Source organism: Triticum aestivum, chromosome 2A, assembly GCF_018294505.1.
Source record: "Triticum aestivum cultivar Chinese Spring chromosome 2A, IWGSC CS RefSeq v2.1, whole genome shotgun sequence".
NCBI lineage: Eukaryota > Viridiplantae > Streptophyta > Magnoliopsida > Poales > Poaceae > Triticum > Triticum aestivum.
Window position 1 is genome coordinate 18,483,398 of NC_057797.1, and position 72,089 is coordinate 18,555,486.

Genomic DNA, 72,089 nt, shown 5'->3' on the forward strand with positions numbered 1-72,089 from the left:
ATAGAACTTGTTGGAGACTTCATATCTCTCAACTCGGGTATTTGCTTGAAATATTAACTTCAACTCCTGGAACATCTCATATGGTCCATGACGTTCAAAACGTCTTTGAAGTCCCGATTCTAAGCCGTTAAGCATGGTGCACTAAACTATCATGTAGTCATCATATTGAGCTAGCCAAACGTTCATAACGTCTGCGTCCGCTCCTGCAATAGGTCCGTCACCTAGCGGTGCATCAAGGACATAATTCTTCTGTGCAGCAATGAGGATAAACCTCAGATCACGGATCCAATCCGCATCATTGCTACTAACATCTTTCAACACAATTTTCTCTAGGATCATATCAAAATAAACACATGAAAGCAACAACGCGAGCTATTGATCTACAACATAGATATGCTAATACTACCAGGACTAAGTTCATGATAAATTAAAGTTCAATTAATCATATTACTTAAGAACTCCCACTTAGATAGACATCCCTCTAATCCTCTAAGTGATCACGTGATCCAAATCAAACTAAGCCATAACCGATCATCACGTGAAATGGATTAGTTCTCAATGGTGAACATCATCATGTTGATCATATCTACTATATGATTCACGCTCGACCTTTCGGTCTCCGTATTCCGAGGCCATATCTGCATATGCTAGGCTCGTCAAGTATAACCCGAGTATTCTGCGTGTGCAAAACTGGCTTGCACCCGTTGTAGATGGACGTAGAGCTTATCACACCCGATCATCACGTGGTGTCTGGGCACGACGAACTTTGGCAACGGTGCGTACTCGGGGAGAACACTTCTTGATAATTTAGTGAGAGATCATCTTATAATGCTACCGTCAATCAAAGCAAGATAAGATGCATAAAAAGATAAACATCACATGCAAATCAATATAAGTGATATGATATGGTCATCATCATCTTGTGCTTCATGATCTCCATCTCTGCAGCACCATCATGATCACCATCGTCACCGGCGCGACACCTTGATCTCCATCGTAGCATCGTTGTCGTCTCGCCAATCCTATGCTTCTACGACTATCGCTACCGCCTAGTGATAAAGTAAAGCATTACAGGGCGATTGCATTGCATACAATAAAGCGACAACCATATGGCTCCTGCCAGTTGCCGATAACTCGGTTACAAAACATGATCATCTCATACAATAAAATTTAGCATCATGTCTTGACCATATCACATCACAACATGCCCTGCAAAAACAAGTTAGACGTCCTCTACTTTATTTTGTTGCAAGTTTTACATGGCTGCTACGGGCTTAAGCAAGAACTAATCTTACCTACGCATCAAAACCACAACGATAGTTCGTCAAATAGACTCCGTTTTAACCTTCTCAAGGACCGGGCGTAGCCACACTTGGTTCAACTAAAGTTGGTGAGATGTCTCCCGCAAGCCATCTATGTGCAAAGCACGTCGAGGGAACCGGTCTCGCGTAAGCGTACGCGTAAGGTTGGTCCGGGTCATCTCATCCAACAATACCGCTGAACCAAAGTATGACATGCTGGTAGGCAGTATGACTTGTATCGTCCACAACTCACTTGTGTTCTACTCGTGCATATAACATCAAACCATAAAAACCTAGGCTCGGATGCCACTGTTGGGGAACGTAGTAATTTCAAAAAAATTCCTACGCACACGCAAGATCATGGTGATGCATAGCAACGAGGGGGAGAGTGTTGTCTACATACCCTTGTAGACCTGAAGCGGAAGCGATCACAACGTAGAGGAAGTAGTCGTACGTTCTCCTCGCGATCCAACCGATCCCGGCGCCGTTACTCCGGCGCCCCCGAGTTCTTAGCACACGTACAGCTCGGTGACGCTCCTCGGGCTCCGATCCAGCAAAGCTCCGGGGAGAGAGTTCCGTCAGCACGACGGCGTGGTGACGATCTTGATGTTCTACTATCGCAGGGCTTCGCCTAAGCACCGCAATGATATGACCGAGGTGGAATATGGTGGAAGGGGGCACCGCACACGGCTAAGGAACGATCTCAAGGATCAACTTGTGTGTCATGGGGTGCCCCCTTGCCCTCGTATATAAAGGAGCAAGGGGGAGGGGGCGGCCGGCCTTGTTTGGGCGCGCCAAGGGGAGTCCTACTCCCACCGGGAGTAGGATTCCACCTTTCCTAGTCCAACTAGGTCAAGGGGGGAAAGAGGGGAAGAGGGGAAGGAAGGGAGAGGGGGCCGCGCCCCCAAACCCCTTGTCCAATTTGGACTGGGCTTGGGAGGGGCGCGCGCCACCTCCTGGCTCCTTCCCACTAAGGCCCAATAAGGCCCAATACTTTTCCCCGTATTCCCGTAACTCCCCGGTACCTCCGAAAATACCCGAACCACTCAGAACCTTTCCGATGTCCGAATATAGTCGTCCAATATACCGATCTTTACGTCTCGACCATTTCGAGACTCCTCGTCATGTCCCCGATCTCATCCGGGACTCCGAACTCCTTCGGTACATCAAAATACACAAACTCATAATATAACCGTCATCGAAACCTTAAGCGTGCGGACCCTACGGTTCGAGAACAATGTAGACATGACCGAGACACGTCTCCGGTCAATAACCAATAGCGGGACCTGGATGCCCATATTGGCTCCTACATATTCTACGAAGATATTTATCGGTCAGACCGCATAACAACATACGTTTGTTCCCTTTGTCATCGGTATGTTACTTACCCGAGATTCGATCGTCGGTATCCAATACCTCGTTCAATCTCGTTACCGGTAAGTCTCTTTACTCGTTCCGTAATACATCATCTCACAACTAACACATTAGTTGCAGTGCTTGCAAGGCTTATGTGATGTGCATTACCGAGAGGGCCCAGAGATACCTCTCCGACAATCGGAGTGACAAATCCTAATCTCGAAATACGCCAACCCAACATCTACCCTTGGAGACACCTGTAGTACTCCTTTATAATCACCCAGTTACGTTGTGACGTTTGGTAGCACCCAAAGTGTTCCTCCGGCAAACGGGAGTTGCATAATCTCATAGTCAAAGGAACATGTATAAGTCATGAAGAAAGCAATAGCAACATACTAAACGATCGTGTGCTAAGCTAATGGAATGGGTCATGTCAATCAGATCATTCAACCAATGATGTGGCCTCGTTAATCAAATGACAAATCCTTTGTCCATGGTTAGGAAACGTAACCATCTTTGATTAACGAGCTAGTCAAGTAGATGCATAATAGTGACACTCTGTTTGTCTATGTATTCACACATGTATTATGTTTCTGGTTAATACAATTCTAGCATGAATAATAAACATTTATCATGAAATAAGGAAATAAATAATAACTTTATTATTGCCTCTAGGGCATATTTCCTTCAGAGGTATCAAGCTAAACGTCGAAGTCCAAGCGGTACTTCTAGCGAGACTGAAGTCTCTCTGCAAAACATAGAATAGGCAAACGTGAGTACAAATGTACCCAGCAAGACTTACATCAGAACTATCTAGATATGCATTAGTATCAAAAGGGGGTGGTGGAGTTTAACTGCAGCAAGCCAGCTTTGACTCGGTGGCTATCCTGAACTACGACTGCAAGCGACTCTTTTGAGGTGGCGCACATGAGTCCACATATTCACCATCCAATACACCACTATGGATCCACTTCCTTCTCCCTACGAGAAGGCCATCCATAGTACTCACACTTATCTTGCGAGTTTTAGAGTATCCACTTTCACTTGTCTATGAACTGTTATAGGCAACCCAGAAGTCCATTACCGCGGACACGGCTATTCAAATAGATGATGTTAACCCTGCAGGGGTGTACTTCTTCACACACGCTTTCACCATTTACCGCCGTTTACACGACATGTACTCGGCAACCTTCAAGCGGAAGCCCAGCGAGGGTGTCGGCCACAGCCTACCTAAACACTTGAGTCTCTAGTCCAGGTTTATCGCCTATTCGGGTTCCATCCGCAGGGAGTCCAGCCGAGGTTTCCACTAACGGCCCCGAACGATGTGAACATGGTTCCCGAGACACCAAACGGGCGCCCGGTACACCGTGCCACGTGCCTACCGCAACACAGCCTACCCCGACGGTCAGCGCTGCGTGCGGCCCCCAGCATACTACAAACACCAGAAACTACTTTGCAACTCCTGGACAGAGGACAAGGGTGATCAAGAAGCCGAGAGAGTCAATTAAGGATCCCAATGTGTGGTAGTAACTGTTTCATGGATCACAAACACAGAACTCAGTTCCTGAGGACGGCTGCAATGAGACAACCCACCATGTACTCCTACATGGCCTCTCACCGCTACCTTTACCAAATCGTGTTCACACACTTAGCTCACACACAGTAGGACATGTTCATCACTATTCCAATTCATTCCGATGAAGCAGACCCGACTCAACTCTAAGCAGTAGCAGGCATGACAAACAAGCATGAATGAGTAGGAACAACAGGGCTCAAACAACTCCTACTCATACTAGTGGGTTTCATCTATTTACTGTGGAATGACAGGTCATGCAGAGGATAAAGGGGTTCAGCTACCGCAGCATGTAACAGTTGAATCGTTGTTGTCCTAATGCAGTAAAAGAGAGCAGGAGCGAGAGAGTAGGATTGTATCGGAATGAACAAGGTGGTTTTGCTTGCCTGGCACTTCTGAAGATAACATTGAGTCTTCATCAATGTCAACGATCACATCGTCGAAACGCGTCTATCGAAAGGGGGCAATTACCGGCAACACAGAGAGAACACAAATAACACATGGCGATATGCAGCAATATGATGCATGCTATGACATGGCAATATGCTATGTGTTTTAAGCTAATGCACTAGCAACAAAGTTAAATGAAGTTGGTTTGAACCCTAAGTTCAAATTCAAACTTCATATGTGAAATTCAAATGCCATTTATGCAAATTGCCCTGTACAGCAACCCTAGGTTGTTCAAACATGCATGCAAATGCCATAAACAGATTCCTTGCATTTTTCTTATAATTTTTCATATATAAATTATTTCCATTGGAGTTACAGATTATTTTCTATGAATTTTAGAAGTTTACACTATTTTCTGGAATTTCCTGAATTATTTTAAATATAGAAATTATTTATTGCGTCAGCATTGCATCATGCTGACGTCATCTGGTCAACAGGGCGTGGTCCAAGTCAACACTGACCAGTGGGGTCCAGGTCAACGTTGACGTGACCGGTCAAACTGACACGTGGGGCCGGCTGTATTAACCTAAAACTAAGCAGAGAATAACATCCGGGGTTAATTAGGGCACGGGCCCACTATCAGTGTAACAGGAGGGGTTAGTTAGTGGGTCATTAGTCACTAATGATGCCCACGTCGGCGGCTAACCGCCGGTGGCACGCAGACGCGGCGGCGTCGCTCGTCCCGGTGATTCCGGCGACGAGAAGAGGCAGGGTTGGGCTCGTTGGAACGCCCGCGAGGTGGCGCGTCCAACGGTGGGGGTGGGAGGTGCTGGGGTGGCCGGGAATGGCGCCGGCGTCGAGCCAGGCGGCGGCCGGAGTTCGGGCGTCGGCGGAAACGACGCTACAGCGCACGGCAGGAGCAACGGATGAGTGTTCTAGGCTCCTGACGTCGTTCTGAGCGTGTTGCCGTGCTCAGTTGTGGTCATAACTAGCTCTCGCCGCGGCGGTAATGAAGCATGACGGCGGCGAGCTTTCGGGTCCGGCGGGGCAGCTAGCTAGGGGACGAAAACAAGCTCAGGGAGCAGGGGGAAAACGGCGGAGCTCACCGTAGGGTCGAGGCGAAGCTCAGCTAGGTCGAGGAGGCGGCAGAGACGGCGAATTGACGGCGGCGGTCGTCGGATGCCGAGGACGAGGAGGACGGCGTAGTTTGTGGTACAGGGCATCCGAGCTTGCGCTTGTTGAGGGGGAAGCTTCAAAGCGTCGAGGCGGACGGCGGGGACGACGCGGAGAGGCGCGGGGGAGGCGGTGGCTGCGGTGGTGGCGAGCGGCGTCGGCGGCAGCGCTCGGGTTGCCGTGAGAGAGAGAGAGAGCAGGGGAGGGGAAAGCACGGGAGAGAGGGGGGGCGGTCCAGGGGGGTGCGTGGCATTGCGGAGGAAGTCCAGGGCGATGGGGGGCAGCCAGGCAGGCAGCTGCCGGCGTGGCACGCCGCGTCGCCGTGGCTGTCTTCTCCTCTGCCTTCTGGCAGGAGGAAGAAGACGCCCGTGCCCTCGGTGGGCTGGCCAGCTAGCTGGGCCGCCAGCTGGGCTGACCAGGTGGGCCGCGCAGGTAAACCAATAAGTCTCTCTCTCTCTCTTTCTAATTGTTTTATTTTTCTATTTCTTCTGCAACTTTAGGGCTTTTATTAAAATACTAGAACTAACTCAAAAATCATGAAACTTCTCAAGGCTACTGTTTGGAATATTTCCAACAGTAAAGATTTTAGTTCATGATTATTTGAGCATTTAAAATATTTTATAGCATTTAAATGCCCAAATTCAAATAGCATATGATTTAATTCAAAAATCCAGAATGGCCTAGAAATATGTGCATGACTTTTGGCAGAGGTTTTCACCTTTAACAAAAATCATGAACTTTTCAAAAGGGCATTTGGGATTATTGAAAATATTTTTATTTGAACCTATTTGAATTCATTTAGTGCTAGGGTTTCAACATCCCCAATTCAAATTGATTTGAATTTAACATGATGCATGGATGCTCACAGATGCAACTAACTACTAACAATTCTAGGGCTGTGACAACTCACCCCCACTAAACAAGAATCTCGTCCCGAGATTCAAGACGTGAGGTAAGAAGACAGAGGGAACACCAATCTAACACGATCTTCATGATCCAAGTTGCACCTCATAAGGTTGTTGATTTGTTGCATACATTGATCTTGACATCCTCGCTTTTGAGATCTTCATCCACATGATGATGACAGAAAGAAACTATACTAGGATTGATCTTCTCGAAGATCGAGCTATACAGGATCAACTCGCGGAATGAGATATTGAACATCTCGAGTTGAGACACGAAACACATCGAGAGGGATGGAGGACAAACGACGGGGTTGATTTGGTGGGCAACAATTCCACGTTTAGAAAGATGGTGGATGTTGTCAAGGCGGCGAGGAAATAATTGCCATGATCCCGTAACGGGGCACCTCAGGGAAGGTGACTCGAAGAACTATTCCCTTAAGTGGCAAAAAGAATTACTTTTGATCCATAGATCATTGGAACTCTTTATACCAGCCTAAGGAAAATCACAACAATCGTTTGAACGAATTCGAAAGAATGGCATACTCAGTTTGGAAAGGAAACTACGGTTATGGAACAACTCGGCAAATGGAAGGCACATTCCAGTTGACGCGAAGGATATAACCTAGTGACTGAGCGTGCTCTCAAGAACTTGAGCATTTCCATATTCATCAGGGTTCTACCAACATCCGTGCCGAGAATCCTGGCACCAAAACTTACTACCATGATGAATAGTGATGGACAATGCGGATACGAAGGAAGATAACACCTTCTCAGACTTCCCCTTAGCGAGTCTACAAAATCTGGATGATCGACCGAGAGACATTTAGCACTCCGCTTCTAATGTTCTCCTTGATGTACTAGGTACCACGGTCAATGCTTGAAAGCATCAATATGGCCATCAAGTAAGGTCGGACTTCGGGAGTACAAAAATACATAAGGATCAATTTGTGGAATAAGTCATACGACATCCTCATGGAAAGTGACCAAACGGCTTAATCAAGATACTACAATAATAGTGCTTCCAGCTAGGTGCGTCCACTTCACTGGAACCTATAGCATAGTTCTTGGAGAAGTTTCAACCATCATATTTGCCTGAGATTCAAATCTGGTTGGTAACAGGATATTCCAGACAACATGTCTGAAAAGGAAAGGTTGCAACACAAATCGACGAGATAACGTTGCGAGACTCTCGGGAGATGAACTACAATAGCAAGCTCCAAAACATGAGCTGGTTCTGCTACAAACCTGTGAACACACTGTCCTAGACAAGCATGACCACATGGTAGTCTTACAATAAACACTATCGAGTTCAGGTGGGGAACCATCATCAAGGATTACGAAGTCCTTGCATAAGGCATGCTCTTAAGAAGGAACTTCTCCTCCCTGAACAAATCAATCAGTGGCTTGGTGTGCTAGGAACACATATGGAGTGGAGGTAATTAATCTGTCAAACCATAGAATACTTCGCACGTATGCATGACTGATTTGGGATGATTCCAAGGAAAACAAAACAAACCTTTCTCAAATTCATGGCGGCAACTTACATCAAACGCACGTGAATTAGAGGAAGTCACTCCTTGCATCCAAACATATACCTCATGAGCGGAACATGAAGGCAATGCTTACAAGGTTTCCAATACTAGTATGATGTTCAACATGAATCATGGGGGAGACAAAATGCTGCTGATGGGCTCAACCACAACTCATCAGGATTTCCATATCACTGGACTTCCACCATCATGTGAACACGGTGATAGCATTGGTCAGACCAAATGATATAATGGTGTATGCTCGAGGGGTCAACCACGAGTAAGACAACATTACGAACATCGTTGGTACTGATTTGACTTGATGATAGCCCATACTTAAATCAAAGATTGGGTAAGACAATAGGTTCAACAACTGACCACGAGGATCAATCGAGGAAGATATCATCTTTCTTCAACACACACACACAAGGATATCCATTAGAGATGAACTAGGTGGATTAAGCTTTTATCTTCCAACTCTCCAAGTTGTTGTTTAGCTCAACCAACTAGCTCAAAGGTATCCAACACAGATCCTTGGAGAAAGGGTGGTTTGCAAGAAACCATCTTGATCACGAGCTCAACATAACGGTCAGGGGACAACCTGGTGATACCTCCAAGAAGATATTCAGAACATCATGAACCACCGATATGTTACTAAGCTCGAGAACAACCTTGCTTTTCAGGGCAAGATGATGTGATCAAGGAGTGAGGGGTTGACACAATCCTAACTCATTGATCGAAGAGTGCACCAGAAATAAGGACTAGGTAGCACGGTCAATCTTAGGATGATGATTTGATAACCAACACGCTAAGAATGAGAATATTGTCCATTAATTACCAAGCAACGAGGTTGCTAGGAGTATTGATTTCACACATCACAATTCACTTGTCGGCATTCCAGTTACAACAACACGAGGGCCGAGGAATGAATGATGATGGTGAGAGTATCACTGCATCAAGAATTCATAAGAGGAGGTGCAATTCTTATGACATTCTTGATAAGAAAGAAGGTGACACTCCACGGTAGAGCAGAGCAGAAGCTGGATTGGCATTTTGATCTGCGGGATACAACTACTTTGACCCAATCCTAGAAATGGATAGGGTACTGGAGTTTGTTTCTCCTAGTCATTCTGGAATAGAATGGCTTGACGGACCACAAGAATAATAGGCATCGATGAACACGAATGCTCAACCATTCCTGACTATCAATTGATAGACTAGGGTCGGAATACAGCTGAGGAGGGTCAACTCAAGGAACATATAACTTTCTGAGTTGTGGATGCATAGATTAGTATGTCGAATCAAGTTCAACATATTTCTTCCGGATAACCCATGCTGAAAAGGAGAACTGGCAGAATCACAATCATGAATGGAGAACTCCTCAAGAGTACTTTGATTGTGATCTTTTGGTTCAAATCATTTCTGCCCTAATGGGTCATGGTATTTGGAAGAAGGAAATACCACGGACCTCGAGGACTAATGTAAAGGTTACTAATATCCTAAGGAACTAGCAAATACTAACAACATGAGGTAAGTAAGGTGAATCTCGGGTTCAAAACCCAGGAGTAGAATACCTACTACTAATGGCATCACGGGATGCTTTCGAGAATGGTGGCCAGATTCATCACACTGGGAACACAACACATGGACAGATTACTAGATGGTTCCATAAGACACCTAGGGTCATACTAGTAACTCCGAAATATATGTCGAGGCAACAGAGTACCTCAACTCACCGATTAGTGTGGTTGAACTGGCCCAAAGGAACATCGGGAACATGAAGGAAGAATTTGCAAATGCATCAGACTATTTAGAAACCTGGGAGGACTCGGACAGCATAACGGCTGTAAATGCTCAAAATGATTTGAGACATCCTGCAAAATGGTGGCATAACCACTCAACATCACAATATCAATGTTCTGAGATCAACTAAGAACACATGGAAGTAGTAGGAACCGAATTGAGGCTTGAACTCAACAATCCTAGGCAACTACGGTTTAGTAACACGTCATCCTGAGGGATAGAAGAGAAGCCTAGTTCTTAACCCCCGTAGAAGAGAAGAGGTTGACTCATATCAGAAGGTCAGAGGTATAAGGAGTAAAAAGAGCCTTACGTTCCCTTCCACAATCAATTCCCTTACATAACTAAAGCATTTCTAGACACAACTTCGACAAGTTTGGCTTGGTAATCCTACAGGCAGTCAGGCTCTGGTACCAACGCTGTCAGGACCCCGATCCTAAGTCACATCGATCCAGCATGTAACACATCATATCACTTTGCGGCCTCACGCACGGTACTCCCACGGGTGCCACCTTACCTGGCCCGGGACCGTTTGCGCCTTTTGGCTCACGTATATGATAGTGTCGCTAGCATCCATATGACAGAGAACCCGGGCCGACATGGCTAGTCGTGAACCCAAAGCGGCGCTAACCCATGAGGACAGGCATACATGAATCACATCGAGCATGTCGGTCATCAACGTATTTATCCGGGCTGTAGCGCTGGGCTAACAGGACTCCGGTAACCCGGGCTGTAGCAGGCTAGGCAGGACTCCGGATAACAGCGCGTGACATTTCCCCCAAGGGACAGACACAGGAACGACGTGAAACACATGCCGGCTAGTCAAGTGTTCTGAGCAGTAGTGCTGGGCTAGCAGGACTCCGGTGAACCGGGCTGTAGCGGACTACTATCGCTCAAAAGCACTAGACTTACATTTCCCCATATGAAAGGCTGCCAAGGATAAACAACTAGATAGTCGGATCCCACACATACCAAGCATTTCAATCATACACACAATATGCTCGATATGTGTAAATACAACATGGCATCACAACAAGACTCTACGACTCAAGTATTTATTCATTAGGCTCGAAGAGCCAGATATTACAAGCATGGTCTCATGACCCAACATTCAGAGCATACAAGTCAAAGCACATGCGGAAGCTTAACATGTCTGAGTACAGACATCTACAAATGAAAAAGGCTGAGAAGCCTGACTATCTACCAGATCCTGCCATGGGCACAAGATCGTAGCTGAGGTTGTTGGGGAACGTAGTAATTTCAAAAAATTTCCTACGCACACGCAAGATCATGGTGATGCATAGCAACGAGGGGGAGAGTGTTGTCTACATACCCTTGTAGACCTGAAGCGGAAGCGATCACAACGTAGAGGAAGTAGTCGTACGTTCTCCTCGCGATCCAACCGATCCCGGCGCCGTTACTCCGGCGCCCCCGAGTTCTTGGCACACGTACAGCTCGGTGACGCTCCTCGGGCTCCGATCCAGCAAAGCTCCGGGGAGAGAGTTCCGTCAGCACGACGGCGTGGTGACGATCTTGATGTTCTACTATCGCAGGGCTTCGCCTAAGCACTGCAACGATACGACCGAGGTGGAATATGGTGGAGGGGGCACCGCACACGGCTAAGGAACGATCTCAAGGATCAACTTGTGTGTCATGGGGTGCCCCCTGCCCCCGTATATAAAGGAGCAAGGGGGAGGGGGCGGCCGGCCTTGTTTGGGCGCGCCAAGGGGAGTCCTACTCCCACCGGGAGTAGGATTCCACCTTTCCTAGTCCAACTAGGTCAAGGGGGGAAAGAGGGGAAGAGGGAAGGAAGGGAGAGAGGGGCCGCGCCCCAAATCCCTTGTCCAATTCGGACTGGACTTGGGAGGGGCGCGCGCCACCTCCTGGTCCTTCCCACTAAGGCCCATCTAGGCCCATTACTTCTTCCTCGTATTCCCGTAACTCCCCGGTACCTCCGAAAATACCCGAATCACTCAGAACCTTTCCGATGTCCGAATATAGTCGTCCAATATACCGATCTTTATGTCTCGACCATTTCGAGACTCCTCGTCATGTCCCCGATCTCATCCGGGACTCCGAACTCCTTCGGTACATCAAAATACACAAACTCATAATATAACCGTCATCGAAACCTTAAGCGTGCGGACCCTACGGTTCGAGAACAATGTAGAAATGACCGAGATACGTCTCCGGTCAATAACCAATAGCGGGACCTGGATGCCCATATTGGCTCCTACATATTCTACGAAGATCTTTATCGGTCAGACCGCATAACAACATACGTTTGTTCCCTTTGTCATCGGTATGTTACTTACCCGAGATTCGATCGTCGGTATCCAATACCTAGTTCAATCTCGTTACCGGTAAGTCTCTTTACTCGTTCCGTAATACATCATCTCACAACTAACATATTAGTTGCAGTGCTTGCAAGGCTTATGTGATGTGCATTACCGAGAGGGCCCAGAGATACCTCTCCGACAATCGGAGTGACAAATCCTAATCTCGAAATACGCCAACCCAACATCTACCTTTGGAGACACCTGTAGTACTCCTTTATAATCACCCAGTTACGTTGTGACGTTTGGTAGCACCCAAAGTGTTCCTCCGGCAAACGGGAGTTGCATAATCTCATAGTCAAAGGAACATGTATAAGTCATGAAGAAAGCAATAGCAACATACTAAACGATCGGTGCTAAGCTAATGGAATGGGTCATGTCAATCAGATCATTCAACCAATGATGTGACCTCGTTAATCAAATAACAACTCTTTGTCCATGGTTAGGAAACATAACCATCTTTGATTAACGAGCTAGTCAAGTAGAGGCATACTAGTGACACTCTGTTTGTCTATGTATTCACACATGTATTATGTTTCCGGTTAATACAATTCTAGCATGAATAATAAACATTTATCATGAAATAAGGAAATAAATAATAACTTTATTATTGCCTCTAGGGCATATTTCCTTCAGTCTCCCACTTGCACTAGAGTCAATAATCTAGATCACATCACATGTGATTAACATCGATAGTTCACATCATCATGTGATTAACACCCATAGTTCACATCGACATGTGACCAACACCCAAAGGGTTAACTAGATTCAGTAATCTAGTTCACATCGCTATGTGATTAACACCCAAAGAGTACTAAGGTGTGATCATGTTTTGCTTGTCAGAGAAGCTTAGTCAACGGGTCTGTCACATATAGATCCGTAAGTATTTTGCGAATTCTATGTCTACAATGCTCCGCACAGAGCTACTCTAGCTAATTGCTCCCACTTTCAATATGTATCTAGATCGAGACTTAGAGTCATCCAGATCAGTGTCAAAACTTGCATCGACGTAACCCTTTACGGCGAACCTTTCTGTCACGTCCATAATCGAGAAACATATCCTTATTCCACTAAGGATAATTTTTGACCGCTGTCCAGTGATCTACTCCTAGATCACTATTGTACTCCCTTGCTAAACTCAGTGTAGGGTATACAATAGATCTGGTACACAGCATGGCATACTTTATAGAACCTATGGCCAAGGCATAGGGAATGACTTTCATTCTCTTTCTATCTTATGTCGTGGTCGGGTTTGAGTCTTACTCAATTTCACACCTTGTAACACAGGCAAGAACTCTTTCTTTGACTGTTCCATTTTGAACTACTTCAAATCTTGTCAAGGTATGTACTCATTGAAAAAACTTATCAAGCGTCTTGATCTATCTCTATAGATCTTGATGCTCAATATGTAAGCAGCTTCACCGAGGTCTTCTTTGAAAAACTCCTTTCAAACACTCCTTTATGCTTTACAGAATAATTCTACATTATTTCCGATCAACAATATGTCATTCACATATACTTATCAGAAATGTTGTAGTGCTCCCACTCACTTTCTTGTAAATACAGGCTTCACCGCAAGTCTGTATAAAACTATATGCTTTGATCAACTTATCAAAGCGTGTATTCCAACTCCGAGATGCTTGCACCAGTCCATAGATGGATCGCTGGAGCTTGCATATTTTGTTAGCACCTTTAGGATTGACAAAACTTTATGGTTGCATCATATACAACTCTTCTTTAAAAATCCATTAAGGAATGCAGTTTTGTTATCCATTTGCCAGATTTCATAAAATGCGGCAATTGCTAACATGATTCGGACAGACTTAAGCATAGATACGAGTGAGAAACTCTCATCGTAGTCAACACTTTGAACTTGTCGAAAACCTTTTGCGACAATTCTAGATTTGTAGATAGTAACACTACTATCAGCGTCCGTCTTCCTCTTGAAGATCCATTTAATCTCAATGGCTTGCCGATCATCGGGCAAGTCAATCAAAGTCCACACTTTGTTCTCATACATGGATCCCATCTCAGATTTCATGGCTTCCAAGCCATTTTGCGGAATCTGGGCTCACCATCGCTTCCTCATAGTTCACAAGTTCGTCATGGTCTAGTAACATGACTTCCAGAACAGGATTACCGTACCACTCTGGTGCGGATCTTACTCTGGTATACCTACGAGATTCAGTAGTAACTTGATCTGAAGTTACATGATCATCCTTATTAGCTTCCTCACTAATTGGTGTAGTAGTCACAAGAACAGATTTCTGTGATGAACTACTTTCCAATAAGGGAGATGGTACAATTACCTTATCAAGTTTTCTACTTTCCTCCCACTCACTTCTTTCGAGAGAAACTCCTTCTCTAGAAAGGATCCATCTTTAGCAACGATTTTGCCTTCGGATCTGTGATAGAAGGTGTACCCAACAATCTCCTTTGGGTGTCCTATGAAGACGCATTTCTCCGATTTGGTTCGAGCTTATCATGATGAAACCTTTTCACATAAGCATCGCAACTCCAAACTTTAAGAAACGACAACTTTGGTTTCTTGCCAAACCATAGTTCATATTGTGTCGTCTCAACGGACTTAGATGGTGCCCCTTTTAACGTGAATGCAGTTGTCTCTAATACATGATCCCAAAACGATATTGGTAAATCGGTAAGAAACATCATAGATTGTACTATATCCAATAAAGTACGGTTATGACGTTCGGACACACCATTATGCTGTGGTGTTCCAGGTGGCATGAGTTTGTGAAACTATTCCACATTGTTTTAATTGAAGACCAAACTCGTAACTCAAATATTTGTCTCCGCGATCAGATCGTAGAAACCTTATCTTCTTGTCACGATGATTTTCCACTTCACTCTGAAATTCTTTGAACTTTTCAAATGTTTCAGACTTATGTTTCATCAAGCAGATATACCCATATCTGCTCAAATCATCTGTGAAGGTCAGAAAATAATGATACTTGTCGCGAGCCTTAATATTCATCGGACCACATACATCAGTATGTATGATTTCCAACAAATCTGTTGCTCGCTCCATTGTTCCGGAGAACGGACGTTTTAGTCATCTTGCCCATGAGGCATGGTTCGCAAGCATCAAGTGATTCATAATCAAGTGATTCCAAAATTCCATCTGCATGGAGTTTCTTCATGCGCTTTACACCAATATGACTTAAACAGTAGTGCCACAAACAAGTTGCACTATCATTATTAACTTTGCATCCTTTTGGCTTCAATATTATGAATATGTGTATCACTACGATCGAGATTCAACGAACCATTTCGTTGGTGTGTATAACCATAGAAGGTTTTATTCATGTAAACAGAACAACAATTGTTCTCTAACTTAAATGAATAACTGTATTGCAATAAACATGATCAAATCATATTCATGCTCAACGCAAACACCAAATAACACTTATTTAGTTTAACACTAATCCCGAAAGTATAGGGAGAGTGTGATGATGATCATATCAATCTTGGAACCACTTCCAACACACATCGTCACTTCACCCTTAACTAGTCTCTGTTTATTCTGCAACTCCCGTTTCGAGTTACTACTCTTAGCAACTGAACCAGTATCAAATACTGAGGGGTTGCTATAAACACTAGTAAAGTACACATCAATAATCATGTATATCAAATATACTTATGTTCACTTTGCCATCCTTCTTATCCGCCAATCACTTGGGGTAGTTCCGCTTCCAGTGACCAGTCCCTTTGCAGTAGAAGCACTTAGTCTCAGGCTTAGGACCAGACTTGAGCTTCTTCACTTGAGCAGCAACTCGCTTGCCGTTCTTCTTGAAGTTCCCCTTCTTCCCTTTGCCCTTTTCTTGAAACTAGTGGTCTCGTTAACCATCAACACTTGATGTTTTTCTTGATTTCTACCTTCGTCGATTTCATCATCACGAAGAGCTTGGGAATTGTTTTCGTCATCCCTTGCATACTATAGTTCATCACGAAGTTCTACTAACTTGGTGATGGTGACTAGAGAATTCTGTCAATCACTATCTTATCTGGAAGATTAACTCCCACTTGATTCAAGCGATTGTAGTACCCAGACAATCTGAGCACATGCTCACTAGTTGAGCGATTCTCCTCCATCTTTTAGCTATAGAACTTGTTGGAGACTTCATATCTCTCAACTCGGGTATTTGCTTGAAATATTAACTTCAACTCCTGGAACATCTCATATGGTCCATGACGTTCAAAACGTCTTTGAAGTCCCGATTCTAAGCCGTTAAGCATGGTGCACTAAACTATCAAGTAGTCATCATATTGAGCTAGCCAAACGTTCATAACGTCTGCATCTGCTCCTGCAATAGGTCTGTCACCTAGCGGTGCATCAAGGACATAATTCTTCTGTGCAGCAATGAGGATAAACCTCAGATCACGGATCCAATCCGCATCATTGCTACTAACATCTTTCAACACAATTTTCTCTAGGAACATATCAAAATAAACACAGGGAAGCAACAACGCGAGCTATTGATCTACAACATAGATATGCTAATACTACCAGGACTAAGTTCATGATAAATTAAAGTTCAATTAATCATATTACTTAAGAACTCCCACTTAGAAAGACATCCCTCTAATCCTCTAAGTGATCACGTGATCCAAATCAAACTAAACCATAACCGATCATCACGTGAAATGGATTAGTTCTCAATGGTGAACATCATCATGTTGATCATATCTACTATATGATTCACGCTCGACCTTTCGGTCTCCGTGTTCCGAGGCCATATCTGCATATGCTAGGCTCGTCAAGTATAACCCGAGTATTCTGCGTGTGCAAAACTGGCTTGCACCCGTTGTAGATGGACGTAGAGCTTATCACACCCGATCATCACGTGGTGTCTGGGCACGACGAACTTTGGCAACGGTGCATACTCGGGGAGAACACTTCTTGATAATTTAGTGAGAGATCATCTTATAATGCTACCGTCAATCAAAGCAAGATAAGATGCATAAAAGATAAACATCACATGCAAATCAATATAAGTGATATGATATGGTCATCATCATCTTGTGCTTCATGATCTCCATCTCTGCAGCACCATCATGATCACCATCGTCACCGGCGCGACACCTTGATCTCCATCGTAGCATCGTTGTCGTCTCGCCAATCTTATGCTTCTACGACTATCGCTACCGCTTAGTGATAAAGTAAAGCATTACAGGGCGATTGCATTGCATACAATAAAGCGACAACCATATGGCTCCTGCCAGTTGCCGATAACTCGGTTACAAAACATGATCATCTCATACAATAAAATTTAGCATCATGTCTTGACCATATCACATCACAACATGCCCTGCAAAAACAAGTTAGACGTCCTCTACTTTGTTTGTTGCAAGTTTTACGTGGCTGCTACGGGCTTAAGCAAGAACTCATCTTACCTACGCATCAAAACCACAACGATAGTTCGTCAAATAGACTCCGTTTTAACCTTCTCAAGGACCGGGCGTAGCCACACTTGGTTCAACTAAAGTTGGTGAGATGTCTCCCGCAAGCCATCTGTGTGCAAAGCACGTCGAGGGAACCGGTCTCGCGTAAGCGTACGCGTAAGGTTGGTCCGGGTCATCTCATCCAACAATACCGCTGAACCAAAGTATGACATGCTGGTAGGCAGTATGACTTGTATCGTCCACAACTCACTTGTGTTCTACTCGTGCATATAACATCAAACCATAAAAACCTAGGCTCGGATGCCACTGTTGGGGAACGTAGTAATTTCAAAAAATTTCCTACGCACACGCAAGATCATGGTGATGCATAGCAACGAGAGGGGAGAGTGTTGTCTACATACCCTTGTAGACCTGAAGCGGAAGCGATCACAACGTAGAGGAAGTAGTCGTACGTTCTCCTCGCGATCCAACCGATCCCGGCGCCGTTACTCCGGCGCCCCCGAGTTCTTGGCACACGTACAGCTCGGTGACGCTCCTCGGGCTCCGATCCAGCAAAGCTCCGGGGAGAGAGTTCCGTCAGCACGACGGCGTGGTGACGATCTTGATGTTCTACTATCGCAGGGCTTCGCCTAAGCACTGCAATGATACGACCGAGGTGGAATATGGTGGAGGGGGCACCGCACACGGCTAAGGAACGATCTCAAGGATCAACTTGTGTGTCATGGGGTGCCCCCTGCCCCCGTATATAAAGGAGCAAGGGGGAGGGGGCGGCCGGCCTTGTTTGGGCGCGCCAAGGGGAGTCCTACTCCCACCGGGAGTAGGATTCCACCTTTCCTAGTCCAACTAGGTCAAGGGGGGAAAGAGGGGAAGAGGGGAAGGAAGGGAGAGAGGGGCCGCGCCCCAAATCCCTTGTCCAATTCGGACTGGACTTGGGAGGGGCGCGCGCCACCTCCTGGTCCTTCCCACTAAGGCCCATCAAGGCCCATTACTTCTTCCTCGTATTCCCGTAACTCCCCGGTACCTCCGAAAATACCCGAATCACTCAGAACCTTTCCGATGTCCGAATATAGTCGTCCAATATACCGATCTTTACGTCTCGACCATTTCGAGACTCCTCGTCATGTCCCCGATCTCATCCGGGACTCCGAACTCCTTCGGTACATCAAAATACACAAACTCATAATATAACCGTCATCGAAACCTTAAGCGTGCGGACCCTACGGTTCGAGAACAATGTAGACATGACCGAGACACGTCTCCGGTCAATAACCAATAGCGGGACCTGGATGCCCATATTGGCTCCTACATATTCTACGAAGATCTTTATCGGTCAGACCGCATAACAACATACGTTGTTCCCTTTGTCATCGGTATGTTACTTACCCGAGATTCGATCGTCGGTATCCAATACCTAGTTCAATCTCGTTACCGGTAAGTCTCTTTACTCGTTCCGTAATACATCATCTCACAACTAACATCATTAGTTGCAGTGCTTGCAAGGCTTATGTGATGTGCATTACCGAGAGGGCCCAGAGATACCTCTCCGACAATCGGAGTGACAAATCCTAATCTCGAAATACGCCAACCCAACATCTACCTTTGGAGACACCTGTAGTACTCCTTTATAATCACCCAGTTACGTTGTGACGTTTGGTAGCACCCAAAGTGTTCCTCCGGCAAACGGGAGTTGCATAATCTCATAGTCATAGGAACATGTATAAGTCATGGATGAAAGCAATAGCAACACACTAAACGATCAGGTGCTAAGCTAATGGAATGGGTCATGTCAATCAGATCATTCAACCAATGATGTGACCTCGTTAATCAAATAACAACTCTTTGTCCATGGTTAGGAAACATAACCATCTTTGATTAACGAGCTAGTCAAGTAGAGGCATACTAGTGACACTCTGTTTGTCTATGTATTCACACATGTATTATGTTTCTGGTTAATACAATTCTAGCATGAATAATAAACATTTATCATGAAATAAGGAAATAAATAATAACTTTATTATTGCCTCTAGGGCATATTTCCTTCAGAGGTATCAAGCTAAACGTCGAAGTCCAAGCGGTACTACTAGCGAGACTGAAGTCTCTCTGCAAAACATAGAGTAGGCAAACGTGAGTACAAATGTACCCAGCAAGACTTACATCAGAACTATCTAGATATGCATTAGTATCAAAAGGGGGTGGTGGAGTTTAACTGCAGCAAGCCAGCTTTGACTCGGTGGCTATCCTGAACTACGACTGCAAGCGACTCTTTTGAGGTGGCGCACACGAGTCCACATATTCACCATCCAATACACCACTATGGATCCACTTCCTTCTCCCTACGAGAAGGCCATCCATAGTACTCACACTTATCTTGCGAGTTTTAGAGTATCCACTTTCACTTGTCTATGAACTGTTATAGGCAACCCAGAAGTCCATTACCGCGGACACGGCTATTCAAATAGATGATGTTAACCCTGCAGGGGTGTACTTCTTCACACACGCTTTCACCATTTACCGCCGTTTACACGACATGTACTCGGCAACCTTCAAGCGGAAGCCCAGCGAGGGTGTCGGCCACAGCCTACCTAAACACTTGAGTCTCTAGTCCAGGTTTATCGCCTATTCGGGTTCCATCCGCAGGGAGTCCAGCCGAGGTTTCCACTAACGGCCCCGAACGATGTGAACATGGTTCCCGAGACACCAAACGGGCGCCCGGTACACCGTGCCACGTGCCTACCGCAACACAGCCCACCCCGACGGTCAGCGCTGCGTGCGGCCCCCAGCATACTACAAACACCAGAAACTACTTTGCAACTCCTGGACAGAGGACAAGGGTGATCAAGAAGCCGAGAGAGTCAATTAAGGATCCCAATGTGTGGTAGTAACTGTTTCATGGATCACAAACACAGAACTCAGTTCCTGAGGACGGCTGCAATGAGACAACCCACCATGTACTCCTACATGGCCTCTCACCGCTACCTTTACCAAATCGTGTTCACACACTTAGCTCACACACAGTAGGACATGTTCATCACTATTCCAATTCATTTCCGATGAAGCAGACCCGACTCAACTCTAAGCAGTAGCAGGCATGACAAACAAGCATGAATGAGTAGGAACAACAGGGCTCAAACAACTCCTACTCATACTAGTGGGTTTCATCTATTTACTGTGGAATGACAGGTCATGCAGAGGATAAAGGGGTTCAGCTACCGCAGCATGTAACAGTTGAATCGTTGTTGTCCTAATGCAGTAAAAGAGAGCAGGAGCGAGAGAGTAGGATTGTATCGGAATGAACAAGGTGGTTTTGCTTGCCTGGCACTTCTGAAGATAACATTGAGTCTTCATCAATGTCAACGATCACATCGTCGAAACGCGTCTATCGAAAGGGGGCAATTACCGGCAACACAGAGAGAACACAAATAACACATGGCGATATGCAGCAATATGATGCATGCTATGACATGGCAATATGCTATGTGTTTTAAGCTAATGCACTAGCAACAAAGTTAAATGAAGTTGGTTTGAACCCTAAGTTCAAATTCAAACTTCATATGTGAAATTCAAATGCCATTTATGCAAATTGCCCTGTACAGCAACCCTAGGTTGTTCAAACATGCATGCAAATGCCATAAACAGATTCCTTGCATTTTTCTGATAATTTTTCATATATAAATTATTTCCATTGGAGTTACAGATTATTTTCTATGAATTTTAGAAGTTTACACTATTTTCTGGAATTTCCTGAATTATTTTAAATATAGAAATTATTTACTGCGTCAGCATTGCATCATGCTGACGTCATCTGGTCAACAGGGCGTGGTCCAAGTCAACACTGACCAGTGGGGTCCAGGTCAACGTTGACGTGACCGGTCAAACTAACACGTGGGGCCGGCTGTATTAACCTAAAACTAAGCAGAGAATAACATCCGGGGTTAATTAGGGCACGGGCCCACTATCAGTGTAACAGGAGGGGTTAGTTAGTGGGTCATTAGTCACTAATGATGCCCACGTCGGCGGCTAACCGCCGGTGGCACGCAGACGCGGCGGCGTCGCTCGTCCCGGTGATTCCGGCGACGAGAAGAGGCAGGGTTGGGCTCGTTGGAACGCCCGCGAGGTGGCGCGTCCAACGGTGGGGGTGGGAGGTGCTGGGGTGGCCGGGAATGGCGCCGGCGTCGAGCCAGGCGGCGGCCGGAGTTCGGGCGTCGGCGGAAACGACGCTACAGCGCACGGCAGGAGCAACGGATGAGTGTTCTAGGCTCCTGACGTCGTTCTGAGCGTGTTGCCGTGCTCAGTTGTGGTCATAACTAGCTCTCGCCGCGGCGGTAATGAAGCATGACGGCGGCGAGCTTTCGGGTCCGGCGGGGCAGCTAGCTAGGGGACGAAAACAAGCTCAGGGAGCAGGGGGAAAACGGCGGAGCTCACCGTAGGGTCGAGGCGAAGCTCAGCTAGGTCGAGGAGGCGGCAGAGACGGCGAATTGACGGCGGCGGTCGTCGGATGCCGAGGACGAGGAGGACGGCGTAGTTGGTGGTACAGGGCATCCGAGCTTGCGCTTGTTGAGGGGGAAGCTTCAAAGCGTCGAGGCGGACGGCGGGGACGACGCGGAGAGGCGCGGGGGAGGCGGTGGCTGCGGTGGTGGCGAGCGGCGTCGGCGGCAGCGCTCGGGTTGCCGTGAGAGAGAGAGAGAGCAGGGGAGGGGAAAGCACGGGAGAGAGGGGGGGCGGTCCAGGGGGGTGCGTGGCATTGCGGAGGAAGTCCAGGGCGATGGGGGGCAGCCAGGCAGGCAGCTGCCGGCGTGGCACGCCGCGTCGCCGTGGCTGTCTTCTCCTCTGCCTTCTGGCAGGAGGAAGAAGACGCTCGTGCCCTCGGTGGGCTGGCCAGCTAGCTGGGCCGCCAGCTGGGCTGACCAGGTGGGTCGCGCAGGTAAACCAATAAGTCTCTCTCTCTCTTTCTAATTGTTTTATTTTTCTATTTCTTCTGCAACTTTAGGGCTTTTATTAAAATACTAGAACTAACTCAAAAATCATGAAACTTCTCAAGGCTACTGTTTGGAATATTTCCAACAGTAAAGATTTTAGTTCATGATTATTTGAGCATTTAAAATATTTTATAGCATTTAAATGCCCAAATTCAAATAGCATATGATTTAATTCAAAAATCCAGAATGGCCTAGAAATATGTGCATGACTTTTGGCAGAGGTTTTCACCTTTAACAAAAATCATGAACTTTTCAAAAGGGCATTTGGGATTATTGAAAATATTTTTATTTGAACCTATTTGAATTCATTTAGTGCTAGGGTTTCAACATCCCCAATTCAAATTGATTTGAATTTAACATGATGCATGGATGCTCACAGATGCAACTAACTACTAACAATTCTAGGGCTGTGACAACTCACCCCCACTAAACAAGAATCTCGTCCCGAGATTCAAGACGTGAGGTAAGAAGACAGAGGGAACACCAATCTAACACGATCTTCATGATCCAAGTTGCACCTCATAAGGTTGTTGATTTGTTGCATACATTGATCTTGACATCCTCGCTTTTGAGATCTTCATCCACATGATGATGACAGAAAGAAACTATACTAGGATTGATCTTCTCGAAGATCGAGCTATACAGGATCAACTCGCGGAATGAGATATTGAACATCTCGAGTTGAGACACGAAACACATCGAGAGGGATGGAGGACAAACGACGGGGTTGATTTGGTGGGCAACAATTCCACGTTTAGAAAGATGGTGGATGTTGTCAAGGCGGCGAGGAAATAATTGCCATGATCCCGTAACGGGGCACCTCAGGGAAGGTGACTCAAAGAACTATTCCCTTAAGTGGCAAAAAGAATTACTTTTGATCCATAGATCATTGGAACTCTTTATACCAGCCTAAGGAAAATCACAACAATCGTTTGAACGAATTCGAAAGAATGGCATACTCAGTTTGGAAAGGAAACTACGGTTATGGAACAACTCGGCAAATGGAAGGCACATTCCAGTTGACGCGAAGGATATAACCTAGTGACTGAGCGTGCTCTCAAGAACTTGAGCATTTCCATATTCATCAGGGTTCTACCAACATCCGTGCCGAGAATCCTGGCACCAAAACTTACTACCATGATGAATAGTGATGGACAATGCGGATACGAAGGAAGATAACACCTTCTCAGACTTCCCCTTAGCGAGGCTACAAAATCTGGATGATCGACCGAGAGACATTTAGCACTCCGCTTCTAATGTTCTCCTTGATGTACTAGGTACCACGGTCAATGCTTGAAAGCATCAATATGGCCATCAAGTAAGGTCGGACTTCGGGAGTACAAAAATACATAAGGATCAATTTGTGGAATAAGTCATACGACATCCTCATGGAAAGTGACCAAACGGCTTAATCAAGATACTACAATAATAGTGCTTCCAGCTAGGTGCGTCCACTTCACTGGAACCTATAGCATAGTTCTTGGAGAAGTTTCAACCATCATATTTGCCTGAGATTCAAATCTGGTTGGTAACAGGATATTCCAGACAACATGTCTGAAAAGGAAAGGTTGCAACACAAATCGACGAGATAACGTTGCGAGACTCTCGGGAGATGAACTACAATAGCAAGCTCCAAAACATGAGCTGGTTCTGCTACAAACCTGTGAACACACTGTCCTAGACAAGCATGACCACATGGTAGTCTTACAATAAACACTATCGAGTTCAGGTGGGGAACCATCATCAAGGATTACGAAGTCCTTGCATAAGGCATGCTCCTAAGAAGGAACTTCTCCTCCCTGAACAAATCAATCAGTGGCTTGGTGTGCTAGGAACACATATGGAGTGGAGGTAATTAATCTGTCAAACCATAGAATACTTCGCACGTATGCATGACTGATTTGGGATGATTCCAAGGAAAACAAAACAAACCTTTCTCAAATTCATGGCGGCAACTTACATCAAACGCACGTGAATTAGAGGAAGTCACTCCTTGCATCCAAACATATACCTCATGAGCGGAACATGAAGGCAATGCTTACAAGGTTTCCAATACTAGTATGATGTTCAACATGAATCATGGGGGAGACAAAATGCTGCTGATGGGCTCAACCACAACTCATCGGGATTTCCATATCACTGGACTTCCACCATCATGTGAACACGGTGATAGCATTGGTCAGACCAAATGATATAATGGTGTATGCTCGAGGGGTCAACCACGAGTAAGACAACATTACGAACATCGTTGGTACTGATTTGACTTGATGATAGCCCATACTTAAATCAAAGATTGGGTAAGACAATAGGTTCAACAACTGACCACGAGGATCAATCGAGGAAGATATCATCTTTCTTCAACACACACACACAAGGATATCCATTAGAGATGAACTAGGTGGATTAAGCTTTTATCTTCCAACTCTCCAAGTTGTTGTTTAGCTCAACCAACTAGCTCAAAGGTATCCAACACAGATCCTTGGAGAAAGGGTGGTTTGCAAGAAACCATCTTGATCACGAGCTCAACATAACGGTCAGGGGACAACCTGGTGATACCTCCAAGAAGATATTCAGAACATCATGAACCACCGATATGTTACTAAGCTCGAGAACAACCTTGCTTTTCAGGGCAAGATGATGTGATCAAGGAGTGAGGGGTTGACACAATCCTAACTCATTGATCGAAGAGTGCACCAGAAATAAGGACTAGGTAGCACGGTCAATCTTAGGATGATGATTTGATAACCAACACGCTAAGAATGAGAATATTGTCCATTAATTACCAAGCAACGAGGTTGCTAGGAGTATTGATTTCACACATCACAATTCACTTGTCGGCATTCCAGTTACAACAACACGAGGGCCGAGGAATGAATGACGATGGTGAGAGTATCACTGCATCAAGAATTCATAAGAGGAGGTGCAATTCTTATGACATTCTTGATAAGAAAGAAGGTGACACTCCACGGTAGAGCAGAGCAGAAGCTGGATTGGCATTTTGATCTGCGGGATACAACTACTTTGACCCAATCCTAGAAATGGATAGGGTACTGGAGTTTGTTTCTCCTAGTCATTCTGGAATAGAATGGCTTGACGGACCACAAGAATAATAGGCATCGATGAACACGAATGCTCAACCATTCCTGACTATCAATTGATAGACTAGGGTCGGAATACAGCTGAGGAGGGTCAACTCAAGGAACATATAACTTTCTGAGTTGTGGATGCATAGATTAGTATGTCGAATCAAGTTCAACATATTTCTTCCGGATAACCCATGCTGAAAAGGAGAACTGGCAGAATCACAATCATGAATGGAGAACTCCTCAAGAGTACTTTGATTGTGATCTTTTGGTTCAAATCATTTCTGCCCTAATGGGTCATGGTATTTGGAAGAAGGAAATACCACGGACCTCGAGGACTAATGTAAAGGTTACTAATATCCTAAGGAACTAGCAAATACTAACAACATGAGGTAAGTAAGGTGAATCTCGGGTTCAAAACCCAGGAGTAGAATACCTACTACTAATGGCATCACGGGATGCTTTCGAGAATGGTGGCCAGATTCATCACACTGGGAACACAACACATGGACAGATTACTAGATGGTTCCATAAGACACCTAGGGTCATACTAGTAACTCCGAAATATATGTCGAGGCAACAGAGTACCTCAACTCACCGATTAGTGTGGTTGAACTGGCCCAAAGGAACATCGGGAACATGAAGGAAGAATTTGCAAATGCATCAGACTATTTAGAAACCTGGGAGGACTCGGACAGCATAACGGCTGTAAATGCTCAAAATGATTTGAGACATCCTGCAAAATGGTGGCATAACCACTCAACATCACAATATCAATGTTCTGAGATCAACTAAGAACACATGGAAGTAGTAGGAACCGAATTGAGGCTTGAACTCAACAATCCTAGGCAACTACGGTTTAGTAACACGTCATCCTGAGGGATAGAAGAGAAGCCTAGTTCTTAACCCCCGTAGAAGAGAAGAGGTTGACTCAGATCAGAAGGTCAGAGGTATAAGGAGTAAAAAGAGCCTTACGTTCCCTTCCACAATCAATTCCCTTACATAACTAAAGCATTTCTAGACACAACTTCGACAAGTTTGGCTTGGTAATCCTACAGGCAGTCAGGCTCTGATACCAACGCTGTCAGGACCCCGATCCTAAGTCACATCGATCCAGCATGTAACACATCATATCACTTTGCGGCCTCACGCACGGTACTCCCACGGGTGCCACCTTACCTGGCCCGGGACCGTTTGCGCCTTTTGGCTCACGTATATGATAGTGTCGCTAGCATCCATATGACAGAGAACCCGGGCCGACATGGCTAGTCGTGAACCCAAAGCGGCGCTAACCCATTAGGACAGGCATACATGAATCACATCGAGCATGTCAGTCATCAACGTATTTATCCGGGCTGTAGCGCTGGGCTAACAGGACTCCGGTAACCCGGGCTGTAGCAGGCTAGGCAGGACTCCGGATAACAGCGCGTGACATTTCCCCGAAGGGACAGACACAGGAACGACGTGAAACACATGCCGGCCAGTCAAGTGTTCCGAGCAGTAGTGCTGGGCTAGCAGGACTCCGGTGAACCGGGCTGTAGCGGACTACTATCGCTCAAAAGCACTAGACTTACATTTCCCCATATGAAAGGCTGCCAAGGATAAACAACTAGATAGTCGGATCCCACACATACCAAGCATTTCAATCATACACACAATATGCTCGATATGTGTAAATACAACATGGCATCACAACAAGACTCTACGACTCAAGTATTTATTCATTAGGCTCGGAAGAGCCAGATATTACAAGCATGGTCTCATGACCCAACATTCAGAGCATACAAGTCAAAGCACATGCGGAAGCTTAACATGTCTAAGTACAGACATCTACAAATGAAAAAGGCTGAGAAGCCTGACTATCTACCAGATCCTGCCGTGGGCACAAGATCGTAGCTGAGGTATCAAGCTAAACGTCGAAGTCCAAGCGGTACTACTAGCGAGACTGAAGTCTCTCTGCAAAACATAGAATAGGCAAACGTGAGTATAAATGTACCCAGCAAGACTTACATCAGAACTATCTACATATGCATCAGTATCAAAAGGGGGTGGTGGAGTTTAACTGCAGCAAGCCAGCTTTGACTCGGTGGCTATCCTGAACTACGACTGCAAGCGACTCTTTTGAGGTGGCGCACACGAGTCCACATATTCACCATCCAATACACCACTATGGATCCACTTCCGTCTCCCTACGAGAAGGCCATCCATAGTACTCACACTTATCTTGCGAGTTTTAGAGTATCCACTTTCACTTGTCTATGAACTGTTATAGGCAACCCAGAAGTCCATTACCGCGGACACGGCTATTCGAATAGATGATGTTAACCCTGCAGGGGTGTACTTCTTCACACACGCTTTCACCATTTACCGCCGTTTACACGACATGTACTCGGCAACCTTCAAGCGGAAGCCCAGCGAGGGTGTCGGCCACAGCCTACCTAAACACTCGAGTCTCTAGTCCAGGTTTATCGCCTATTCGGGTTCCATCCGCAGGGAGTCCGGCCGAGGTTTCCACTAACGGCCCCGAACGATGTGAACAAGGTCCCGGGCTAGGTAAGGTGGCACCCGTGGGAGTACCGTGCGTGAGGCCGCAAAGTGATATGATGTGTTACATGCTGGATCGATGTGACCTAGAATCGGGGTCCTGACACCCAGCTACATCCCGCAACCTTGCTAGTACGAACCATCGACTGGCGCTACCATAGTCATATTGGAAGAAGAAATCCTCCCAGATCAAACACCCGGCCAAGACATTCGCCAATTTGATCGGATATGACCACCAGCGAGAAAGGGAGCGACCAGCCCCGATCCTCACAACCCGCCCGCCTGCGCCCCATCCAGGCCAGATATGCTCTCTCTCTCTCTCTCTCACACACACACACACACACATTGCAATTCTTCCTCAACTCTTATTCGAATCGAAAGGGTTTTGATAATTCAATAAAATCAAAAATTTAAAGAAAATAAAAGACTATTTTGATTCCTATATAACTCTTATGCAGTAGAATATTACTCCCTCTTGTCTTTTTACTCCACATAGAAGATTTGTTCGAAGTCAAATGTATATGCAGAGTAAATCCACTTCTCTTGGAGGATGGAGCACTTTGGGCAGTGTGCTAGAGATAAAAAGTGTGACGGCCGGCCTATATGCAGAAAGTGCAGGCGCACAAGTTTAGGAGAGAACTGAATTAATAGGTTAGCCCATGCCATGCTGTCTTGAGTACATGCATGGTACGAGCTCCAGCCAAGATTGGATGTGGAAATAACAATAGTAGCAAATGTGGAAATGGAACAACAAACCGATCGAAACTTGCAGACACAATTCACTGACTCACTGACTGACTGACTGGATACATGCGAGCCGGAGACGTGACGCACTGAAAAGTGCAAGCCGACGGCACACCTACACACCTCCATCGGCGAGGCCATCAGGAGGGAGGCACAAGTCCGCCGCCACCATCTCTAGACCGACGGGTCCATCAGCTCTTCGTCGGCGACGAGCCTGGCGAGCACGTCAGGGCCGAGGCTCACCTGCAGCTCCATGCCCTTGGGCCCTCTCCCGCCGCCGTCATCTCTGCCCTCCTAGTCCTAGAGACCTAGACCGACGGCTTCATCAGCTCTTGGTCGGCGACGAGCCTGGCGAGCACATCGGGGGCGAGGCACACCTCCAGCTCCATGCCCCCGGCCCCTCCGCCGTCCTCGAAAACCGTGATCAGCCCGTCCTCCTTGTCCCCCGGCCCGGTCCGGACGCCCACCGGCCTGCCCCAGCCAAAGTCGTTGCCATACACGTCGAACCGCGGCGAGCCGCTCATCATCACCGCCGCAGGATCCCCGTCGCGGTCACCCACGCCCACGCGGCTGAAGCTGGGGTTCTGAGGCCAAGCCGCGAGCTCGGCCCTCACGCTCGCCTCGTCGACCGAGGCCACGGCACGGTTCACAAGCCACGCCGTCCGGACCAGCCGGCCGTCGCCCAGGATCTCGCCGACGGGGCGCCTGGCAACTCCACTTGTCAAGGCGTTGCCCATGTAGGCCTGCGGAATACCCTTCACCCGCGTCCGGCATCCGACGGGGAGCGTGAGCTTCGCCTCCGCGTCCGGCGCCAGCCCCCGGGCGCGGCACACCGCTCGCCATAGGTGCGCGAGCAGGGCCTGCAGCGAGGAGATGGGGGCCGTGGCCGTGCCGGCCATCTCGGCGTTCGCCTTCGCCTTCAGCTTCTTTATGCTCTCCGGGGAGAAATGGATGGAGCATTCCTGCACCGGCGGGCACTCCAACGGCCTGGCCATGTCCTGCACCTTGGCGAACGGCAGAGGGATCGGCACGGGGCAGCCATCCTGGAACCACCTCTCAACTGGCGCCGCTGTGGATATCTCACTCTTGTTTCGGTTGATCTCCGACCATGTGTTGAAGAGGTCCCAGAACGTCGTCCAGTCGGCGGCCGCGTGGCTGAGCGACATGCCAACGAACACGCCGTCGGCGAGCTCGGTGACCTGCGCCGCCAGGAGCGGCCGGCTGGGGTCAGCGGCCGCGTCCGTGCTGAGCGTCCCGTTGAGAGGGAAGAAGGACCAGACGACGCGCTCCGCCACGGCGACCCCGGGCGCCACGGCATGGACGAACTCGGCGCCTTCGTCGCCGCAGTGGCCAGTGGAGCGAGATCGTCAGGCCCGCGCTGCCTGCCGCCGCGACGGTGAAGCGGCCGGCAAGGGGGTGGAAGCGGCCCAAGGCGCGCGCGAAGGACGACGCGAGGTGTTCGACAGCGCGCACGCCGGCCGGAGGCTTGGGCAGGAGGACGCCGTTCTGGCTGTAGCCCACGGTGATCCGCCGCAAGTCCCATGGCGTCAGGTGGACGGTCTCTGGCTCCGGCGGCGGTGAGCTCTTTTGGTACTCCGGCTTGACCATGCGCCGGGAGATGATCTGGACACCGCCGTCTTCCATTGATCGCCGAAGCAGTAGCCAGCCACTATGGAGAGTGTGAGTTTGAGCTCGATCGTGCGTCTTGTGTGGGTTGGGGTGAGGGTATATATTGTGGGGAGGCCTTTATTCGCTCATGTGTGACAAGCATGCCTCGTGGAGCACGGGCGTGTGCTTCAATAATAATCATTCCTATCGCTATCTCTTATCTTATCTCCTCCCGCCTATATGCCCCAGCCCTAATTTTTTAGAAAACTTTCAATCAATTCATTATGTCATAGCAGTATAAGGAACACAGAAAATTACAAAAATTACATTCATGTTTGTGAACCCCCCAACGACGACTACAAGCACTGGAGCGAACTATAGGCATGCCGCTGCCATCTCCCGTCCCTCAATAGAGTTTGGCTAAACTTATTGTGCTAGACACTCGGAAAATCGTCGTGCTGAGGCCTAGCGGGACCAGCACACCAAAATGGCACTCGTGGCTCATGAAGACTTGAAGAGAAGTACATATGAAAGTGATCCAACATGTAGACACACAAATGAAGATGAACCTCTCCAATCTCCATGGAAAGCCTACCCCTCCCCTCTCCACTGAAGGAAACACCGTCCACTTTCAGTTATTGTTTACTTGTGGCCTCTTGTTTCCTAGTTCCATTACTTTTCGTTACATACACTCTTTAACTACAGCTATCTCAAGTCTTGCAGATACCATACTAGTCAATTCACTCAAGACTAGTGACACTATGATTTTTTTATTTATTTCAGACTTTTTGACATATTCTTTGTGCGAGAGACGATGTTCTCATCGACTACGAGGCACCTACGAGCTTAATCTTGGATGCATGCATGTGAAAGGAGAACCAAAAAATACCGCATAGCACATACCAAATTCGAAGACGTTTTGCAGCCTGATTTTTATTTATAGAAGATTGTCAGACTAAAACGTGGCACAAATGAATGATTGGCAGGAACTAAGATCAAGGACCACTGTGCCTGAAAATCCTCTTTGCTGCTTCTCTACTGACTGGCTCTGCTCATTTTGAGATCTTGGCGCTCAGCTCCCGGACCAGCTTTGCGGCGACCATAGCCGTCATGCCGTCGACCGTGTCGCGTTGCGGGTTGAACTCCACCACATCTCCGGCGACAACATCGCCTTGCAGGTTCTGGAGGATGTTGAGCACGTCACGGAATGACAGGCCTCCCGGCTCGATATGAGATACGCCAGGAGCGAATGCAGGGTCGAGGCAGTCCACGTCGACGGAGACATACACCCCCTTCACACCTTCCCCAAGTTTCTGCCAAAAGCAGTGAAGGACAATCGTTCAAGAAATTCGTATCATTTTGGTGATAAAGTATTCCACCAAAGGAGTACAAGAAAGAAAAACATAAGGTCACGGCACATTGTGTTGAATTAAAATGAGCACAGAATGGTCTATTGTGAATTTTGAATACCACAAGAGGTAGATAATACCAAATGAAATTAATAGGAAGAGTGCGATCATAGGAAATATCAATATGAATTGTCCTCCTGATAAATTAATAATTGAAAAAGTAAGACAAATATGAAATGATGTAGTTTATGTTAGATCGAGTTACCAGACTCTCAAGCTTCTCCCGATCCCTGGAGAACGTGCGCATCTCATACTGTTCCACACCAAATCTCTTCCCTTGCTCGCGTCCTTCTTTGGTAATTGATCTAAGTCCAACCTGAAATGCATCAAAATCAAGGTGAAGACGCAGAAGCAGGATAGAAGCAGAGTTGCACACTACTGACTGCAGAGCACTAAAAGGTTAGTCCAGGGAGAGTAACTCCCAGCCGGTAAAATCTTTATAACACCTTACAACCACTATTTCAACCTTGATACAACTTATAGATGTTAAATCCTGATAACATGTTTTTCAACGAATAAGTTACACAGCATGTTTCATTTGGGATTCAGAACTCAGACATGAAAAAACAGAGTTACCTGCAAAAGTCGCCTCGCATAACCTCCTTCCATTATTCTTGCAAATGAAGAAGCATGTGAGTAAGTGTTCCCTTCAAAACAGTCATAGATATCTGGATGTGCGTCAAGATGAAGAATGTCAACAGGTCCGCCAAGCTTTTCAGACACAGCCCTAACAACTGGATAAGATATCGAGTGATCGCCTCCTAAGACAACGGCCGAAGAGGATCCTATACAACGATGTGTCATTGTTAAATATGTGAAGATCTTCCAAAATTATTCTGATTCAGTAGCTTTCAGCTTTGTTCAAGCAAATCTCCGGCTTAGCTCATGAAAATAATTATCACAAACTTCACCGGGTTCTAAAATAAGATACTAAATACAGTACTAGAATGTCTTGGATATTCTGAATCAAACATAGTGGGGTAATATATAACTTACTTCGTCCATCACTGTTTTGACAGACTCGCTGATTACATGCATCAATCTGTCATCTTCAACACCACAGTCACGGATCTCTTGTATGGGGACATCACCAACATCAGTTAGCACTCTTGGATCATTTAATTCCTTGCCTGCATATCAAGAACTTCATGATTGTTTCTTTGACAAGCGTTTCTTGTGTACAAGGTACTAGCATTTTGATAATATTAAGTTTACCTTCTTCTGTGCTAGAGTTGGTGCTTCCACACCAAATGGCCTCCCTTATGCGAGGAGGAGCAAATGCAGGCCCCTGCAAGAAAGATGAGTTGTGCCCGAGGGGTACTCCTAAGAGGGTCGCAGAAGCTTTCACACCACCCATAGCACGCAGCAACTCTCCCTACATCCAAGCATGAGTAAAGTCAGGAACAAGGGCTAGTAGAATTCTCATAACTCATAAGTGTGTTGTATTCTAACATGCAGTCATAACCTGCTCACAAACTTATCCCATTTCACTTATTAGATCACCTGGTAGTAATGTACGATTATTGTAACTATCAACAAGCCTTGGACTTTACTGATAAATTTGAACAAATCAAGCATTTCCTAAAAGAAGCAGGGGAAAGTTACTGTTTGAATATAACTTTTGCCCAACTCCCTTTCCCTTTTTTCAGGTGTGGTATTAGTACAGAAGTTCTATATGATAGACCAGCTGCCTCAAAGAAGGAACACCAGATTAAACTATGAAGGTGCTAGATTCCAGCTAAGAAAAGGCTTAACTGACGCCATGTGCATATGACCCAGCTTTGACCATATCTTACTCCTAGCTATAGTCTCAATAAAACAATTAGGCTTAGTCCTCAAAAGACTTGATCGTCACATGAGTAGCAAAACGACTGTGGAGAACAGTTTATTACTAAAAGATAGCTGATTGTATTTCTTAATGCTGAAAATTAAAAATGTTTCAGTCCAATCCAGGTGTTTTTATAAATTCACAGAATTGTGATGTGGGACATCAAGTCTGCTACTGTATGAATGTGTGCCTTTCCCCCATTTCAGAAGAGATGGTACAAATGCTCTCCCCTGTTTGCTCTAAAATGTTCTCCCCTGTTTCTTTCTGAACCATTACTGTAAGCTGACCAAATTGCAGTGTATCAAGGGGGCTGTAACTCTTCAGTAGATTAGATAATTAGTACTACTACTGTACTAAACGCGGAACCTGTAATCCCATCAGCTGATGCGAAATAATGATAAAAGAAGATTCAAGAAAAAGTAAAGGACACGAGTCGATTCGATCTGGACTGACACAGACCTTGATTCAGAATCTGTGTCAGTGATTCTCCACCCAAAAAAAGGAACCTTTTCTATTTCGTCAGTCAGCCAGTCAGTGGCACGCGTGCAATTCGAATCGCGCGGAATGGAATGGAATATACACGGGAAAATTTATCCAACGCCACGGTGAACCGGGAGATGGGGAGGGGTGGGGAGAGAGAAAGAAAAGGAGGGGAGGGAAGGGAAGGGGGACCTTGAGCTTGGCGCGCTCGCGGATGAGGGTGAGAGAGGCGTCGATGACGCGGCTCTGGCCCCGCTCCAGCGCCTCCGTCGAGATCCTCGCCGCGCTCAGCCGCTGGATCCACCTGGCGGCGCCGCCCATCGCCGAGGAATCGCCGAGGGGTGGGAAGGAGGACTGGAGAAGACAAGCGAGCGAAGCGGCCTCTGGCCTGCGGGCTGCGGCTGCGGGGAACTGAAAAAGGAAGGAAGAGACGTGACGAAATACCAAGCGAGTGAAGTGCACGATACCTGTTTTTCTAGAAGATTTATATGCCTTTTTAGAAGTTCAAAGATTGCAAAACACTCGGCACAATACACGAGATGCGTAGATAAGCGTGCCGAAATACTTCGGGCTCACGAGGTCTCCAGTTCAAGACCCGACCAATCATGCTAGGATACATACTAGTGTGCGTGATTGTCGTGACGGGGCATAGACAGAAGGCAGCGACAAGCCGTTTGATGACTGGTTCTACAACTATGGACGAGGACGGCGGACCATGAGAACAGTGCGTGATTGTCGGAGCGTTCTGAACTGAGATTTTGGCGGGCGGTGACCTTCCTCCCTTGGTCACCGTCACGATGTACGATGGTGCCTTCATTGCTCGCACACTTTCGTGGCAACCGACTCTCGTCGCCACTCGGTTGCCTGCTTGTTTGAGGTTGGTCTTCACTATCATGGCATGTCACGTTAAGACCGTGTTACGCATGTAGACGTTGAGATCATCAAAAGTGGCGACGACAGCACATTTTGACTTTGATTTGGTGGTGCTTTTCAAGTACCAATCTCGAGCTCTTGGCTGAAAACCCGAGGTGGAAACTTAATTTGTTATATCTAGTAATTGTCACATTTTTTGTGTCCTTACCTTGTTGAAGGCATTGCTTGAATTTAAGCAGACTTGATCTTTAGGATGAAAGCCAATGATCTAGCCTTCAGTGGTTAGATCTGACGACGATGTTGCTTGAGCTTAGTTTTTTTCCTAAAGACATTGTTGTTGAAGAAGTAGCGCACGTGGCCCGCGAAGGACGACGCTGCGTGTTCGACGGCGTGCACGCCAGCCGGAGGCTTAGGCAGGACGACGCCCTTCTGGATGTAGTCCATGGTGATCTGCCGCAGGTCCATGTTGAAATAAGCCCTAGAGGCAATAATATTGTATTTTTTTCATGTTTATAATTAAAAGTTTATATTCTATGCTATAACTGCTATGATCTTGTAATATGTGATTCAATGGAAAACTCATATGCTTATAGTCTTGCCTCTAGGACTAGCTCAACTGTTGTATGTGATCATGTTTTTTGGATCTTGGGATATCGTTAAGTGTAATGATGGTCCCAAAACAACTTTAAGAATATGATGTTGGAAGAAAAATCATATTGAGTTGACCCAATTTGTTTGTTATACTTTGAGATATTATCGTCACAAGTCAATCGTTATAACAGAGTGAGTTAACATATGATTTAATTTCTTAGACCATGAGAGTATCATAGTCACTTCTTACTATACGATGAACTTTGAGATTGTTCAAACGTTATGTGTAACACGGTGATCATAAAGATAACTTACAGGTACATCGAAAAGTTTTACAGAGACTAGATAGCTAAAAAGTGAGATTTATTCCTCCAACGATGGAGAGATATTCTTAGGGCCCTCTCGGTGTGACGACATCCATCATTGTCTGGCCAGACACAGGTGACTAGGTCACATGGATGTCAGAACATGTCAACGAGAAAAAAGAACAACATTGGTAACGAGGAGACCGGTATAGTGAGCATGAGAATGACTCAGAGGATACCGATATATCTCACCTTAGGTTTTGTAAAGTATCGCAAAGTAAAGGGAGTAAGCACATGATAAACAAAGATTCGCTCGACTATCATTCGTGTATTTATAGGGGTCAATATGGATGTCCACGGTTCCGCTATTGGTCATTGAACGAAAGGGATATTGTTCATATCTATGTTTTACCGAACCTACAGGGTCACAAGTTTAATGGAATCACGATCTTTTGAGTGTTAGTGGAGTGAGAGTTATGAGAATATTCTAGGAATAGTTCCGGGAATATAACAAATAGTTTTGAGAGAATTCTGAAAGAGTTTCAGATGTTTCCAGAAATGTTTTGGGAGGTTCTGGGAAGGTCCTAGGAACTTTTGGTGATGTCTAGAAGGTTACGAAACCGTCCAGATAAATCCAAACGGTCCATGGTACGAGGGATCATTCGTGAACGGTTCAAGAGACTTCAAGTATGATCTACACCAACTCTTCTTTCGCTGCAACTCAAAGTTGGTAATGATCTGATTTAGACTTCTTATGCATCTTCATAGTGTTCCTGGTACGATCGTAGGACAAAATTTATTGTTTTCTACTACGTTTCCCAAAAGTCCCATGGCATCAGGTGCACGGTCTCAGGTTCCCGAGGTGGCCAGCTAGCCTCATACTCCGGCTTGACCATGCGCCCGGACATGATCTGGACACCGCCACCTTTCATTTTGATCGCCTGACCAGCAGCGAGAATATGTGAGCTTGCGCTCGATCGTGATGTGTGGCTTGGGGGTGCGGGATATATATGGGGGATCATGCGCAAGTTAGGGCCTGTTCGGAACTCCTCCCACTCCGAGCTTCTCCAACTCCACGCATAGAGCCGGGCCGAACGTCTCAGCTCCGTGGAGTGGGCTTTGCGAAGCATTCTGATTCTCTAGTGCAAAATCCCGAAGCTGCTAAAGCCCAGCTTCATGAAATTGGAGATGCGAGGAGTTCTGCATAATTACACGGGGATGCCACCGCCAAGTCGGAAAACGATTCGCAAGGCTCGTCCCTGACGCATCTCTCTCTCTCTCTCTCTCTCTCTCTCTCTCTCTCTCTCTCTCGATAGTTCCTCTGTTCCTCTTTCCAGTGCTAACCCTAGCCGCCGGCACGACCACCGCGACCACCCCCGCCAGTTCGTCGCCCGCCGCCGCTCCTATCCGGTGGCAGCTCAAGCCGTTCCAGGCCCATCCCCGCCAGATCCCGTCCATTCGGGGTAGTTCTCTCGCCGCCACCCAAGAGCAACGAGCTCACCAGAAGGAGAAGCCCAACCCGACGCAGCGACGCCATTGACGCCTGAGCCACCTCGCACGAGCCAGGAGCAGTATCCTGAATAGGGCCGGTTCCAGCGGGCCGAAAGTGGCGTTGAAAAGGCCAACTGTCTCCACAATTGGGTTGCTGGCCGAAGGTGGCGAGGGGGAGAAGCTGCACTCAGTGCCGAACGGATGGGATTCGCCAGGTGAAGTGGGAAGCTACATCGAGAAGCTAAATTTGAGGAGTTTTGAGAAGCTGTAGGGGATCCAAACAGGCCCTTAAGATCTTCGTAAACCACAAAGCAGTTTCGTCCTCTTTCTCTCTCCAGGCGATATGCAAGGAGTGCATTAGAATTCCCGATAATAAAATTACGGATATTTTATTAATTAGATAGATAAAAATACAACTTAATTTCTAGGTGAACTGCAAAATAAAGCAAGAATAAAGTATTAAATATATTTCATTTATTTAAAATTAAACTTGTAGGGTTTGAACATAAAATGTAACCAGTAAAACAGAATATGATATTAAAGATAAATTAAATTATAATGCAATTATAATCTAAGTAGAATATAAGTTTGTTGAAGAACAGTAATATATTCAAAAAGAAAATTTTAACCATTTTAAATGAATATACACCGATAGTTACTTCGCCTCATATAGCGAGATAATTGGAAACTGTTACCAATGAAATTATTCTTTGTATCTAAATTTGTTGAACCACTTCTTTTGTAGAAGAATTAATAGGTTTTTGTTTAGGTGCACGTGCCATGGGTGAAATATTTTATATCTTTTTTTACGACACAGTATAGACGCAAGCGCTCATATATACACGCGTACACTCACCCTTATGAACACACACACCCTACTCCTATAAGCACGTTCGAGAGACTGAGCCAGCGTATCCTCTTAAGATCGACAAAGTCAGCACAAGCACCTCGTAGTCAACGGGAACGTCTCCTCCCACTGAACGCGCAACGCCGGATATTCTGAAATAAATTCAGGAAAATGCGAGCACCAGGACTTGAATCCTGGCAGGCTGGGATACCATTATCCTCCTAACCATCCAAATACAGGTTGGTTCGCTCAAGAAACACTTTATATCTGAATTGTTGACGTCAACAAATAAGCTAAGATACCGTGATACTAAATTTGGCGTGTTAGAACTGTTTAACTCAAGAGCAAAATATTACGTATAACACACGCACAAAAAACTATATCTAAATCATAATAAAAGAAGTGTTCATTTTTTGTTGGTGATGTGCTATATTTTTCCAAGAAGAAAACAAAATTTTCGCTTTTATTTTTCTCCTCGACCTACTAGTGCCCATCACCAAATTACAAGCAGTCAGACTTGAGTTCCTACTGTGTGCGACACAAACTCCACAGTTTTCTCCATTATATTAGCCAGAGATGGATGATCTTTGTAAACGCTCCTAATATTTATGTTGTTTCTTGTGTGGGAGCATGGACGGTTTCAAGGAGTTTGTGGACTGATGGTAATGGAGGAGGTGGAGAAGGGGGTCTTGAGCCATTGGGTTAGTGAAGTGGGGTTTTTTGTCTCCCATTACAACACACTGGGCATTTGTGCTAAACGGAAAAGGTCTTGATGAGATGTTTTCGCAGATTTGTTCACTAAATTTGAAAACACATCATATTTTCTACCGTTGCAACGGGCAGGCTTACGCTAGTAACGATATAACCGGAGGAGTCTGACGTAGACATGTGCAGAAATTTTGAAACATAAGTATTGTCCACTTCTCCATAAACTTTTTTTGAGGAAAAACAATACAGTAGACTTCCATCACTGTATGTGAATGGCTGATGCATGTACCAGTGCCAAACTCCTTCGACGCTCTGGTGCACCGTGCACCTACCACCGCGGATCAGTACGTCAACCCTCCTACCAGCGCGTCCATCAGCTCTTCGTCGGCGACGAGCCTGGCGAGTGCATCAGGGGCGAGGCACACCTCCAGCTCCATGCTCCCTGTCCCTCCGCCGCCCTCGTAGACCGTGACCATCCCGTCCACCTTGTTCCCGGCGCCGCTCCGGACGGCCACCGGCCTGCCCCACCCGAAGTCGTTGCCGTACACGTCGAACCGCGGCGAGCCGGTGACCACCATCGCCGCAGGAGGAAATCGGCCGTACTCGGACAAGTACTTGAAGCTGGGGTTAGCAGCCCACGCCGCGAGCTCGTCCTTCACGCTCGCCTCGTCGACAGAAGCCACGGCCTGGTTCAGAAGCCACGCCGCCCAGCCCAGACGGCCGTGGCCCAGTATCTCGCCGACGGTGGACCTGCCTGCGACGCGCGTCACCGCGTTGCCCAGATAACCCTGCGGCATGCCCTTCACGCGTGTCCGGCATCCGACGGGGAGCGCGCACGTCGTCTCCTGGTCCGGCGCGAGCCCACGGGCCCGGCACACTGCTCGCCATAGGTGTGCAAGCACGGCTTGCAAGGAGGAGATGGTGGCTGTGCCGGTGGCCATCTCGGCGTTCGCTTTCGCCTTCAGCTTCTTCACGCTCTCCGACGAGAAACGGAGCGAGCATTCCTGCACCGGCGGGTACTCGAACCGCCTGGCGATGTCCTCTACCCTGGCAAAGGGGAGAGGGATCGGCACGGTGCAGCCGTCGAGGAACCATCTGTTAGGAGGTGGGGGCACCGTGGAGATGTCTCCGTTGGCAGCGCCGCCGCTCCGGCTGATATCTGACCATGCGTTGAACAGATCCCAGAACGTGGTCCCGTCGGCGGCGCCGTGGTTCAGCGACATGGCGACTACGAGGCCATCGGCGAGCTCCGTGACCTGCGCGGCCAGGAGCGGCCGGCTAGGGTCCACGACGGCGTCCTCGCCGAGCATCCCGCTGAGAGGGAAGAAGGACCACACCACCCGTGGGATGACGTGAAGCGGACCGGTGATGTCGGCGACAGTCACCCCGGGCGCCACGGCGTGGACGAACTCGGCGCCATCATCGCTGCAGAGGAGCGAGATTGTCAGGCTCGGTTGAAGTGACGACGGCCCATCGTCGGCGGTGGCCGCCGTTGCGACGGTGAAGCGGCCGGCGAGGGGGTAGAAGCGGCCCACGGCGCGTGCGAAGGACGACGCGAGGTGTTCGACGGCGTGCGCGCCGGCCTGAGGTTTGGGCAGGACGACTCCCTTCTGGATGTAGTCCACCGTGACCCGCCGCAGGTCCCATGGCGTCAGGTGGATGGTTTCAGGCTCCCGCGGCAGGGAGCTCGTTTGATAATCTGGCTTGACCATACGCCGAGATACGATCTCGACTCCGCCGCCTTCCATTTGGATCGCCGGAGCCAGGAGCTGAGTAGCCAAACTGTTATTTTGCGCTCGACCGTGTTTGTTGTATGACCATGGGTTGGGCGATATAAATAAGCTTATTAGCAGGTATTCCCTTCGTTTTTATTTACTTTGCATATTAAAATTGATTAAAGTCAAATTTTATAAAGTTTGATCAAGTTTATCGAAAACGATGTAAATATTCATCATAACAAATCTATATGATGTGAAAGTACACTCAATAATAAATCTAGTGATATTGATTTGTTATTGTACTATATGTTTAACATTTTCTATAAACTTTATCAAAGTTAAAGCTAATACGTGGCTAAATAAAAACGGAGAGGAAGTACATACACACATACGCTCATCCTTATAAACAAAGTCAAAGAGAACACTTTCTTCCATTAAATGAACATCATCGCAAAAGTTGGTATAAATAATGCAAGCACCAGTGAAAGAACTTGAACTCTGGTAAATTGGTTCCAGCATAAAGAACCTAACCATATGGGTTAGGCTCAGTTCACACCCGAGAGGGATATAAAGACAACACAACGATGTGATCGGTTTTCCGTGAAAAACATGAGAGTGGCTACAGTCAAAAAAGTCTTTCACCGTGTTTTATAAATAAAGCAACCAACACATCCATATATGCAGACTAAGGCATAGCCTAGTGGTGGGAAGGGGCTGATGCCTTCCCACCTACCCAGGGTCAAGGCATGGTACTTGCAATTTGGGGTTGTTGCACCAATTATACTGTAGGGGGTTCTCTTACAGTCTTTCTGTCAAAAAAAAAACACATCCATACATCAAGTTCAATAGGGCATCAAAAATAAAGTCCGTTGGGCAATAAGGGCATGTACAATGGTGGCATATGGATACATATGCCTCATGACAAAAAGTAATTTGAGGCACCTACATTTATTTTTTCTCCCCAATGCAAGCTACCACTAGTGGGCCTCATTAAGAAATAGTAAATAAAGACTCTAGTACACATGCATCTCTACTTTTCACTCCAACCTTTTTAGCTTTTGTCACCGGACCACACTTTTTCTCTTCAAGCACCCGCCTCCTGAAGAGGATCCTACTTCCCTATCCGAACCTACTTTACGTCATATCCGATCCTACATGGCATGTGAGGCATCACCTTGAGGCTATGCATTGTACATGCCCTAACAAAAACATGCCAAAAGGAAAGAAAAGGAAAGAACAAAGCAGTTAGGTGCATGTAGGAAAGAAATTATAATGGCTATGTGCACAAAACAAAAAGCTAATAGAGCGACGTCACGGCATTAAAATATTGGTTTTCATAAATTTAAAATCTTTTGTAGCTTTTTAGCGGATGAAATCTTTTCTAGCTTAAAAGTCTAATCATTTGCACCCTCCGCACTCTTCTATTGATTAAGCGATCGGTCTTAATCAGCTAGGATTCGATGTTGAACAAAGCATACATACATGTGCGTATATGAAATGACACATTGGGCTCAGCCAATCAATCATAGAGCAATTCATCCACACAAAGACTTAATACACAAATGATGTAATCGATGATGCAATCGATGGCATCAACGAGCCATCATGAGTTGGAGACAAGATTACAGAGTGTGGAGAGTATCGGGGTGAGGTGTGAGCCAATGATTGGATTCAGCGGGGAGAAATTAGAGCAGGGTTAATAATAGGTTGCTACAGATAGCATGTTGTCATGTCGTCTATACGCAGCGTAATAGCCAACACTTATAGTAGTTAACTATATAGAAGTACTACTTTATTAATATAAGGCCCACCTTTCATTCTCACAAAGCTTCTTGAAGCACGTGCAGAGCCGGTCGTAAATCTACAATCTGTTTCTCTTTTCTCTCCTCTTCTCTCTCTTCCAACTCATTAAAAACAGAATTTTTAAATCTTTATAGCCCTCTTACATCAGCTTATTATACTTGCTCTTAGCTGAATGATTACATAAATAGTTTGCAAGCAAGCTTTAGGTGTGAGTTTATTGGTTGCCCTCTTTGCTTGTGGCACCATTGCTTTTCTTTCCTTCAGATGTACTTCATCTCTAGAGCTACCATAAGTAAATAAAAAATAGGCTGTTGGCCTGGGTCATGGGCCAATCTTGGCTCCGCTACTGCTATCATATGCCTCACAGTGTTGGGATGCTCTAACGCATGACTTACATAACATCATTCATGACAGACATGATAGTACCATGCAACCGGATCATCTCATAGATCAGACAGTGTGACGCAACCATCATGCTGGAAGCCATGAGTAGACACGTCCGTGCATTAGAATTCCCAACAATAATATTAATGATATTTTATTAATTACATGGATAGAGAATACAGTGCATTAAATTCCTGATAATCATATTACACATATTCTATTAATTAGATGGATAAAGAATACAATTTAATTTCTATGTGAACTGCAAAATAATAAGCAAGAAATAAAGTATTAAATATATTTTATTTATTTAAAATTAAAGTTATAGAGTTTTAAACATAAATTTAACCAGTAAAACTGAACATAAGATTAAAGTTAAAGTAAATTATAATGTGATTACAATCTAAGTAGAATATAAGTTTGTTGAAGGAAAATAAGATATTCAAAAAGAAAATTTTAATACCATTTTAAATGAATATACATCGATACTTACTTCGCCTCATATAGCGAGACAATTGGTAATTATGCCCCAAAAATATCATCGTTTTTCTACATGGTCTGATGCTTATTCCGTTACCGATGAATTTCTTCATTGTGTCTGAATTTGTTGAACCACTTCTTTTGTAATTGCTAGGTGTTTTGTTTAGGTGCACGTGCCACAGGTGAACTATTTTTTTAGAAAACAGTACAGACGCATGCGTTCATATATACGCGTGTACACTCACCCCTATGAGCAGACATGTACACCCTACTTCTATGAGCACATTTGAGAGACTGAGCCGGCATATCATCTTGAGATTGACGAAGTCACCACAAGCACCTCGTACTGGACGGGAACGTCTCCTCCCATCAAACGCGTATCGTCGGATATCCTGAAATAAATCCAGAAAAATGCGAACACCACGACTTATACCCTGATGGGCTGGGGATACCAGTGTCCTAATTAACTATCCAACCACACGTTGGTTCGCTCATCAACTACTTTATATCTGAATTGTTGACGTCATCAACTAAGACACGGTGATACTAATATTTGGCGTGTCAGAACTGTTTAACTCAAGAGCAAAATATTATGTATAACACACGAAAAAAAAACTATGTCTAAATCACAATAAAAAGTGTTCATTTTTTTGTTGGACATGTGCTACATATTTCTGAGAAGAAAACAAGTTTTTTCTTTTATTTTTTTGCTCGACCCGCTATCTCCCATCACCAAAGTACAAGCAGTCAAACTTGGAGTTCCTGCTGTGTGTGACACAAACTCCACAGTTTTCTCCATTATATTAGCCAGAGATGGACGGCCTTTGTAAACGCTCCTAATATTTATGTTGTTTCTTGTGTGGGAGCATGGAGAATTTCAAGGAGTTTGTTAATGTCATCATGTCTGGTGATGGGTAATGGAGGAGGTGTAGGAGGGGGTCTTGAGCCATTGGGTTAGCGAAGTGGGTTTTTTTGTCTTCCATTACAACACATGGGCATTTGTGCTACACAGAAAAGATCTTGATGAGATGTTTTCACATATTTGATTCGCTAAATTTGAAAACACATCATATTTTCTCCCGTACTTGTTACAGGTAATATGTGCGAGTAACGTCTGCAACTTGGAGGAGGCTGGACGGAGACATCAGGAGAAATTTTGAAGGCCAACGCTAGGCGCCGGTCGACCGGCCCAGTTTCGGCCGGTCGCCGCGTGTACGTTTGATTAAGCGGCTCTGCGTCATTATTAGATTTCCTATGCGTCTTGTTGGTTTCCTCCGAATCTACGTAGTCTAAACCTTCAATCTAAACGCAAGCATATAAAGGTACCCCGTGCAGCTCGCCAGCACTGGCCGGCCACCGGCATTGCCCGCGGTCGTCCATCACCACCCAAGCCGCCCATGCAGCAGAGGCCCGTACATGCGCCTACGTGCAAAGCTAACTTGGTAGCAGGCAAGCAGCTTAATTGATCTACAAGTAGTCAACTTGCAAGCAGATAGACAAACAGATTAATTGACCTACAGTAGCAAACGCACGTGCACACCAGGGCTGAACTTGGTGACCTGAGCTAGCTTAAACTTAGTCGACCTCGATAAAAATTCTCATAGAGTTGCCACCGGCGAGCTCTCATAAACAACCTCGACTAGCTGCATTAAAATCACCATTTTCAACAAATCGATTCTCCCGTTGAAAATTTTCATCTAACCGATTTCAGCAAGAAAAATGCAGCTTCTTCATCTGGGCCACGTCCTGGTCGCCGGTCGCAAGCTTTTTTTATCACCGGTTGAAGCTTTTCTCGTATAAGGTTGAAGCGTTCTCTGTCAAACTTTTCAATGATTGCACGGTGTGTCTGGTTGGTTTCTTTGTCGCTGGTTGAAGCTTTTTCCATCTACAATTGAAGCTTTTTTGTAAATGGTTGTAACTTTTTTTGTTTGAGCAGCACCTGGTTAAAGTTTTCTCTACCGTCTGATTGAAGCTTTTTCATCTAAGGTTGGAGCATTTTCTGTGAACGGTTGTAAATTTTCGTGATTGGCAGTGCCGGTTGAAACTTCCTCAAAAATCGGTTGAAGCTTTTCCATCTACGGTTGAAGCTATTTTTTACAACAGTTGCAACATAGGGGTATGCGGCGGTTCCGGCCTTGCCTCCGTTCAGTCGCGCACCAACGCTCGCGCCATCTCTATTTGCCGCTTCCTCCTTGGAGGTTGCACCATTGCCGGCTGGTCGCGGCCTTCAACTCCTGCCGTCGCCGATTGCTGTATCCATCGTCTTCCAATTCCAGCTCTCGACGCGGATAGTTCCAGCATGCCGTGGTGCCGGTCGTCGCACGCCACACCGACGGGTTCCAACTTCTGGCCTTCAAGCTCCGACAAAATATGCCGCCCGTGGCCGTCCTAGCCGATGGCATCAAATTGTTGTGCCGGTTGTAGCAGTACTGTTTATACTAGTTCCTGCAAAAAAACTCATCGCAGCAAAATCGCATCACCACCGTGCCGCCGTCGTAGCACGTCCATCGCAGCACCACCAAGCCTCCGGTCACAGCTCTCAGCATCACCACTCGCGCCTGTTGAAGCTTTTTCCGCGTCGGTTGAAGCTTTTTGCCACACTACTTGAAACTTTTTTCCACCATCGACACTCGCTGCACAGGGTTGCATGAACGACGGCCACCAGTCATCACCATTAAAACGGATGTAGCAAAAAACTCATTGGTTGTAGCAAAAGACAACGAGGGTTGCAGCAAAAATCGTCATCGCTGTCGTCCCGGGTTTCATCTCTGCCATTCATTTATGTAGCAAATTTTCTCTTCGGTTGTAGCAAAATCCGATGACAGTTGCAACAAAAATCGTTGTCCCCGCCGCCGCGTCGTAGCTCCACCATGAGTCGATGCAGCAAAAATTGTCGCTCGTTCCGACATGCCGCACGTTGGTTCCAGCACGCAATCACCGCGGTCGCAACACGCAGCACCCCCGCCGGCCCTCGAGCTCGCTGCGCCATGATGGTGTGGGCATGGCCATGATCACCACGGTCACAACATAGCCGACAAACAGATGCAGCTTCATCCGGCTGCGGTCGTAGCTCTTTTGACCAACCCACCTCATAGCCTCAGCAAGAAGTTGGTCAAAGATAAAGCTTTGAAATGACCTGGGTGCGCTCCTCTTGCTGAACGAGCAGCCTCTTGGGCCAGGGGCACGTGATGGGCCAAGAAAGGAAAAGCCAGCCATGCAAACGTGGATCGGGGAGATGTTGAGCGGTGATGGATGGCTACAGGAATACTCGATCGAGCGGTCAGTGCGCGACCGGCCGACCGCCGGTACTCAACGTTTCCCAATTTTGAAGCATATTATCCACTTTTCAATAAATCTTTCTTGGAGGAAAAATAATACAGTAGACTTCCATCACTGTATCTGAATGGCTGATGCATGCCCCCACAGCCCCACTGCCCAAACACCTTCGACGCTCTGGTGCACCGTGCACCTACCACCGCGGATCAGTACCAGTACGTCGACCCTCCTACCGCCGCGTCCATCAGCTCTTCGTCGGCGACGAGCCTGGCGAGCGCAGCAGGGGCGACGCACACCTCCAGCTCCATGCTCCCTGTCCCTCCGCCGCCCTCGTAGACCGTGACCATCCCGTCCAGCTTGTTCCCAGCGCCGCTCCGAACGGCCACCGGCCTGCCCCACCCGAAGTCGTTGCCGTACACGTCGAACCGCGGCGAGCCGGTGACCACCATCGCCGCAGGAGGATCCCCGCTGCACTCGGCAGCGTACTTGAAGCTGGGATTCGCAGGCCACGCCGCGAGCTCGTCCCTCACGCTCGCCTCGTCGGCCGCAGCCACGGCCCGGTTCAGAAGCCACGCCGCCCATCCCAGCCGGCCGTCGCCCAGGATCTCGCCGACGGCGGTCCTGCCGACGGCGCCCGCCACAGCGTTGCCCAGGTAGCCCTGCGGCATGCCCTTCACGCGTGTCCGGCATCCGACGGGGAGCGCGCACGTCGTCTCCTGGTCCGGCGCGAGCCCACGGGCCCGACACATTGCTCGCCATAGGTGTGCAAGCACGGCCTGCAAGGAGGAGATGGTGGCTGTGCCGGTGGCCATCTCGGCGTTGGCTTTTGCCTTCAGCATCTTCACGCTCTCCGACGAGAAACGGAGTGAGCATTCCTGCACCGGCGGGTACTCGAACCGCCTGACGATGTCCTCCACCCTGGCAAAGGGGAGAGGGATCGGCACGGTGCAGCCCTCAAGGAACCATCTCTCGGGCGTCGGCACCATTAAGATGTCCCCGTCGGCGGCGCCGCGGCTCCGGCTGATAGCCGACCAGGCGTTGAACAGATCCCAGAACGTGGTCCCGTCGGCGGCGCCGTGGTTGAGCGACATGGCGACCACGAGGCCATCGGCGAGCTCCGTGACCTGCGCGGCCAGGACCGGCCGGCTGGGGTCGACGACGGCGTCGGCGCCGAGCATCCCGCTGAGAGGGAAGAAGGACCACACCACCCGTGGGATGACGTGAAGCGGACCGGTGATGTCGGCGACAGCCACCCCGGGCGCCACGGCGTGGACGAACTCGGCGCCATCGTCGCTGCAGCGGAGCGAGATTGTCAGGCTCGGCCGAGGAGGTGACGGCGCCCCGTCGTCGTTGGCCCCCGGCGCGACGGTGAAGCGGCCGGCGAGGGGGTAGAAGCGGCCCACGGCGCGCGTGAACGACGACGCGAGGTGTTCGACGGCGTGAGCGCCGGCAGGAGGATTGGGCAGGACGACTCCCTTCTGGATGTAGTCCACCGTTATCCGCCGCAGGTCCCACGGCGTAAGGTGGACGGTCTCGGGCTCCGGCGGCCGGGAGGTCGTTTGATAATCTGGCTTGACCATGCGCCGAGACACGATCTGGACTCCGCCGCCTTCCATTTTGTGTTGCGACGAACCCGGATAGCGCGCGCTCTCTCTCTCACACACACTCTCTCGGGCGAAGGTGGAAGAAGGAGAGGAGCGCACTACACACAAGGTTTTCCGACGATAAACGCCACGCCGCACCATCTCCAATAACCGGCCGCGCACGATCCGCGTGCCACACCGGCCGCGCACAGGACGCACTCGCATGCCCGGCATGCTCGGATCTCCTCGGCTCCTTTGCAACCAACTCCAACAACCTGATCCTACGGGATGGACCACGAGGCGCACACACACACGAACGTAACACAGACGCACGCACGCACGCGAACGCATGCACATGCGCCGGTCACCGCAGCAGAGTCGTGGTTTACTGCTAACATTTCCGGAGCAGAGTAGCCAAACTGTTATTTTGCGCCGTGTTTGTCGTGTGGCCATTGGTTGGGATATAAATAAATAAAGAAGCCTACTCATACACTCATCCTTATATTAAGATCTCTGCACCGAGCTCATCTGCACCTGCGCTTACTGAAAAAATCAAAATAAATAATAGAAATTTCTAAAAATTCAAATTTTTTTATGGGGTAGACAATTTGGTGCGTGAGTCCCACTTCAAATTTCAAGTCATTTGGACGTTTGATCAGCTCTCAGAAAAAAGACAAATTGGGGGTCCATAAAAATGTGTACTGTTTATGTACTGTTTTGGCCCGATTTATCTTTTTTGCTGGGAGCTGCTCAAATGTCCAAATGACTTGAAATTTGGAGCGGGCTTCACGCATCAAATTATCCGCCACACAAAAAAATTGGAATTTTTTGAATTTATTTTGAATTTTTTACAATTTTTTTTCCTAATCGGGTGCAGATAAGCCTGGGCACCGAAACACGCTACTCCTTCTTCCACTAAATAAATATTGCTGAAAAGCCTTGTATAAATTCAAATAATGCGAGCATGAGTGGAAGAACTTAGGGCGTGTTTGGTTGCCCGCATTAGGCCCAGCCTGGCCCGCGCGGGAAGAAAGTGGCCCGTTTGATTGACTGCGTTCACTGTGCGGCCCGCATCGCATGGACCTTAAAGCACGTCCAGGCCATGCCCAAGGGAAACGCCCGAATCAGCAATAGCTCGCGAGTCTGGCTCGGGCGAGGCTGGGTAGGGTGACGCGCTTCTCCCCTCGTGCGAGCAGAGGAGATGACGCGAGCTCGCCCGCATCGCCGAAAAATCGGCGGGAGGATTTCGGCTCACCTCCCGCCGAGTCCATCCCTATTTAGCCACTCCCTCACCGCCCCAACTCCCGCCACCATTCTCCCCCCGTTCGAGCTTTCCCGCCGACGGGCATCGGCACCGACGAGAAGGTAAGCGGCGCATCTTCATCGGTCGGCGGTCCACGACGTCGGCGCTCCTTCACCGGCCGACGTTGATCTTCCACGACCGTCCCCCCTCATCCTCAAGCTGCAGCCATGGCCTCTGTGAGTTCAATCCCCCTTTCTCGCTGTTCCTTCTAGCTAGATCTGAGATGCAACTAGGGTTTGATCTAGATGCATGGTTGATTAGTGGTCTGATCTATGAGCTGATATGGTTGATTGCTATGCCGTGGTTGCAATTTATGGTAGGGCTAGATGTTCAAGCATGTGGTAGGCTAGATTAGTAGTAGAGTTTGAAGTTGAACCTTGTGCTTGTGTTGAATCATGCTTAGATCTGTGATTTGTAGGTATTGGTGGTCCATTTGTAGCATGTTGTTTGTTGTAGATGTATGTTCCTGCTCATAGATTGTCCGGTATGCTTGGTATGATAGCGATGAAGCATGTGTTTACTATGATAGTGATGAACCATGTACATGTATGCTTCTGCTTTCATGGATTGTCCGGTATGTTGTGTGCTATGCTTACTGTCAATGTGTGCTACGATTGTAGGACATGACCATGCGGACGCAAGATCTTAGCCAGGCCCTTATCGTGTCCGACAACCAGTTTGCTCCATCGTTCGTCGAGGACTCACAGCCTATGTCCGAGATGACACCTGATTCAGAGGTGTTCGCGTCTGATTCCCTCTATGTGCCAGTAGTGCTCGTTGAGCCAACTACCGCTGCTGCTGCTGCTGCCGCTGCACTCTAGCTAGCAGCAGCAATGACAAAGAAGGATGGTAGGTCGAACAACATGAAGTGGCAGCCGTTCATGTCCACGTTCGTGATGAACAAGATGTGTGAGCTCATCTCTAGTGGAGTTAGGACTGACAAGGGCTTCAAGGAGGTGCACTTGAACACGTTGCAAAGCAGGTGTTCGAGTTCTGTGGGCAAGAGGTGTCTGCCATCCAGGTGCACAACCACTTGAGGAAGTGGAGAAGTCGATGGATCCAAGTGTCTAAGCTGAGAGACCTTAGCAGCACCTCATGGGATGAGAACACTTGCTCCATAGTTCTGGAGGCAGAGCACTACGCCGACCATGTCGCGGTTAGCTCACAACCCTCTTCCTTTTCATACTGTCCACCATTGCCTACTCCTAATCGCAACTAACAACACTTTTGTTTCATTCTTAGGACCACCCAAGGGACGCTGAGTTCCTCAACACACCCATCCAGAACTACACCCAAATGCAGCACATCTTCTCCTTCAGGCTGGCAACTGGGAAGCATGTCATGGGCTCGGGGGAGCCTCTTGGTTCTCCCATGCCAGACTTCTCGGGGACCCCGGACATCGAGGTCCTTGATGGCCCTGACAAGCCTGCTGTGAAGCCCTTCGACAAGCCATTTGACCCCGTCCATGATAGGAAGAGGAAGAGAGGAGGCCTGACGGAGGAGGAGATCAATGTCTTTTGCAGCATGACTGAGGCAGTGAAGGAGGTGGCAACAACCATCAGGGAGTGCAAGCCCCTCGACGTCCACCCTGACCTGTATGGCGCTGTCATGACCTAGGGTGGCTTCAGCGACGAGGCTCCCATGGCAGCTCTCAGCCACCTGCTTGACAAAAAGGCCCAGGGTGTTGGGTTCGTTGCCATGGCTGACGCTCACAGGGTGCTTTGGCTCAGGAGCTGGCTGGGCAAGAGTAGTGCTGCCTGTTAGCGTGCATGATCCCCGGTGGCGATGGAGGTGGCGACGACGATGACGATGACGATGACGACGTACATTTTGTGTAGCTAGGGCTCAAAAACTATTTGATGGTCTGTATATTTTGGTAAGGTGGTATATACTAACCCCTCGCGTTGATGGTGAACTTGCGGTGGTAGGACGACACCCTCTTTTGGATGTGGTGGTAGTTTAACACCAAGGTAGTGCTAGGAAGAACTTGTTATGCCGTATGATCATGCATGCTTTACTTCTCTTCTGCTCCATTGTTGTTTGTGTGCTACTTTGCTCTACTTGTGTGCTCCATTTTCTTTTTATTTGATTTGCTGCTTCAACTCTTACTCTTGTGCATTGCTAGGGCAAGTGGTATGCCGTGTTCATCGGTAAGGTCCCAGGGGTTTATAGTTCATGGGAAGAAGCCAGTGCACAAGTGGCATCGAACACCCATAGAGGGTTCAAGACTAGGCAGGCAGCAGAAAAGGCTTATTCAGAGTGGGTGCAAAAGCATGGCAGCAGTGCTGACAGTGGCAAGGTTGGAGGTGTGAAGGTGGATCGTCAGTTTGGGCTGAAGCTGAAGAACTTCATCATCTTCGCCCAGTTCATCACCATTGCTGTGTTGTGTTGTTGGTGTGCTAGGTGTGGGTAAGCTCACCAACTAGGGTACAAGGTAAGCACAACATGTACGCCGTATGCAACCAAACGACGTGTTCATGTGCCGCTCGGGCCAATGCAGACAACCAAACAAAATGCACTTGCGTATTACCTAATGCAGGGACGCTAGATGCGGGCAACCAAAACAACTAGCAGATGGCGTATTAGGACCTGTTTTTGCTCAACCGGACTGGGTTGAGAAGTGCATGTGATGCAGGAACTGTTCACAACGGCAACCAAACACGCCCTTAAACTCTGATGGATTGGTTCTAGCATAAAGAACCTAAACATATGAGTTAGGCTTAGTTCACACCCGAGAGGGATATAAAGACAACACTATGATCAGTTTTCCATGAAAAAACATGAGAGTGGCTACACCCGAAAAAGTCTTTCACCGTGTTTTTTTTAAATAAAGCAACCAACACATCCATATGTCAAGTTTAAGAAACACACCGAAAATTAAGTATGTTGGTGCAACAACAAAAACATGAAAAAAAGAAAGAATAGAGCAGTTATTTGTTAAGTGCACATAGGAAAGAAATGATAATGGCTATGTGCACAAAACAAAAAGCAAATAGAGTGACATCACAGCATTAAAAGACTGGTTTTCATAAATTTAAAATCTTTTGTAACATTTTGGCAGAGGAAATATTTTTTTGCTTAAGATGTCTAATCATTTTCATCCTTCGCACGCTTCCATTGATTAAGTGATGAGTCCTAATCGGCTAGGATTCGATGTTAAACAAATCATATATACATGTGTGTACATGATATGACACATTGGGCTCAGGCAATCAATCGTAGAGCAGTTCATCCACACAAAGACTTAATACACAAATGATGCAATAGATGATATCAGCAAACAACGGCTTAATGCACAGATGATGCAATTGATGACATCAGCGAACATCATGAGTTGGAGACAGGATTAGGGAGTGTGGAGGGTTACGGGGTGAGGTGTGAGCCAATGATTGGATTCAGTGAGAGGGGAAAGATTAGAGCATGGTGAATAATATAGCCCGCTGCTGGCTATAGCATGTTGTTATGAAGTACTACTTTATTAACATAAAGCACACATTTTATTCTCACAAAGCTCTTTGGAGCATGTGCTAGAGCCGACCGTACGTCAATCTACATCCTGCTTCTCTTTTCTCTCTTCTCTCTTCCAACTCAGTAAAAATGGAATTTTAAATCTTTATAGCCTTATTATACTTGCTCTTAGTTGAAAGATTACATAAAAAGTTTGCAAGGAACCTATAGGTACAGGTTTATTGGTTGTGGCACCATTGCTTTTCTTTCCTTCAGATGTACTTCATCTCTAGAGCAACCATAAAGATAATATGTGAGTCTCTGATGGCTTCTCGCCCCTTGTTGGTTACCCCAAGTGTAAGGTTTGAGATGCAGCGTAGCGGTAGTTTTCCCTTGGCAAAGATACCAAGGATCGAATCCCCAGAGACTCCAAGTTTCAACGAGGAGGTGTCAATCGCTAACGGCACCGTGGATTAGCAATCAACGTGGACATGCACACAGATACAAATAACTTTGTCCCCAATGAGTACAGAGAGGTTGTCAATCCCTCCGGCCTTGTAGTTTACAAAGGGTCAAACGCAAGTGATAAAAGTGATGGATATTGCTGCGGAAAGTAAATAAAAGCGGAAAGTAAAATAGCGATGTGATCAATGATAGGAATATGGACCGGGGCGCCATGATGTTCACTAGTGATGTCTCTCCCAAAAGACGATAAAACAGCTATGCGAGGTAAACAAATTACAGCTGGGCAATTGACAGGATTATGTGCGCAAACCAATGCTAACTATATTGCAAGATTGGTTGAGGTTCAAAGCATGGGCAGTACGCCAAGGTAAGTAGACCGAAATCCATCTGCATCTACTACTAATCATCCAGCTTGAGATATCTATCCAGAACATCTCGCTGGTATTAAGTTGCGAGCCCCACCCAAAGTGTAAACTCAAAGCAACAGACAACTGCATTAAAATAACTTTGCGTAAAGTAAACAATCCTTGCACCCGCGGGCACAAGCACCGTTGTTTTCCCCCTTGTGGCAACAGCACATCCCCTAGACTCATGTTTCTGTCACTCAAGCTAGTCATCGAGGGGCATGAACCCACAATCAAGCATAACGTTCCCTCTTGGAGTTACTATCTACTACTCGGCCAAAGCAATAAACAGCAACGGAGAACATGCAAGAATTACTTACGAACATAAATATAAAAGAGGTAAATCAAATATATTACTCAAACACAATCTGAACATAATCTCACAATCCATCGGATCCCAGCAAACTCATCATAGCAACAGCATAAGAATTACATATGTGCCTCGATCATGTAGGGCAGCTCACGAGGTCTAATTAGTGAAGCACAAGAAGGGGAGGAGAACATCACATAGCTACTGGTCATGGACCCATGGTCCAAGGGAGACTACTCACGCATCATCCGGGAGGCGTCCATGGTGGTGGAGAAGGTCCCGGTGGTGATCCTCCCCTCCGGCAGGGTGCCGGGAAGAGTTCTCCTGGCGCTCCCGATCTTGGAAGCGCGGCGGCGGCGGAACAGAGATGAGATCGCGAAAAAGGGTTCCCGTCCCGAGGGTTTCGAGACGTGCTTTAAATATAGGCCAAAGGGTGACGTCAGAGGGCTCCTGGGGGGCCCAGGCGCCCCCCCGGCGCGGCCAGGGGGGGCCGCGCCACCAGGGCGCCTCGGGCCCTGGTGGCCCCCCTCCGGCTCTCCTTCGGGGTCCTGGAAGGTTCCGGAACGCTGATTTTTTATATATTTTTTCCGGAATTTTTCTGGCAGTTTTCGTAATGGAAAAACCTGAAATACAAAAACAGCAGAAAACAGAAACTGGCACTGGGGTGCACTGAGTTAATAGGTTAGTCCAAATATGATCAAAATTGTATGGAAGTGTATAAATATCATAGCAATATCACCCAAAAGAGGCATGGAGCAAGCAGAAATTATAGATACGTTTTGGACGTATCAACATCCCCAAGCTTAATTCCTGCTCGTCCTCGAGTAGGTAAATGATAACAAGAATAATTTCTGTGGTGACATGCTATCAACCATATAGGACTTTTTCATAGTCACATGACAAAAGCTTTCAGAGACAATGATTCTATAGTAATTTAGTTGCCTCAAGAAAATCTCAAAGAACTAAAAGTTTTTCAACATGAAACTGAAGCATCAAATAGATTTGCAATGAACATGGTATGTAAATATGATAAGTGATATCTCGCTTGCCCCCTTTAGTGAAGCAAAACATAAATGCAGGGGCACCTCCAAGGTTTAAGTGACGACTAGATACAATGATTTCAGAATAAACGATATCACAACCATGCAAAAGACAATGCTACTTTGGGACAATGCACATTACACTCAGAATGACAACCATGCTCTCAGTAGTCGGTGCTTTTTAGAAGAAGGTGGAGACTCTCGAACCGTGGCTTTTGTTGGCAAAGTTGAAAATCCGTAGTCGGAAACAAAGACAAAGCATGTACCAGAGCTCTTGGTTTTAAAAACAGGGGTAATAATTTTTTTGGTATGCATGTTTTGTCAACGAATGCTAGCAGCTAACCCAATTACTTCTTGAGCTGGACAAGTTTCGAGGAATGGCTCCCGAATGAGGATCATAACACCCTCTTAATCTCCTTGGTTTATCACTGCCAAAGTTTTCTGATTTCTCATGAACAAAGCGTGAAGGAAGATTCGTTGGTTATATTAATTTTTAGTGAGCCGGGCGCACTCAATGCCAATTCCTTCTCATATTATAGGTTGCACATTATACATGCAATCCCGGGGGTGAAGCTTGTCCAACTCAAAAAGATCATGAATCAACCACTACTTCCTCGTAAACTTACAACAGAGGCACAAAATAGGAACTTTATTTGAATATTTCGAGATGGTACACGAAAGTCTTCGTTAGGAATGGCGGGTAAATACCATGTATAGGAAGGTATGGTGGACTCATATGGCAAAACTGGTTTAAAGGATTTGGATGCACAAGCAGTCAGTCCGCTTAGTACAGGCGAAGGCTAGCAAAAGACTGGGAGCGACCAACTTAGAGAGCAATGACGGCCATAATCATGCAGAGCGACAAAGCAACATTGAATCAGGCATGGAAGTTATATCGCTACTCAGAAATAAAAGATCATCAAGGCTTGACAGACTTTCTTTACAGTCTTGAATATGCGTGAGCATACGCCAAGTCAATCAAAATAAATTCTCGAAGGAAGATATCACTAACCATACCACATCATATTCAAACAAATCATGTTGGTACTCCAATATCACATTGGAAACCCTCCAGCTATTTGAAACTAACCATAAGCAACATGAATTACCAAGCAACATCATGCACGTAGCATCTTTATCATAGACATATCAACATTGCAACAGAAGCAAACCCTCTTAATAAGATAATCATGATAATAAAGAGAGTTCAAGCAACCAACTAAACAAAAGCTCTTTGAAAAGATAAGCATGAAAACTAAGAGCTGAGCAAGGTAGTAGCTATTGAAAGACAAAGAACACACACAGCAAAGATAGACATGAAAATTCCATGTTATGTTCTAAGTAGAAGTGGAGCGTGTTTCTCTCCCACATAAAGAAAGCTGAGTTCCGACTCGTTAATAAAAGCTAAAGAAAACTAAAAGGAAAACTAAAAGCAAGACGCTCCAAGCATAGCACATAGCACATGAAGTGATAAAAATATAGTGGAACGGGAGACGAACTGATAATGTCGATGGAGAAGGGGATGCACGGGGGGCATCCCCAAGCTTAGACGCTTGAGTCTTCTTGAATATTTCTTGGGGGTGCACGGGGGCATCCCCAAGCTTGAGCGCTTGACACTCCTGAATCTTTTCATCATCTTCCCTCGCACACTTGAAAACTCCCTTCATACAAAACTCATCATAATCTGATTAGCGAGGTTAGTACCCACAATAGTATAATTGTTCCTTGCTGGAAATAAAGATATTCTTGCAAGCATACTGTTTCTCTGGACTCCCATAAAGTTTTTGCAAGAAAACAGCAAGCTAAAGGCTCGCAAAACGAAGAAAAGGCAAAACAGTACAGAATCTGTGAAAAACAGACCAGCAGGCAGTAAATGATTTTTTCGGGGCACTTCTGCAACTCCAATCAAAAAACTCAGAACAGACGCCTGAAAGACAATTATATAGAGCACGCTGTGGAAAAAATTCAGACCAAAAAGATGATCTGGTGATTTTATGCGAATTTTTCTGTACGAGGACAGAATCTGTTTCCTGGACAGCACGTCACAACTCTTGATCTTTCCTGCAATCAGAGGCTATACTTGGCACAAAACTGAAAAGTAAAGATACAATGATGATGCTACAGTAGTAACAACATCAAGACACAACAAAACAGAAGAAAATAAAATTTATTCATTTGGGTTGCCTCCCAAAAAGCGCTTTCTTTTATGCCTTTGAGCTAGGCATAATGCATAGAGATCAAGTCTTATCAAGAGTAAGAGCATAGCTAGCCCGTGTAACGGACTCAAACGGTAACTTAATCTTTTTGCGAGGGAAGTGTTCCATCTCTTTCTTGAGAGGAAACTGGAATTTATATTCCCCTCTTTCATGTCAATGACGGCACCAACGGTGCGAAGAAAAGGACGTCCCAAAATAATTGGACAAGAAGGATCACATTCAATGTCCATAACAATGAAATCAACGGGAACATAATTGTCCTTGACAACAATAAGCACATCATCAATCCTCCCCAAAGGTTTCCTCAAGGAAGAATCAACAAAACGAATACCAAAAGGACAAGGATCATAAGGTTTCAAATTAAGCATGTCATATATCCTTTTGGGCATAACGGAGGTACTAGCTCCAACATCACATAAAGCATTGCAAGAGAAGTTATTCAGTTTAATTTTAATCGTAGGATCCCAACCATCTTCTAGCTTTCTAGGTATGGAGGCTTCTAACTTAAGTTTCTCCTCCCTAGCTTTGATGAGAGCATTAGTGATATGCTCTGTGAAGGCAAGGTTAAGCGTGCTAGTGCGTGGATCTCTAGACATCTTGTGAAGGAAATCAATAACTTCAGTAAGAGTGCAATTATCAAAATCAAGGTCACTACTATCAAGTAAAGTGGTAGTGGTGTCCTTTAGGCTCACTTGTTTGGTAGTTTCAATGTTCATAGCATCACCATTAATAGGTCCAATGGGACCAGGAGTGCGTTGGGTGCTAAGAGTTTGAGTATCTTCAACAACTTGGATAGTAGCAACAGTGTGGTGGGTAGGAAGGCTCTTAATTCTATCTTCTTCCTCCCTTTCTCTAGCCCATCTTTCTTTAAGTTTAGCCAACATCCTAATGTTTTCAGTAATTTGCACTTGAATAGCATTCATAGGAGTGACCGTCCTCTCCTCAGGAGGAGAAGTTCTAATTTTAAGCAATTCTACCTCATGGGCTAAATTGTCTACCTTTGAAGAGAGATCATCTAGTTTGTTTGGTTTCTCTTCTACACTTTTATTAAAAGCTTTTTGAGTAGTGATGAAATCTTTAAGCATAGTCTCTAGTTCAGTAGTGGAGTTCTTGGTGCTAGGATAAACATTGTTGTTCCCATAAGAGTTAGAGGGGAACGGTCTAGGATTGCTACCAAAATTACTCCTATAAGCATTGTTATTAAAATTGTTTCTAGAGACAAAGTTCACATCTACTTGTTCTTGAGCAATCAAAGAATTCAAAGGAACATCACTAGGATCAACAGAAGATTGCTTCGAAAGTAGAGACATAATCAAGTCAACTTTTTCATTTAGGGAGGAGATCTCCTCGACAGAGTTTACCTTCCTACCTGTTGGAGCGCGTTCGGTGTGCCGTTGGGAATAGTTGGTCATCATCTCATCGAGAAGTTTTGTGGCAGCACCAAGTGTAGTTGACATAAAGGTTCCTCCCGCGGCCGAATCTAGCAAGTTCCGCGAGGTAAAGTTCAAGCCTGCATAAAAAGTTTGGATAACCATCCAAGTAGACAAACAGTGAGTAGGGCAGTTCTTGACAAGAGATTTCATGCGTTCCCAAGCTTGGGCAACGTATTCATTATCCAATTATTTAAAATTCATTATGGTACTCCTCAGTTGGATAATTTTAGCAGGTGGATAGTACTTTCCAATAAAAGCATCTTTGCACTTGTCCCATGAATCTATGCTATTTCTAGGCAAAGACTGAAACCAAATTTTAGCTCCTCCTCTCAAGGAGAAAGGAAAAAGCTTAAGCTTAACAATATTACCATCTAGTTCTTGGTACTTTTGCATATCACAGAGTGCAACAAAATTGTTCAAGTGTAAAGAACCATCATCTCCAGCACCGGAGAATTGATCTTTCATGACCAAGTTCAATAAAGCAGGTTTAATCTCATAAGAAGATGCTGAAGTGGCAGGCGCAGTAATAGGCGTGCAAATAAAGTCATCGTTGTTGTGACTAGTGAAGTCACACAACTTGGTGTTCTCGGTGGAACCCATAGCAGCAAGCAAGCAAGATAACTATTTTTGTGATTTTCGATAAAGGACACTAAAGCAAAAACTGAAAGGTAAACTAACAAGACTAAAAAACAAAGGTAAAAGATAGCGTGCAACTCCCCTATCTCGAAGAGTGGAGTCCCCGGCAACGGCGCCAGAAAACACCCTTGATGGCTTCTCGCCCCTCGTTGGTTACCCCAAGTGTAAGGTTTGAGATGCAGTGTAGCGGTAGTTTTCCCTTGGCAAAGATACCAAGGATCGAATCCCCAGAGACTCCCAGTTTCAACAAGAAGGTGTCAATCGCTAACGGCACCGTGTATTAGCAATCAACGTGGACCTGCACACAGATACAAATAACTTTGTTCCCAACGAGTACAGAGAGGTTGTCAATCCCTCCGGCCTTGTCGTTTACAAAGGGTTAAACGCAAGTGATAATAGTGATGGATATTGCTGCAAAAGTAAATAAAAGCGGAAAGTAAATAGCGATGTGATCAATGATAGGAATATGGACCGGGGCGCCATGATGTTCACTAGTGATGTCTCTCCCAAAAGACGATAAAACAGCTATGCGAGGTAAACAAATTACAGCTGGGCAATTGACAGGATTATGTGCGCAAACCAATGCTAACTATATTGCAAGATTGGTTGAGGTTCAAAGCATGGGCAGTACGCCAAGGTAAGTAGACCGAAATCCATCTGCATCTACTACTAATCATCCACCTTGAGATATCTATCCAGAACATCTCGCTGGTATTAAGTTGCGAGCCCCACCCAAAGTGTAAACTCAAAGCAACAGACAACTGCATTAAAATAACTTTGCGTAAAGTAAACAATCCTTGCACCCGCGGGCACAAGCACCGTTGTTTTCCCCCTTGTGGCAACAGCACATCCCCTAGACTCATGTTTCTGTCACTCAAGCTAGTCATCGAGGGGCATGAACCCACAATCAAGCATAACGTTCCCTCTTGGAGTTACTATCTACTACTCGGCCAAAGCAATAAACAGCAACGGAGAACATGCAAGAATTACTCACGAACACAAATATAAAAGAGGTAAATCAAATATATTACTCAAACACAATCTGAACATAATCTCACAATCCATCGGATCCCAGCAAACTCATCATAGCAACAGCATAAGAATTACATATGTGCCTCGATCATGTAGGGCAGCTCACGAGGTCTAATTAGTGAAGCACAAGAAGGGGAGGAGAACATCACATAGCTACTGATCATGGACCCATGGTCCAAGGGAGACTACTCACGCATCATCCGGGAGGCGTCCATGGTGGTGGAGAAGGTCCCGGTGGTGATCCTCCCCTCCGGCAGGGTGCCGGGAAGAGTTCTCCTGGCGCTCCCGATCTGGGAAGCGCGGCGGCGGCGGAACAGAGATGAGATCGCGAAAAGGGCTCCCGTCTCGAGGGTTTCGAGACGTGCTTTAAATATAGGCCAAAGGGTGACGTCAGAGGGCTCCTGGGGGGCCCAGGCGCCCCCCCCGGCGCGGCCAGGAGGGGGGCCGCGCCACCAGGGCGCCTCGGGCCCTGGTGGCCCCCCTCCGGCTCTCCTTCGGGGTCCTGGAAGGTTCCGGAACGCTGATTTTTTATATATTTTTTCCGGAATTTTTCTGGCAGTTTTCGTAATGGAAAAACCTGAAATACAAAAACAGCAGAAAACAGAAACTGGCACTGGGGTGCACTGAGTTAATAGGTTAGTCCAAATATGATCAAAATTGTATGGAAGTGTATAAATATCATAGCAATATCACCCAAAAAAGGCATGGAGCAAGCAGAAATTATAGATACGTTTTGGACGTATCAGTCTCCCTCAAAACAAAAAAAGATAATATGTGAGTCTATACCGACGAGCCGAGCAAGCATGTTGAATTTTTGTATCTAATATGATAAAAAGACACATCTTTATGTACTATGTTTCGGTCACAGAAGCGAGCTTAGTGGGTGCCACAATGACCTCCAAATTAGAATTTGTTGACTCCATGTAGAAAAGCACTAACAATACTATGTATGTTGACCAGCCTATGACAAACACGAGTAAGATGAAATAATCCACTACATTTGTTCACACATGCTAACTTTTCTATCTATATTCTATACATATACTAAAGTTCCTAAGTGCATCTCCAACGCTGACCCTCAAACCTCCCGCATCCATTTGGATCGTACTATCCGGACCGCGGAAGCCATCCAACGCGGTCATGTATCGGTCAGTGGCGTGGTTCAGACATGTTTTCTCCCGCAAACCGAAGACAAACGTGGGGGGCTTTACGGGAGTCCAGACACGCGAAACATCGCTATCTGCCCCCCTGGCCCACCCAAAAGGAAGGCGGAGCCCGCGCTTTTGGAGCATCGACATTGTTTCCGCGCTAAAATTCACCACTCTCTTCTTCCTTCCGCCGCCGCCACATGTAACCGTCGGAGAACTTGTCGGAGATGGAGCCTGCGGAGGTGCCCGAGGAACCGAGCATCGCCCTCGCCCGGAAGATCAGCTCGTCTATGCGGCAAACTTGCCGCGTCAAAGAGAAGATCACAAAGGAGGAGAAACTCAAGAAGCGGTTGGCCGCTGGTGGGCCTGGAGGTGGCGTTGGGCATGGAGGTCGTGGCGGACAAGGCGGTCATGGCGCTCGTGGCGGATGCCGCCAGACAGGCGCGCCCACAGTACAGACGTCGCCGCGGCCGGAGCATTACCAGCCTCCTTACTACTATGTCTCCAAGTAGCTCGGAACCCCGCCGGTACAGTGCCTTGCGTCGTCGATGTTAACGTGGCGCCACTCTTCTCTGAGTAATCTTTGTTGTAGCTTGTCCGGGCGCGGACAGCGGGCGGGGAGCAGATGGGTGCCTGCACGTTGTTCGCTGCAATGCCTAGAGCAGGGGAGCTGACGTATGACGACCTGGACAGGATATGCTCGACATCATCCACGACGGTGGCGAGGGAGAAGGAAGGCGCTATGAGGACGGGCAGGTGGAAGACTCAGGTCCCACCCAGTCTGGCATCTACCAGCAGCAGTTGTCGTACACACATACGGCCACACAGCAATCCTACACCCAGACCGGTGATGGCACACAACAACAACAACAACAACAACAACAACAACAACAACAACAACAACAACAACAACAACAACAACAACAACATTGGGCCGCCGGACAGCAGAAGCCGGAGGGGGAGGAGGATGGCGAGGACGATGATCCGGATATGTGATACTGCCCATGTGGAATTTGACACTGCTTCCACTGGAAAATCGAGACAACAAGTGTGATACTGCCCATGTGGGATTATTGCCCTTCGTTGTTCTTGACAATAACAATATGCAAGGACCACAAATCCGTCAAGTTTAGCTATAGCTGGTTATGCATTCGCCACACATTTATAAGAAACTTTTGGGTTCTTCTTGACCCGATTACATGTTGTGTTTTTCTATAGGTTTCAGGTCTTTGAAAGTAACAGACCTCTCATGGCTATGCCTGCACCTGTACAGATGATAGGGCACCTTTAATTCATCATATTGCAAGAACTGATTTGGATGTGCACATAGAGCGCAGTTCTCTTCTTTCAGATAGTGCAGCAAGTCAAAAAATAATTGACGTTTAACCACAAGAAGATTAGCATATATACTTGAATTGGTTCTCTGTCTGGTTCTTGATGCCTTTATTTACATGTTAACATTCTCCACTCTTCAAGCCAAGCATATGCTTGACTTGCAGGTTCTCTATCTGGTTCTTCATAGCTTCATGTGGCTGCTAGGTCTGGTAAAATGCACCATCTTTTCTTATGTATACACCTTCAGAATTTAAGATGACATCACACATACTGTGAATCTGTGATGAACAGAAAGATAATGTCCCGTCATTTCTATTTCAGTGGCTGTTGTTTGCCTTCCCAAGGCATAAAAGGTCATATGCTTAATCATGCTAGGGCTTAATTTAAATCAGCTCATCTTGGCAATTGTTTCTCTTATTTCTTTAATAGTTTGTCCAAATTTAAATATTCCTTTTCTAGAGTTATTAAAAGGCTTGCATTGACTTCAAAAAAGTTGGGTGCTTTTGCAAAAAGGAAAAGTTCCTTCTTTTTTTCTCAGAGAAATTCTGTATAGTTTATGAACACCGAAAATAATAAAAATTACATTCAGATTCATAGACCAACTAGCGACGACTACAAGCACTGAAGCGAGCCGAAGACGCGCCACAGCCATCGCCACTCCCTCACCGGAGCCGGGCAAAACTTGTTGTAGTAGACAGTCGGGAAGTTGTCGTGCTAAGACCCCATAGGACCAGCGCACCGGGACAACAACCGCTACCGATGAAGAGTAGCGTAGATCGGAAGAATCCAACCTGAAGACACACAAGCATAGATGAACGACGAACATATCAGAGCAAATCCACCAAAGGCAGATCCGCCGAAGACACACCTCCACACGCCCACCGATGATGCTACATGCATGATCGCTCTCTAACTATAGCGCCAGAAAAGTTCCTGTCTGCTAGGACTACGTCGGTATTTCCCCAAAAAGGAAGGGATGATGCAGCACAGCGACGGTAGGCATTTCCCTCGGTGAAGAAACCGAGGTTATTGAACCAGTAGAAGAACCAAGCAACACAACATAAACAACACCTGCACACAAATAACAACACCTTGCAACCCGACGTATTAAAGGGGTTGTCAATCCCTTTCGGGTAACGATGCCAGAAAATTATAGTAGATTGAAATAATAGATTGCAAATAAAATAAAGTGCAACAAAGTATTTTTGTATTTTTTATTTAATAGATCTAAATAAAAATGTAAAGGAAAAATAGATCGCAAGCAAATATATGAGAAAGAAGACCCGGGGGCCGTAGGTTTCACAAGTGGCTTCTCTCGAGAAAGATAGCAAACGGTGGGTAAACAAATTACTGTTGGGCAATTGATAGAACCTCAAATAATTATGGCGATATCCAGGCAATGATCATTACATAGGGATCACGTCCAAGATTAGTAGACCGACTCCTGCCTGCATCTACTACTATTACTCCACACATCGACCGCTATCCATCATGCATCTAGTGTATTAGTTCATGGGAAAATGGAGTAATGCAATAAGAACGATGACATGATGTAGACACGATCCGTTTATCTATTGTGTAGATATAGATCCCATCTTTTTATCCTTAGTAGCAATGATACATACGTGTCGGTTCCCTTTCTGTCACTGGGATTAAGTATCGTAAGGTCGAACCCACTACCGGGCACCTCTTCCCATTGCAAGATAAATAGATTAAGTTGGCCAAACAAAACCCAAATATCGGAGAAGAAATACGAGGCTATAAGAGATCAAATAAACTCAAATAAATTTCATGGATATAAAAAGATATGACTGATCATAAATTCAAAGTTCATCAGATCCCAAAAAACACACCGCAAAAAGAGTTATATCATATCGATCTCCAAGAGATCATTGTATTGAGAATTCAGCGAGAGAGAGGAAGCCATCTAGCTACTAACTACTATTGGGGAACGTAGTAATTTCAAAAAAATTCCTACGCACACGCAAGATCATGGTGATGCATAGCAACGAGAGGGGAGAGTGTTGTCTACGTACCCTCGTAGACCGAAGCGGAAGCGTTGACACAAAGTAGAGGAAGTAGTCGTACGTCTTCCCGGTCCAACCGATCCAAGCACCGTTACTCCGGCACCTCCGAGTTCTTGGCACACGTTCAGCTCGATGATGCTCCCCGGGCTCCGATCCAGCAAAGTTTCGGGGAGGAGTTCCGTCAGCATGACGGCGTGGTGACGATCTTGATGTTCAACCGTCGCAGGGCTTCGCCTAAGCACCGCTACAATATGACCGAGGTGTAATACTGTGGAGGGGGGCACCGCACACGGCTAAGGAACGATCGCGAAGATCAACTTGTGTGTTCTAGGGTGCCCCCTGTCCCCGTATATAAAGGAGCCAAGGGGAGGGGGCGGCCGGCCAAGGAGGGCGCGCCAAGGGGGAGTCCTACTCCCACCGGGAGTAGGACTCCCTTCTTTCCTAGTTGGAAAAGGAGAAGGGGGGAAAGAGGAGGAAGAGGGAAAGGAAAGGGGGGGCGCCGACCCCCTCTCCTTGTCCTATTCGGACTAGGGAGGGGAGGGGCGCGCGGCCACCTCTTGCCTCCTTTCCTCTTCTCCCTTAGGGCCCATGTAGGCCCAATAACCCCCGGGGGGGTTCCGGCAACCCCCCGGTAATCCGGTAAAATCCCGATTCCACCCGGAATGATTTCGATATCCAAATATAGGCTTCCAATATATCGATCTTTATGTCTCGACCATTTCGAGACTCCTCGTCATGTCCATGATCTCATCCGGGACTCCGAACAACCTTCGGTACATCAAAATCCATAAACTCATAATGAAACTGTCATCGTAACATTAAGCGTGCGGACCCTACGGTTCGAGAACAATGTAGACATGACCGAGACACATCTCCGGTCAATAACCAATAGCGGAACCTGGATGCTCATATTGGTTCCTACATATTCTACGAAGATCTTTATCGGTCAGACCGCATAACAACATACGTTGTTCCCTTTATCATCGGTATGTTACTTGCCCGAGATTCGATCGTCGGTATCTCAATACCTAGTTCAATCTCGTTACCGGCAAGTCTCTTTACTCGTTCCGTAATACATCATCTCACAACTAACTCATTAGTTGCAATGCTTGCAAGGCTTATGTGATGTGCATTACCGAGAGGGCCCAGAGATACCTCTCCGACAATCGGAGTGACAAATCCTAATCTCGAAATACGCCAACCCAACATGTTGTTGGAAATATGCCCTAGAGGCAATAATAAAAGAATTATTGTTATATTTCCTTGTTCATGATAATTGTCTTTTATTCATGATGTGCACTACAGGTATCTCCGAAAGTGTCTGTTGGGTTGACACGGATCGAGACTGGGATTTGTCACTCCGTATGACGGAGAGGTATCTCTGGGCCCACTCGGTAATGCATCATCATAATGAGCTCAAAGTGGCCAAGTTTTTGGTCACGGGATCATGCATTACGGTAAGAGTAAAGTGACTTGCCGGTAACGAGACTGAACAAGGTATTGGGATACCGACGATCGAGTCTCGGGCAAGTAACGTACCGATTGACAAAGGGAATTGTATACGGGGTTGCTTGAATCCTCGACATCGTGGTTCATCCGATGACATCATCGAGGAGCATGTGGGAGCCAACATGGGTATCCAGATCCCGCTGTTGGTTATTGACCGGAGATTCGTCTCGGTCATGTCTGCATGTCTCCCGAACCCGTAGGGTCTACACACTTAAGGTTCGGTGACGCTAGGGTTATTAGGAAGACTTGTATGTGATTACCGAATGTTGTTCGGAGTCCCGGATGAGATCTCGGACGTCACGAGGAGTTCCGGAATGGTCCGGAGGTGAAGATTTATATATGGGAAGTTGTCATACGGACACCGGAAAGTTTCGGGGGCATATCGGTATTGTACCGGGGCCACCGGAGAAGTTCCGGGGGTCCACCTTGAGGGGCCAGCCCTCTTGGAGGGCTTCATGGGCCACAAGGGGCAGGGAACCAGCCCCTGGAGGGCTGGGCGCGCCCCCTTCCCTTGGGCCCATGCGCCTAGGGTTGGGGGGAAACCCTAGTGGGGGCGCCCCCTTTGCTTGGCGGGCAAGCCCCCCTCCCTGGCCGCCGCCCCCCCTCTAGATCTCATCTAGAGGAGGCCGGCCCCCTTGCCCCTTCCCCTATAAATAGTGGGGGTGAGGGGAGGGCAGCAAGACACACCAAGGCGCAGCCCCTCCCCTCCCCAACACCTCTCCTCCTCCGTCACGCGCTTGGCGAAGCCCTGTCGGAGTACTGCTTCTCCACCACCACCACGCCGTCGTGCTGCTGTTGGAGTCTTCTTCCTCAACCTCTCCTTCCCCCTTGCTGGATCAAGAAGGAGGAGACGTCGACCATCCCGTACGTGTGTTGAACGCGGAGGTGCTGTCCGTTCGGCACTTGGTCATCGGTGATCTGAATCACGGCGAGTACGACTCCATCATCACCGTTCCCTGAACGCTTCCGTACGCGATCTACAAAGTGGTATGTAGATGCAATCTCTCTAACATTACTCGTTGCTTAGATGAACTCATGGATGGATCTTGGTGAAACCGTAGGAAAAAAATTAATTTTCTGCAACGTTCCCCTACAGTGGCATCATGAGCTAGGTCTATTGATACGTCCAAAATGTATCTATAATTTCTGCTTGCTCCATGCCTCTTTTGGGTGATATTGCTATGATATTTATACACTTCCATACACTTTTGATCAAATTTGGACTAACCTATTAACTCAGTGCACCCCAGTGCCAGTTTCTGTTTTCTGCTGTTTTTGTATTTCAGGTTTTCCCATTACGAAAACTGCCAGAAAAATTCCGGAAAAATTATATAAAAAATCAGCGTTCCGGAAGCTTCCACGCACCCGAAGTAGGGCCGGAGGGGGCCACCAGGGCTCCAGGCGCCCTGGCCGCGCGGCCCCCCTCCTGGCCGCGCCGGGGGGGCGCCTGGGCCCCCCAGGCCTCCGCTGATGCCCCCCTTTGGCATATATTTAACACCCGTCGCAGAAACCCTGATTCCGGACCCCTTTTCTCCAGACGCAATTCCGATCTCCGCCGCCATCGCCATCAAGCTTCGGGGGACCAGAATTCCTGTGCCGGCACCCTGCCGGGATGGGGAAGTGCCCCCGGATTCATCTCCATCGACGTTGCTTCCTCCCTTCATGATGCGGGAAGTAGTTCCTCCTCGGGGCTGAGGTTTCTACCAGTAGCTATGTGGTCAATTCTCTCTCCCATGATGTGATCTTCGTTGTGATCATAGGCTATGTTAATCTAGGGTGATCCCATGATATTTCCCCTTCCTCTATGTATTGGATTGATGTACTCACTTGTCTTTATCTAGTATAATCCCCGAGACCAAGGTGACAGCGGTCTATTGGACATGGATTAGAAAAATATTTTCATGAGTGATTTCCTCTCTTGTGTGTTGATTGAAGATTGAGAGTCTCTTGGTGCTTGTCTTTGACTATCCTTTAGATATGTTGTGGTGATTGTGGGACTCTCTTTGGATGGCCGCGGTGACATTGGGAAATCCTTAGATTGAGAACTACGAACTTTGAGGTGTGCTTTTGTAGCCCTACATAATTCTCGTCCTCTCTTGACCACGAAGGAATGACCTCCGGGTGCGTCCCCTTTGCATGTTTTATGGGAAATATCATGTGATTCGATTATGTTAATGTTGTTGGGAGTTGCCACTAGTGAAAGTATGAACCCTAGGCCTTGTTTCCACCATTGCAATACCATTTGTGCTCACGTTTACCACTTGTTTGCTAGCTGCACTTTTTATTACAGATTTATATTACTTTGTTTTGCCATCCATATCAATTGCCATTTAACATCTCTTCGCCGAACTAGTGCACATATACATCTAACAAGTGTATTAGGTGTGTTGGGGACACAAGAGACTTCTTGTATCTTAGTTGCAGGGTTGCTTGAGAGAGACCATCTTCAACCTCTACTTCCCTGAGTTCGATAAACCTTAGGTCATCCACTTGAGGGAAATTGCTGCTGTCCTACAAACCTCTGCGCTTGGAGGCCCAACATAGTCTACAAGAGTAGAAGCGTGTGTAGACATCAAGCTATTTCTGGCGCCGTTGCCGGGGAGGTGAGCGCTTGAAGGTATATCTTTAGATCTTGCAATTAAATCTTTTTGTTTCTTGTTTTTATTTCACTAGTTATGCTTATGGACAACCTTGCTATTGGATCGTTGCTTGCGGGAAGACGCCCCACACCTGTGGTGGTTGCTCCTCCCCCTACTGAAATTGTGCCCTATAAAATACCAGCTGGTATTATCAATTATGTTTTGGCTAATCGTTATGCAGGAGACAGACATCCCGGTGAACACTTGCTATATCTGTCACAACTATGTTCATTATTTAAGCTTGCAGGTGTATCAAGGGAGTTTGTCATGAGGAAATTGTTTGCCGTATCACTTATAGACAAAGCTTCAGATTGGTATAGGCTTCTCGATAACTCTCACTTGCTGGACTGGCAGAGATCTATGTCTCTCTTTTACTCCAAGTTTTATCCTCTTCATGAAGTCCATGAGAATAGGAATTATGTTTATAATTTCTATCCTCATGACGGAGAGAGCATAGCTCAAGCTTGGGGGAGACTGAAAACGTTAATGCTAAAATGTCCTAACCATGGGCTCCCCAAAGATATGATTATTACTAATTTCTATGCGAGGCTCTCTCGACAGGATAAAGATTTTCTCGATGCTTCCTCTATGGGTTCTTTCACAAACGAAAAGATTGATGCTAAATGGGAACTCCTTGAAAGAATTCAACGCAACACTGAAGATTGGGAGATCGACAAAGGTAAAGAGTGAGGTATAATTTATGAGTATGATTGCATTAAGTCCTTTGTTGAAACTACAAGTTTTAATAAGTTTAGTGCTAAGTTTGGGCTTGATTCTCAACTCCTTGTTGATTTCCTCAAATCTTTTGCTTCACATCTTAATATGCCTAAGGAGGATTGGATCAAGTATCATAAACCTTTTAAAGAGACTTGCAAAGAAAATGAAATTGTTCATGATGATTGCAACATGCATGATCCAATTCCTAAAAATGAAGTTTTATATAAGCATGTTAATTTTTGTGGAGTGGATAGACCTTGTGAAAGGGCTATGATTGAAGAAGAGAAGTATTGTAAGCAACATAAGCATGAAAGAACAATCACTTGGGTCAGAGATTTAAATGAAATTGCTAGAGAATTGTGTGACCTTTACCCTTTTACTTGTGAACTTTGCTGTATAGAGGGTCACTTTAATTTTCAATGCATGAACTTTCAAAACATAACTGTTAACCAGTTGTGTGATAACATGATCACCTCTGATCTTTATGATGAGCTTATGTTATTTTTGATGTGTGAGGAGTTATCAGAAAAAACTTATTGGCTAGATGTTAATGCCATAGGAATAAAAAACACTTTGCAAAATTGTCATCTCTATTGTGTTGTTAATTGCCAAGAAAATGATTACATAAGTAAGATTAGAAAGGAGGGGACTTTACCAAAGTATAAAAATGTCTCTTATATTTCTGCTAATAAAAAGGAGAGTTTCTCCCAAGTTTCCCCTATTGTTTCTAATGATAAATCAGGATATGTGGAGAAGCTTCATCTCCAACCACTCCCTCCTAAGATGAAGAAGAAGAAAAAGAAGAGGAGGAGGAAGAGGAGCAAGAAGGAAGAAGAATGGGTATCAACCTGGCCTGAGCATATTCCTCCCATCAACTTTTATCCTAACGGTTGTAAGTCTAAAGAAGAAGGTGAAGTTTATTGCCTTAATTATCATCTTGATGATACGTCCGTAGGTACTATTGAAGATGATTTTGATTATGATATGCATGTTACTTATTGTGATTGGGAAAATGATGATAATGCCACTTATGATCTTGAAAATCTTTTTGGTACCAACTCTGAAAGTGATGATATGGAAAGCTCTAAGCTTGGGGATGATAGGATTGCAAATCCTTTACCCACTAGTAATGTGACAATTGATAATTCTTTTGCTAGTAAGAATAAAGACAACATGTTTACAAATATAGTTGCTAGCAATGATAATGCTCTTCTCTACTATGATGATGTTATAACTCCAATCTATAGTGATTATAAAGGTACCTATGACATAAGGAGAAATTATCCTTATGAAACTTGTCATAATCATGGAGGGAATTACTCCCTTGTTGAACACCATCTTCCTAATACACAATTAATCTATAGTGTTCAAGTTGTTTATGATAGTCCTACTCCCACTATTACCAATGAGAAAGATTATGCTTATGTGGAGAGTAAGAGTACCTTTTTGCATGTGGATCATGGTAACAATGCTTTATGTGATGCTTATATTGTTGAGTTCATCCATGATGCCACTGAAATTTATAATGAGAGAGGGAGACTTGGTTCTAAATATCTTAATAATAAGAAGTTTCCTCTCTTTATGGTGAATATTTTGAAGTTATGCTTGTTCTGCCTTCCTATGCTAGTTGCTTTGTGCTTCAATGAATTATTCTATTGCAAGACTCCTATGCATAGGAAGTATGTTAGGCTTAAATGTTTTGTATTGCTTCTTGATGCTCTCTTTTGTTCTTCAACTCTTATTCCTACGAGAGCATCATTAAAGTCTTAAGCCTATCTTTATGGCTATAAAGAAAGAGCTCTAGGGAGGCAACCCTTGTTATCTTTGCTTTCAGTTTTTAGTGGTCTTGATGTTTGTTACTACAGTAGCATCATCATTGTATCTTTACTTTGCAGCTTTGTGCCAAGTGT

The 72,089-nt window shown here is 46.3% G+C and overlaps 2 protein-coding genes and 2 pseudogenes across 2 annotated transcripts; all 4 read right to left on the reverse strand.

Moving 5' to 3' along the window:
• Positions 1–28,514: 28,514 nt before the first annotated feature.
• On the reverse strand, positions 28,515–30,830 carry LOC123187052 (uncharacterized acetyltransferase At3g50280-like; annotated as a pseudogene).
• An 812-nt stretch (positions 30,831–31,642) lies between these two features.
• LOC123187054 (arginase 1, mitochondrial-like) lies at positions 31,643–34,920 on the reverse strand (annotated as a pseudogene).
• A 4,567-nt stretch (positions 34,921–39,487) lies between these two features.
• Positions 39,488–41,063, reverse strand: LOC123184337 (uncharacterized acetyltransferase At3g50280-like). The gene has a single exon (XM_044596483.1). The coding sequence runs from the start codon at positions 41,020–41,022 to the stop codon at positions 39,616–39,618; it is 1,407 nt and encodes a 468-aa protein (XP_044452418.1). The 5' UTR covers positions 41,023–41,063; the 3' UTR covers positions 39,488–39,615.
• A 5,934-nt stretch (positions 41,064–46,997) lies between these two features.
• LOC123184338 (uncharacterized acetyltransferase At3g50280-like) lies at positions 46,998–48,848 on the reverse strand. The gene has a single exon (XM_044596484.1). The coding sequence runs from the start codon at positions 48,750–48,752 to the stop codon at positions 47,142–47,144; it is 1,611 nt and encodes a 536-aa protein (XP_044452419.1). The 5' UTR covers positions 48,753–48,848; the 3' UTR covers positions 46,998–47,141.
• Positions 48,849–72,089: the final 23,241 nt, after the last annotated feature.

What these genes read in the sequence shown, in the direction of transcription:
- LOC123184337 (XM_044596483.1), bottom strand. Translation starts at nt 41,022, where the DNA reads ATGGAAGGCGGCGGAGTCGAGATCGTATCTCGGCGTATGGTCAAGCCA.
- LOC123184338 (XM_044596484.1), bottom strand. Translation starts at nt 48,752, where the DNA reads ATGCCGGGCATGCGAGTGCGTCCTGTGCGCGGCCGGTGTGGCACGCGG.